The sequence below is a fragment of the Danio rerio genome, chromosome 22 (assembly GCF_052040795.2).
Source record: "Danio rerio strain M-AB ecotype USA chromosome 22, GRCz13ab, whole genome shotgun sequence".
In the NCBI taxonomy this organism is placed as follows: domain Eukaryota; kingdom Metazoa; phylum Chordata; class Actinopteri; order Cypriniformes; family Danionidae; genus Danio; species Danio rerio.
Window position 1 is genome coordinate 10,572,221 of NC_141042.1, and position 71,212 is coordinate 10,643,432.

Here is a 71,212-nt window from a genome sequence, read left to right on the forward strand (position 1 = left end):
AAGCAAGCCATGGCTAGTGGTGAGGAAATAAAGGAAAGAAAGAAGAGAAACAACCAAACATGCAGGGTATTGTTTTTCATAAAACAACATTTTAGTTATATTATTGTAGCGAACTTGACTTAGTGTACATGTAGTTAAAAGGTTGAGCATTACTTTATTTTCAAGCCGATTAAATTATTGGTAGGGACATTTCAATATCTGTTGGATATTGGTGGGGACATGTCCCTTCCATTCATGCCAATTCTACATCCTTGATTTGATGACTAGTCTAGTTTTGGTGTATTCTTAGACGTCTACACTCAAAAAACTGATTTGTTGGACTTACATAAATAAAAGAGTTTCAAGTGGTTCCACGCAAGTCTGTTAAGTAGTTTCTACAAGCAACAATATAGTTGGATGAACTAAAGAAATTTAAGTAAAGTTGTCAAAATATTTCTTAGTAGATACAATACATTCAGATGTGTCACTACTGCATTTTAGTTACATGTACAGTATATTTTACTTAGTAATGTTACTGTATGTTTGATTTATGAACACTCTTTTATTAACTTTTAAGTTTTGCTCTATAAGTGTAAAATTTAATCAAACAAATTTTTTGAAACAAGATGAATTTATTTTCTATGCAAGGTTTTGCAATATACAACTGCTGAACACATAAAAGAATTTCAATTTCACAGGTAAAAAAAACATTAAAAAAATGAACAGTAAACATTCTTTCGGGGTCTTTTATAGTGCAACTGACTTTAAGAATTGTTAATAATCTAAAATAGCAGTTTATTTCAAAAGAAAAAAAAGTAAAAACAACATTTTGGTCAATAGTGAATATTTTTACAATGTGCAACTTCCTTCAAATATTACAATACAAATTTTACTTCAAACAATATTTTATATTTTAAAATGATTAAGCTATTGCCAAAAACATTACAACTAGCCTATATTTTTCAAAACATTTACAAAAAAAGAGTTTGTTTCAAAAAGACCAAAAAAAAAACTTAAGAATGTTTATATTGGACCAAAATGTTGTAATTTTACTATGTGCAACTGCTTTCAAATATTGTAATCAATTTTACATTAATAAAATAAAAGGAAAGTTTAAGACAGGCAGCATGTCACAAAATGCTCGTGCTAAATTTTTGATATCCCAAATCATTTGAGCCATTGGTAAATAAAAGATTGAAACTGACCTCTATCCTTTGTAAATACCCACAAATAACTTCTGTTAAAGCTGCAGAACTCCCTTTAAAATGTTGGTGCCATCAACAAAGACAAAATTAAAACTGGCACCTAATTTTGAAACCAGAAACAAATTAAATGCCACAAAGAAAACAACAAAGCATCTTCATTTCGGGTTTTTTAATATTATTTGCCTGGAATAATGTACTAATTCAACCAACAAGTTTGTTCTAGAGCATTTTATGTGACAGTTTTTGTGCGTCAAGTCCCAGCAAAACTTTCTGGAAAAACTTAAAAGTGTACTTCAGATCTGAAGGACAACTGAGATTAAAACTGTACATGACTCCCAAAAGAAGAGTACAAACAATGTTAAATTGGCCAGTCAAACCCTTATTACATAAAGCTTACAGTATAAAATTTCTGCAGAAATACTTTAAGTGAAGTTTTACAAACAAAGTTCGAGAGGAGCATGTGATATGATTGAGCACGACTGGCTTCTCCTCTGTAATCAGTAATAATCCAATCAGAGTGATCCAAGCTTACTTTAAATGGATCGTTTTCTTCCTACTGCTATCGTCGTTGTGGACGAATCCCCCCTTCCACCCCATCTCCTCCTTTTCTAAGGGGGGCTCTTGAGACCTAACTGATCTTGGATCCCCTTATATTATACCTGCCAAAACTTCTGTTTTTCCCGGGAGTCTCCCGTATTTCAGACCCATCTTCCATATTTTTCTGTCTTTCGAAAAACTACCGGAATTCCACCCAAACCCCCCGCTCTTCAACTTTTTGGTACGACTCCCATGCGCACCAAACCCAACACGCAACTATCCCCATACCCGCTCCCCGCTTTTCAATTCACGCACCGCTACCTCCATTGCCCCCCATTAGCTTTATGTAATGTGAACAAGCGTGGGTGTAGTAAAACTAACAATAGAGAAAGTTCAAATTTTTGTGTATTAGATTTTCACTGACAGCCCAAATTTAGCCACGTTTTAGCCAAGACGACAATGTTTAGACGCTCTGCTCTTTCTCTTTATTGTGAATCCTGTTTTCATGATTCTTCAGACTACTTTTTTGACTGAATCTTTTATCACAGTGTGAACACTCGTACGCTTTTCCCACAGTGTGAACCTTCTGATGCTTCCTCAGTTCGGACACACTGAAAAACGACATCTCACAATCAAAGCACATATAATTCTTCACACCGCTGTGCCTCCTCTGGTGTACTTTTAAAGCGTACGTCAGGCGAAACCTCTTGTCACACAAAGAGCACGCGTAAGGCTTCTCCTTCGTGTGAACTCTCAGGTGGGTCGTCAGGTGTGATGATGAAACATAGGATTTTCCACAGTGATGACAGTGAAACGGTCTTTCTCCGGAATGAACGCGCAAATGCAATCTGAGACTAACGGCCTGTCTGAAACTCCTCCCGCACTGATCACACGAGTGCGTCTTCTCGCCGGTGTGGATTTTCATGTGGTCTTGAAGGAATTGTTTCAAGCGAAAACTCTTCCCGCACTGATCGCACGCGTGCGGCTTCTCACCAGTGTGGATTTTCATGTGGTCTTGAAGGGTTTGTTTGACGCGAAAACTCCTCCCGCACTGATCGCACGTGTGCGGCTTCTCTCCTGTGTGGACCATCCTGTGCTCCTTAAGGACTGATTGTGCTGCGAATGTCTTCTTGCAAAAATCACAAGTGAATGGCTTCTCTACGGTGTGGATTGCCGTGTGACATTCCAGTCCCGACGTCATTGCTAAAGTCATCCCGCACTGATGATTAATAAGGGAAAGCTTTAGTAAAAACTTCTTCCCGCACTGGTCACACGTGTGCAGATTCTCTCCAGTGTGTGTTTTGATGTGACAGAGAAGGTTTTTTTTTAGTGTGAAACTCTTCTCACACTGAATACATGCATACAGTTTCTCTCTTGTGTGGATGTTCATGTGTTGACTCAATTGAGATTTATATACAAATCTCTTCTCGCAGTGATCACATGCGTGCGGCTTCTCTCCGGTGTGCCTTTTCATGTGCACATGAAGGGCTCCTTTTTGTCTAAAACTCCTCCCACACTGAACGCACGCGTACGGCTTCTCTCCAGTGTGGATATTCATGTGTGCGATAAGACTTTGTTTGTACGGAAAACTCTTCCCACACTGACCGCATGCGTGCGGCTTCTCTCCAGTGTGGATTATATTGTGTGCTTTAAGGGTTTGTTTGCTGATAAAACTCTTCCCGCACTGATCACAAGTGTACGGTTTCTCACCTGTATGGATATTCATATGTTTGTCGAGTTTTCGTTTTGCATCAAACCTCCTGTCGCACTGATCACATGAGAATGGTTTCTCTCCTGTATGGATATTCATGTGTTTCTTGAGGTTTTGTTTTCCATAAAACTTCTTCCCGCACTGATCACATGTGAACGGTTTCTCTCCTGTATGGATATTCATATGTTCCCTGAATCGACATTTTTGTGCAAAACTCTTCCCGCACTGATCACATGTGTGCAGTTTCTTTTCAGCGTAGATTTTAGTACGACATTTACGAGGTTGTTTTTGTGCAAAGCTCACCCCACACTGATCTCCATAGTGGATTTTCATGTGACGACCAAGGTTTTGCCTAAAACTCTTCCCGCACTGATCACACGTGTACGGCTTCTCTCCGGTGTGGATTCTCATGTGTCTATCATACGTTCCTTTGTGTGTGAAACTCTTCCCGCACTGATCACATACATGCGTTTTCGCTCCGGTGTGGATTTCCATGTGTCTCTTAAACGATAATTTATTTATGAAACTCTTCCCGCACTGATCACACGTGTGCAGGTTCTCTCCGGTGTGGACGTTCCTGTGTTCATCAAGGGATACTTTGTTTCTAAAATGCTTCCCGCATTGATCGCATTCATGCGGTTTCTCTCCTGTGTGGGTCTTCATGTGGTTACGTAAATTACGTTTTTCTCTAAAACTCTTCCCGCACTGATCACACGTGTGCGGTTTCTCTCCAGTGTGGATCGTCTTGTGTCTTATAAGCGTATCTTTTGTTGTGAAACTCTTCCCGCATTGCTCACAAGTGTGCGGCTTCTCTCCAGGGAGGGTTTGACTCTTTTGTGAGAAACTCTTTCCACACTCATTCCCTCGACCACGAACTCTTCTGTGTTGCTTAAAACTTGGTTTGAATGAGAATCTCTTTCCAGTCTGAGACTTGTGACTTGTGACAGGCTTGGCTCTTCTTGTTAATATAGCATTACTTTCAGCTTGTGGGGAAGATTTTCCTCCATCTTTGATGGGATGATTTTCCTCAGCTTCTGTCTGTTTGTCATTGTTCTCTTCCATCAGCTCTGAAAAGGAGGAAAAAAACATTTGATTTTAATCCATCAGTTTTTCTAAAACCCAAGTTTACCAGACAGATTTTCTAAATCAGTGTTTCTCAACCATGTTCCTGGAGGACCAGTAGTGGCACAAGCTTAACTGGCGCTCTAGGCAAGCATTGGCCATGCCACTCTCCATGTTGGCCTGGGCGATTGCCCACATTGCCTATGACTAAATTTGCCACTGTGGAGGACCACCAACACTGCATGTTTTGGATGTCTCCTTTGTCTCAGACTGCGGTCACACTGCACTTTTCTCCCCATTGACTTCCATTCATCGGCACGTTAATGCATCAGACCGGAAACGCAAGCTTGTGCAGGAAGTTTCGCAGTTCGATGCGGTGCAAAGTTTAATCTTGGTGAACTCTGACCTGCGAAATCACATCATTTGACTGCGAGAGACCAATCGAGGATGAAAAGCATGACCTCTCTGGACAGAAATTAAAAACATGGACCAATCGCTCGCTTTTGAAAAAGTCTAATCATCTTGTTTGATCCCGCCCCTTTTTACAGTGCCATATGACAGAATTTTGCAAGCTCAAACTCTAGTGTGACCGCAGCTTCACCCATTTCAGGTCTTTCAGTCTCTACTAATGAGCTGATGATCTGATTCAGGTTTGTTTGGTTAAGGCGACATAGAAAATGTGCAGAGCTAGTGCTCCCCCAGGAATGTGGTTGAGAAACACTGTTCTAAACTGATGTTTTAAAGTAGTGCTAAACTAAATGTTTTAAGCTAGAGCTGGGCATTTTATTGCAATCTCATACACATATTTCAACAATTAAGTGAAGTTTATTTATAAGCTAATTTCGAGAGGATCACATCCATACAAAATTGCCACGCTTAAGATCTGATTTCCTTAAAAACCAGTGATCTTCACTGCCTGGCTGAGAAACGATATAAAGTAGGCATCAGACAAAACAAGAAGCACTGCATTAAATAATTTTTTTTCATGCCATGTTTTTAAAATATGGAAATTAATTTTATCACAATATTTTTAATGGAATTTCTGCGCTAGCCAACAAGCAAATATTTAATTATATTTAACTGATTATATTTGAATTACAACATGTTGCTCTGCTGTAAAAGGACCCTTTTGAAATTGATAACAGCCACATGAATAACACTTTAAACAACTGATGCTTTAACAACAGTTTTTCTCTTATAAACCATTACAAAGATCTAAATATTATTCAAAATGCATTTACATACAATAAAACAATTACTTGCATTAATTAATGTGTTAATGCATGTTAACTTGCCCAGCCCTATTTTAGGTTCAGAAAGCACAAATGACAGATAATACATCAGCGACATTTTTAAAATCCCGTTACAGTTTACTGAAACTTTCCATAAATGATCTTACTACTTAAAAGTAAATCCCCAACGTCTTTCTACATAACCTGTGGTTGGTTAACTGTTCCAATCTATTAGCCCAACGATGATATCTGATAAATGGTCGAAGAATAAATCCATTTTCTTTCACTTCTGAAAGCAATTATCTCATTTATTAAAATTTATTTAAATTTTTGTTTCCAGCTCTGAATTTAATCTGATTTCAAATTTAAGTGACCGTCAAATTTACATTGTATTCAAAATTATTAATGGATCACATTTGTTGTTCATATGAATCAATTTAGAGTTTTGATTTATATCTGATCTCATGCTTTTCAGTTATACGCTCAGGAGTTTTCATAATCTACAGGGCCCAGTTTTTCAAACGCTTTAACCTGGATCAAATTGGTCCAGATTTGAAAATCCCATGTTTTGCTATATGATCTATCTTACGTTTATGGTGTTTTAAAGGAACATTGGGTTGGATCACTGTGATACAAATACCACATTTTAGTATTACCAAATCCTGTTTAGCAGAGCATTAAATGGAACCAACAGTGTAGCCTACTGGCTTAGCAAAGAAAAAAGGTAGGCCAAAAAAAAAAAAAAATACCAGTGGCCACAAACAGCCAATAGCCCCTTTCACACATACAGACCTTTCCAGAAAATTACCGGCAATTTTCCGGAAAGGTTGTATGTGTGAACAGGTCCTTTTTGAAAACACCGGTAAATTCGTTCTGGCTATTTTCCGGAAAGAGAAGTTGTAACATTACCGGCAATTTGCCGGAATGCTGCGCTGTGTGAATGCAGAAGGAAGATTGCTGGAATAAGCGCGAAAGTTGTTCACAATATTGATCATCCACAGAGTGTGTAATTTAGTCAAATGTTTACAAATACAAGCGCAGCCATTTAAAGCTCATTTGTGGTGAATGATGTCAGAATTTACTGGTATTTTGGAATGGATGTGTGGATGCTCTTTTCCGGAAAATTTCCGTAACGTCCTCGCCTGTGTGAACAGCAGTTTTTTTAATTTACCAGTAAAGTCGTTCCGGAAATTTTCCTGATATTTACCGGTATCACTGTGTGAAAGGGGCTATTGTTTGCTTTAATAGTAAGAAACAGAAACTCTATAATCAACAAACATTTTGCATGTTTTAGGTTTTTCTAATACAATACTGCTTTGATATTGTTTTGTTGTTGCTATTCCATTAGAAGTGACATGCTTCATATACTGTAGGCTTCAAATATGAAGGAATTTATATATCATCAGTGACCATTAATTTTGTGACCATTCACTGACCATTCAAACTGAATCTACCCTTCTGATTGGATCATGATAATCCTGTTTGTTAGATCACATAGATCCCAATCTGAGTTCAAAGTTTTGAAGAACACAAAAGGCAGGTTTAGTCCAAATCAAATGAAAGATTGGATTACATGGTCTAATCTTAACTCAAAACCCTACTTTTGAAAAACTCATTTCAAAGATTTGATCCAATCTGTGATCCAAAATCCCACTGGATTATTTTTGAAAAACTGCGTCTAGAATATAATGATTTCAAGAGAATCCAGAATGAATCAAATATTAACACTTTATTTTCCAAGTAAAAGTGTATCATGCCAATTACAGAATCAATCAATAAAAACCCAATTCAGAAATATACAACGTCAAAAACTCACAGATAAATCTAACACTATGTAAGAGTATACAGATTGATAGTCAAGTCCAAATTATACATTGGTCTGGATACAGACTCGTGCCCTGAGACATTTTTTCTAAAAGTCATGTCTCGTCTTCAGTTTCGTGCTTAAGTGAACCGCACTCTGGCACACCTCTTCCAACTGGGCCAAGTAAACTGCCCCTGAGCCCGATTCAGAGCACTCACACTTCTCAAATGATTCCGGAAATGGGCCTGGGCATGGTTCAGATAGCAGTGCGAGTACGTCCTAAATACCTTAGATCATCAATGAATGATTTTTTTTGTTAGGTTAACCAGTGATTTAAGGAGCTACTCATCTGTGTGGGATTAAATCAAAGATTAATCAAAGAGAGGGAACAAAAACTTGTTACCAATCACATCTTATTTAAATAAGGCACCTAGACTGCAGCTTCACACAGGAAGTTTGGCCAGAGAAATAATGGTAGCTTTGACACAATCTGCATTGTAAAAGTGCTAATTGAATTGATCAATACCAGAGGGGAAGATAAGGTCAGGAATGTCTCAGGCTATTCTGAGCACATTCTCACCTTTTTCAGATTTCAGAGGTTTTATTGTCTTATTGCAGGGCACTGCATGGGCATTTTATTGCAATACACATATTTCAACAATGAATTCAAAATTAGTGTGTTGCCCACTTTCATTTTAAACAGTCTGAATGCACAAAAGTGCAATAACACTAAACAACTGAGGTGTTTTTACAGCAGTTACAACAGTTTTTCTCTTATGAGCCATTAAAAAGTGCTTAGTATTAATAAAAATGATGATAACACGCAATAAAATAATTGTCTGCATTATTTAATTAATGTGATAATGCAGGTAAAACATGTTAACATGCCACCTTTGTGAAGTTAAAGTTGGCCCCCCACCCAAAAATATTTTGCTGCAATATTTGTTTGTGCTGTTTTGGTTTTTGAGATATTGAAATAATATTTATAGATTATTCAGCGGTCACACAGCATCACCACATGCTTCAAATTCCCCCCTAAATACTCACGTTCGTTTGTGCCAGTGAAAGTTACGTTTGTGCTGTTTGTGTGTGCTATTAAAATATTTTACATTAAATTATGGGCGTTTTTTGCTATTTGGGAAATTTTTAGTTATTTCTGCTGAGAATTTTGTAAAAAAAAAATCTGTGGAATTATTTTGGGATTATCGTAACTAAAAACTTATGAAATGGAAAAAAGTAGCCTTTTAACTCTTATTTATTGTTTACAATGCAAACCCATCAAGATCCACTTTTTTGATAAACAAGGCAAGCCTATCACATAATAAATCAACTAAAAGACAGAACATATTACTTTACAAACTGTATTGTAATTAAATCAAATGAACACGTTTTATAAGTCAATAATATTGCTGATGTTAATTTAAAAACTAAATAAATATAAATTTGCACAAGTAAAAAAATAGACTCAATGATGGGCTAAAAATTTGCGGATTCCATGTGAGCCTAGCGACGACGTCACCAGCCCCCCAACATGCTCCAAATTTAATGACCTACAAATATTAAGATCTCAAAAACCTAAACAGCACAAATGAATATTTTCACAGCACAAACTAATGAGACTATTTAGTTTTGTGTTGGGTTGGGGTCCAAATTCACAGAGGTTAACAAGCCCTATTGTAAACATAAGTTCAGAAAGTAAGCACAAGTATAACTACAGATAAGAGATGTCTTAGATATTTTTTAAATGTTACATTTTACTGAAACTGTTTATAAATGGTTTTCACACATGTAGTTAGTTAACTGCATTCAGCAAGACTGTTACCAGTTATTACCAAACTCTAATTTCAATTAATGTCCACAATTTAAGAGAAAAGAAAAGCTTTTCAGTAACTATACACCAGGTTTTGTTTAGTCTGATACCCTGCTTGCTAGAAAATGGCAAAGTCAAATTTAGTCCTATTTTAAAAAGTTCTGAAGTTAGGTAAACCTATAAATCACACATTAAATTAAAGCAAATAAAACAGCTCAAGTTGATTTAATGCTGAAAATCACCTTTGACTACACCTACAAAAACAGCTGTAAGTCTTATGGCGTTGATATTCAATATTGTTCTTTAAGAAAGAATAATCACTGACCCCTTTGTTCTTCAGCATCTTCCTGCTCCATTCTGCAATGTTGTGGATCGCTCATGTTCTCGCTGTTCCTTTTGACTCCTTCACTTGAAGACTGATGGGGATTATACAGCAGGTATTGGTGAATTGCTGTGGGAGGACTTTCACTGAAGATTAAGTGTTGTGGGAGGAGCTTCACTGCTGTGGGAGGAGCTTCACTGAGGCAGAAAGAGCAGATCTTCATATACAAGTAAAACAGAAGTCATGTACTAAACTGATGGTTTTGTTATTTATCAAATTTCTCATTATGTTGTTTATATGAAGAAGTAAACTTAAAATTGTTTTAATAATATAGTTTAACCACAAAAGAGTTTGAGATCAGGATTTCCACTCTCTTTAAGAAATCGTTTTCCAGGATAATTCTGGGACATTTCCATAAGCTTTTTCTGGTATTTTGTAAAAGGAGTCGGTCAAAAATGAGGATCATATTGCCATTGCGCAATAGAGGTCTGTCATCACATCTAGTCTTACAAATAGTAAGTTGTTGTAAACTTCAAAATTCAGGAAAAAATCCAGGATAAAGGATTTTTTCCAGGACAATTGGGTCATTTTTAATCAATAATTTCCATCACCAGAAAACAAACATCCAAATCAGTGTTTCCCAAACATTGTTCCTAAAGGCACATAAACAGTATTTCCAACCTCTCCGTAATCAAACACACCTTAATCAACTCAGCAAAACTAGGAAGAGACTCCAAAACCTGAAGTTAATGGGTCAGATAAGGGAGACATCCTAAATTTGTACTGTTGTGCCTCCATGAACAGGGTTGGGAAATACTGCTCTAAATTTATCTGTTTTCCAGGACAAGTGGGAACCCTGAACATTCAGAAAGTGTACTCCACCCGACGAGCTGATGATCTGACAACAGAATCGCCCTGAGCCATTTACACTTTCCTTAAAGAGCCAGACAGATTATCCCACAAGTGTTGACACTCAGAATAACAATGGGCATTTGCATTGAGGTTGATCAGTGGATCTGGAGAGCCTGTGGGAAACAGGAGGTCATTTAAATGAACAACCCTAAAAGAAGACACCCCCCCTGCAGTGGCTTTCACAAATCTCTGTTGTTGTTATCCTTATTAACCTACATCTGAGGTGATGAGTACGCAACACAAGTCACGCTGAAATATTTCAAATGATACCAGACATCACTTGCAGTGACACAGAACTTAGTAATCAGTAATGATCTTTCTGAGTGATCTTGGTGGAGAGGAGAATGTTTGAAGGGAAGAAAGCGGGGGAGAAAGAACAAAGGTGAACGAGGTTATGTTCGTTTACTGTGGTTGTGTTGTCCTTTGCGATGAGATCAAATAACCTGAGGTATCTCGCACCGTCTTGCAAAGTAGTCCGTCTCCAGGATGATCAGCTATCTTCACTTGATCTGCTTGGTTGGAACAGAAACTGGATGTTGAAAGTGTAAAAGCATATTCTCAAAACTGTTGTTTCTTTCACAATGTGAGACAAATATTCATCGATACTACATAAATACCATTGTACATAGAGGATATTTACTGTAGTTTTTCCCATGCGGGGGAAAAATGAAACATAAAAAAAGTTTTAAATCTCTTATCCTTATTTTTCCAACTGCTGTTAACTTTTTTCAAACCTTTGCTTTAATAGTTTAACAAATAAATTGTGGTTTTCAAGAAATTGTGGTTTAGCACAGGCATAAAAACAAATACCACTATAGCTTTAAAAAAAAAAACATACCTACTGACTACTTAATCGATCTTACTGTTTTTGTCTTGTCTACATTTTGACATTTAAACTTCGTTATAATAATCAATATGTATTTTGAAATATATCTTTTAGTAAATAATCAAATCTCATACAAAGGTTTTTAGAAAATGTAAATAAATATTTTAATTATTAGTATAGCTTTGTAATAAGCAGTTGTTATCGCAATACAAATCCTGTCAAAGTGATGTAAAACCCTGATCACAGTCTTCTTGGTTTATTCTGTTGTAACAGTCAACTGAATTTAATATAAATATACTAATATTAATTTATCGGGCAGATAACTTGACATATTGGTAAAAAGGAAATTTTCAACATAAACACAGAATTATATCAACTGATATGAGATTGACTGATTTGATCTGACAGAATTATTCTTTATTACGCAAGTGTAAAGCTGACACAGTTCACTTTATGAAAATAATATATTTTATTTTTATTTCATGTGTAGATAAATGACAGAAACAATGCATTTTGAGTTCATATGAAGCTCTTTGAATTTATTTACAGTTATTTAGTGTTGTCATATTAGTTTAATTTTATATCACTGTGAATTCATATCTACAAGAACAAAAAACAAACAAACAAAAAACTCGTACATCTTAAGTGCTTTTTCTTCAATTTCTATATATACAGATTGTAGAGCCTTGGTACTGATAACAATAGGAAGAGTTTAATATATGTAAAAGTTTATTAGTGTTGGGGAAAGTTACTATTAAAAATATTACAATCTTGTGATATTTCTTTTAAAAAATAAAGTATGGCATTAAGGAAAGTAATGCATTACGTCACTTATTTCATACATGCTGGGCTTGCTTGCTAAAATATATAAACGCATATTTACATTTACAACTCTTTTACACAAAGAGTGGAAAACCTCTGGCTTAAGGAAATGGTAAATCTGTAAAGGCGAAGTTCAGATCAAAACAAATTTTCAGAGCTCCATTAAAAAATAGTATGAATAAAATATATAAAAGATTTTTTTATGTGATTGAGATGAATAAATAGAAATTACAATAGGTATCATGTTTACACATATTGTATGCTACACATCTGCACTTGTTTCTAATTTTGACAACAAATTAGATAAAGTAACTGCTGTTCATTTTGTTTTTTTCTGGAAAAGTAACTGAGCCAGGCATGGGACCATAAGCGTTTTTTAAGGTTTACCACAGTTTGGAAAAGTCAAGGTTTTAAAACCGCTTAAGTTATTTGTTATACCATTCCTGTACGTTTTTAATGTGTTATTTTACAGCTATTTTTTTTTTTTACTTTTTTCTTTTCTAGCAGAAAAGAACCCACTATATCAAAAGCTCCTGATAAGCCCACAATTCATTAAACATCTGAAGAACAAGTAATTTATGCATCAACATCCAAGCAGGCTATAGACCAGAACAGTGCAGTGGCTGTAAAGATGTAAAGAAATCAGTGTTTTAAAACTAACGAAGACAGCAGAAGTCAATTATTTATATTCAAAAATTTATTCAAAGTTAAATATGATTTTTCAGATCAATTTTTGATGAATAATTTAAAACTCTTCCTGGTGGTACCTTTTTAAAAATGTCCAATAAAGTACTCAATGTCCTTATAAAAATTTTGTCAAATGGAATTTTAACTTCTACATTCAAGGACAAAATATGTTTGATGGTAAGATCAGCCTGGCAGAAATTACATATAGGTGATTCTTCATTATTCAGTAAATATAAATGTGTCAACCGACCATATGATCATGCCTGGTCTCAAAATGATAATTTGCTAAATGTCTTTCATTTATTTTTGGGTTAATTTCATGTAAATTATTCTTTATGCAGTTGTCCCATTCCCTTTGCCATGCTTCGTTTATGTACAAATTGATTGTGGGTTTCAAGTCCTCAGGAGGGATTAAACATTTGGTCACATTCAAGGAGATTGAATCTGGAGATGGAAGCCTATTTTCCAGCTTCGTCTGCCAGTTCATTTCCACGTAGTCACATATGACCTGGAATCCAACAGAAGATAATGTTGAACTATTGAATTTCTAGTGTTGTCTTTTTTTTTTTTTTTACAAACATGGTCATTGTTTAGTGATCACACTTAAGGTGCTTTCACACCTGTGAATCGATTCAGTTGTTCCGAAACAGAGATTAAAATTGTTACATTGTTGCTCTTTGCTCTTGGAGCGGTTCGCTTTCAGACTGCAAAGTTTCTAATCGGACCAAAAGAGCTAAAATACGGAACCCCGGAAGGGACGTAGTGGAGGAGAAAAAAATTGGCTGGGTGAAAAAAAAAAAATGGGTAAAAGAAAAAAATGGGTGGGAGGAAAATATATATTTCTAAGTTTTTGCGTTCTCTCGCAAAGTTTTGCGTTCCCTCGCAAAGATGTTTTGCGTTATCTCGCAAAGATGTTTTGCGTTCCCTCGCAAAGTTGTTTTGCGTTATCTCGCAAAGATGTTTTGCGTTCCCTCGCAGAGTTTTGCGTTTTCTCTCAAAACTGTTTCTCCACAAAGACTTCCTGTTCACTTCACTCACGTAAACCCTCCCGTTTTCGCTGAAATTCTCCCATATTTTACCATTCTACCCCACTTTCTTTACATTACTGTGCGCTGATCGTCGCCTTTCACTTTGCAACCTCTGAACCAGTGAATGCATGTATAAGCGCTGACTGACAGACGCGCTTCGTACAATAAACTGATCCTAGACAGGCGTCTGTACCAATGACTGTAAAAAATATGGACGACGCGACAGCCCTTTTTCCCATTGAACGCCTTGAGGGCAAAACGCCTGCTTGACGGGCACAAACTGTCGCAAAAGACTGCTGAAATTGGAGCCAGACATGCGCAGAAGGATTGTCTGATGGAGCCAGAGGAGGAGCCGCGAAAATGAGCAGAGTCGAGCTTCCAATCAAACGCTTTATGTAAAATCAACTACGCCCCCCGAACTTCTCAGCATGCGTTTGCTGTCATATCAACACAAATGGATGTAATAACGTTAACAAATATGAGGGTTTTATATATTCAATCGCGCCAGCTCCAGGCCGCAGCGCATAACTTACTCGCGGCGTCGCGGGCTGATTCCGGCTCGCATGCGGCAGCACCGGCTCGCTCGGCCGCCGCATCTGGCTCGATTGACTCGGACTGGAATCGGGCAGTGAGTCCAGGCATCCGGAGTAGGTCCAGCAGAGGTAACATTAGTCAGTCTGAGCTCTAAGAGATAAGTCTCCGGCAGGCGAGAATCTAGCCGGAACTGTGTTTTGCTATCTGGGTGGCTAGGCGTGTATCAGCAAACTAATAAAGCCCGAAAAAAGCCCTGAACTTAGCGAATAAACAGTGTTCCACCAGGATCATGTATGTCAGAAACTATAGTTTACTGCTGAACTCATTTTGTCATGGTAAAATAACACAGAAATCGAATAATAACATTTCAGTCTACTTCAGTCTCCTGCCGAAGCTCAAACGCCGCGCTTTGAGAAACTGTCAATCACAGCTGTCAATCACGATGACACGCCCAGCATTAAATTACTGCTAAAAACAAACTGTTTACAAAAATGAAGATCTGCACCTATTTCAGCACAATAACCAGTGCCTTAATCGACCAGAACTATCTTTCGGGACATTTTATTGCAAGTGTAATATTTTTTTTTATTTGGGCTCAAGTCTCCTTCATTAACACGGAGGAGGCGGGCTTTATGACTTGTACTGCAGCCAGCCCCCAGGGGGCGATCTAACGGCCGAAACCTTCACTCAAACGTAGGCTTGCGGCACACTTGGTCTGTACGCGCCATTTAAAGGGACACTTCTGTTATCAAACAAGTGAGCAGCAAATGAATCTCATGTTTTGTTTAGTTTGATAACAGAGGTGTCTCTGTAAGAATGCACAGATCTATAATGAAAGCAGTCCATTACTTTAGAAACTGTTTGTGCTCATTAAAGAGAAAATAAGCTGTTTAAAATAAAACATGCAGGACGGAGATGTTTCATATTATTCAGTGTATTTGTCTGTTCAAACATACACCCGCTCCTCTGTAAATGGCGTGTACAGACGCTGATCTGGGATCAGTTTATTGTATGGAGCACGTCTGTCAGTCAGCGCTTATACATGCATTCACTGGTTCAGAGGTAACTTAGCATATGAAAGGCGACGATCGACGCACAGTAATGTAAAGAAAGTGGGGTAGAATGGTAAAATACGGGAGAATTTCGGCAAAAACGGAAGGGTTTACATGAGTGAAGGGAACAGGAAGTGTTTGTGGAGAAACAGTTTTGCGAGAGAACGCAAAACATCTTTGCGAGATAACGCAAAACTTTGCGAGGGAACGCAAAACATCTTTGCGAGATGACGCAAAACATTGCGAGATAACGCAAAAACTTAGAAATATATATTTTTAATATATTAATATATTAGTAAATATATTACTTTGGCGCGGAACAGAGTGCGATTGCCCTGTTCACATATGCCAATCAAACCGCGCTAACTGGGCAAACGAGATACGTTCCGAAACAAAAGTGTAGGTGTGAAAGCACCCTTAGAAGCTTCAAGTGCTGGAAGATCGAATTTGGGAATCTGTGCAGATTAAAAAGTTACGATGCTGTGTCCTGTCCATTTGTTATAATGCCATATTTATTGCATGAGCTTCTGCTGTGTAAATTGAACTTTCTCCTGAAATCCGAGTCCCAAAGACATCATCTTTAAACACTTCTGCTGCTGTTTCTCCTTTGTCTGTTTTCGATCCATCTGTATATATGGGTTCATGATGAGGGAGACTGTCTGTTATTTGTTTGACTTCTTGTTTGTATTCATTTGGGTGAGTCAAGGACGTCTTCTGTTTTGTTAAGTTCCATAAGATTCTTATTTTTGAGTTGCACCAAGGAGTGTGAAAGCTTTTCCATAGTAACACCCATATTCTTCAGGTGGGGTTTCATACAATTTCCAAAAGGACTGATATAGTTGGGTCTGTCTTCATACAATTGGTTGGGTTACCTCTTTTTGATTTCAGTTTGACAGCATATTGGAATCTTGGGACATTGGGTTGTGTCCATTACCTAGAGAACTAATGACACATTTGGAGGCTGTGTTTGAAGGAGCCTTTGAATTTTTTTAAAATAAGCGCACTTCCAATGCATCCTTCAGTGGATGCATCCTCTGAAATGAGACAGAGCTATTGTGTTTTCTTACACTTTGCTGCTTTCAAATGTTGATGCAGATTAGACAAATAAATGAACCTCTTCCCACATGAGCGACAGTGATATGGCCTCTCTCCGGTGTGAACCCTATAATGTATTTTCAGACATTCCGGCCGTTTAAACGTCTTGTCACAGTGTGAACACTTATACGGTTTTTCAACAGTGTGAACTCTGGTGTGCAGAGTCAGTGCGGATACAGTAAAGAAAGTCTTCCCGCATTCAGAGCAAATGTGATTCTTCTGACCGGTGTGTGTTTTCTCGTGTATTTTTAAATTACCAATCAGCCTGAAAGCCTTTGCACAGAAAGAACACACATATGGCTTCTCCTGTGTGTGAACTGTCAGGTGCTCCTTCAGGGCGTCCGCCTTGAAGAACTTCTTACCGCACTGGTCACAGTTAAACGGTCTTTCGCTAGAATGAGTACGCAGATGCTCTTTTAACACTCTCGACTGTCTGAAACTCCTCCCACACTGATCACAAGCATACAGGTTTTCTCCAGTGTGGATTGTCATGTGATCAGCAAGGTTGCGTTTTCTTGTGAAACTCGTCCCGCACTGTTCGCACGTGAAAGGCTTTTCTCCGGTGTGGATAATCATGTGTTCATTGAGAACATGTTTCTGTTTGAACGTCTTCCCGCATTGAGCACACGTATGTGGATTCCCTCCGGTGTGGACTTTCATGTGGTCATCGAAGTTATCTTTGATTCTGAAACACTTCCCGCACTGATCACAAGAGAAGGGTTTAATTCGTGTGTGGTTTTTCACGTGATCGTTAAAGTTTCCTTTATGTCTAAACTTCTTCCCGCACTTCTCGCATTCATACGGCTTCTCTCCGGTGTGGATTTTTATGTGTTCAGTAAGAGTGCCCTTGTGTTTAAACTTCCTCCCGCACTCATCACACGTGTACGGCTTTTCCTCAGTGTGTATTTTCATGTGTTCGGAGAGGCTTTCTTTCAGCATGAAAATCTTCCTGCATTGAACGCATGTGAACGGCATCTGTACAGCCGTGTGGGTTTTCATATGTTCGTTAAGGTTTGCTTTTAGTGTGAAGATCTTCTCGCACTTATCGCACGCAAACGGCTTCGCTCCCCTGTGAAATTTCATGTGAAGATTGAGATTTTGCTCGCATGGGAAAGTTTTTCCACACTGAGGACAGGTGAAGGATATCTTTGCTGTACTTTGCAAAGAGGATTTCTCCTCGGTTTTAACGTCAGTATGGTCCTTCTCTGATTTAATCAGTTCTTCAATCTTCTCATCGTCTTTCAACGGGTCTAAAATGTTAAAGAGGATGAAAAAGTGATTTTCGTTAAGTTATTTACGATAAATAAATCCAAAAATCGTGACTGACAAATGTAAATAAAAGTTTAGATACTTTCACTGCATTCAATTGGATACATTAACCAACCAGTTATTTGTTTCACTTTATTTCTTTTTTTTTTTACATGTACAAATTACATGTTTTGTAGTGAGAACTATTAAATAATAAACTGTTTAAAAGTACTAAAATTATTTCTTAAAACTTGAATATTTTTCCCATTATATTAATAGTAATAATAATAATTAGGGCTGGGCGATTAATCAGAAAGTATTAATCGACATTCTTAACCTATAATCAATCAAATATTTTCAGGTAAATTTTTTCAATTACTTTCCCTACTGTCTGTGGAGTCACGTGACCTCGCTCTGTTAAGATGTAAAATTCTGCGTCAAACACACAGGTTTGGTTCGATGCAGCCTTTGCATGCACCTCTCAAAAAATTTAACAACACGTCTCATGTTTGCAATATGAAGATGATTGGAGATGCCTTGAGATAGCATATTTCAATTTCAGTGAAGTTTATTCATAAACTAATTTCGAGAGGAGCACGTGATTATGATTGAACATGGCTGGTCCTGCATTAGCATGCTTGATCCACCAATCAGGCCATTCCTAACCACTATAAAGAGCCAGGGTTTTCTCACTACAGTCATCTTCGATTTGAAGAATACACTGCTCTGCATCAGCTGCTGCTGCTACTGCTACTGCTACTGCTACTGCTACTGCTACATCAACTTCTCCAGCTACAACATCAACTTCTCCAGCTACATCAACTTCTCCAACAACAACAACTTCTCCAGCTACATCAACTTCTCCAACAACAACAACTTCTCCAGCTACATCAACTTCTCCAACAACAACAACTTCTCCAGCTACATCAACTTCAACAACAACAACAACTTCTCCAGCTACATCAACTTCAACAACAACAACAACTTCTCCAGCTACAACTTCTCCAGCTACATCAACTTCTCCAACAACAACAACTTCTCCAGCTACATCAACTTCAACAACAACTTCTCCAGCTACACCAACTTATCCAACTACAACTTCTCAACCTTCTACTTCAATTGCCTCACACAATGCAATCTCTGTGTCTTCAACCCAATTCTCCAACAAGATCACAGTAAAAACTCGATCACCATCCATGAACTTTGCCTAAACTCTCGATGCCTGCGATTCAAGCTGAACTCTCTTCTAGGGGTGCACCAGCGGTAACATACATGACACTTTTTAAGGGGAAGCCTCACAAACTACAACTAAGATTAAACATCCATCTTTAAAGGATGATTCTAGCGTGAATAGAATGACTCACCTCTCAATCAAGGTTGTAGACAATCCAATCCTTAAAACATCAGTCCACAACTTATGCATACATTGATAAACATCCATGTTAGTCCTCCAAACTAGTCGCTGTGGTGCATTCAATAGAGTAGCGTCTCCAATCATAACACTAGTTCTCTGGCAAACAAAATGGCCGCCAGCCTTTTTCTGCAACTTTGATTGACACTCCTTCGAGCCAATAGCTGAAAGAAGCGTCACCATCCAATGAACTCTCAAAAAATTTGAGATGGTCCCACCCTCTCTCATGACAAGCTCATGAATGATTATCATTACATTTACACAATTACTACTAAATGGTGACATTAATTTTAAGTTCAGGGTTTGATGTTGGCAGATGATAAATAAATAAATACATAAATTAATAAATAAATAATAAAGAAAATAAATAATTATAAAATGTATAAAAAAAAAAAATAAATAAATAAAAAAAAAAATAAATAAATAAATAAATAAATAAAAAAAAAAAAAAAAATACAAATAAAATAAATAAATAAAAAAAAAAAAAAAAAAAAAAAAAAAAACTGCCACATCTGATAGCAGTTTAACTTCTAAAAAGTTTACTCTGCTACTAAAAAACTTTCAACGCATTAGGCATAGAAGTCCAATCGTAATATGCCCCAGTGACTCATGTCCATACACTTATAAGCCATAAGCTTATAATGGCAAGTTGGTTAGATGTGAAAACAGCAAAGAAACAAATTTCCCGCTTTGACTTCCACGAATGAGAGGAGGACATTTCTGACATGTCTGATGTTTCATCAATTGACTCTGCGTTAGATACAAACCAAGGGGTTTAAACTCCACTATAATTCCACCTACCCTGTCTTCAAGAGGTACATCAGGATCACTAGACGAGCAGATTTCCCATTTAATATGCCATCCTTAGGAGGGACAAATGCCTACCTCTACTATCTTTGCTCGTTGCGACAATGAGGTTTCGTACCATGCATTAACAAAGGCACTTCCACACTTAGTTGCCCATGCTCTTATTAAGACGCCCCGCATGGTTATCAGCTAAAATAATTCATTGTGTTTGCCATACATGTACCATGTTGTAATGTCATTTCTGATTCTCTCTTGTTTTTCTCATTTCAGAGATCATGTCAGCTGGTTGCAGAAGCTGACCCTCATCCAACCTATTACACTCCACATCCATTTCTAAATACATTTACACTCTTTGCAAATGACACTTTTCCACTCACATAGCCCACACCCTCGATGCCATATTCACACTAGCCTTTTTAATTTAAGTCTTCTGAACTAAGTATGACATTTCAATCCAACGATACACCTAACCATATCTGATCTATCTTCGCAGGATGAAGGGATGCAGGATGATATCCGTTCCCCCACACACCTGTTCTAAACAGGCCCGGATTGGCTAATCGGGAGGACCGGGAGAATTCCCGGTGGGCCGGTCTTTTTTTTTTTTTTTTTTTTTTTTTTTTTTTTTTTTGGCCGCGAGGGCCGGTGTCCCTAGCTCCAGAATCTGTTGCTCTCAGCAGTGACACTTTTTTAATTCATTTACTTGACCACAGCTTTTATTCATTATTTTAGCACAACTTTTCTCTTTTGTTGTGGTCGAGTGGTTGGCACGTTAGGTTAAGACGCTGCGGACCTGGGTTCGATCCTTGCTAGAGTAATTTAGTGTTTTCATTTTTTGATAAGTCATATAATACTGTTAGGGTTGTAGAACATTTGAAGTTCTAAGGCAGCTGTTTTCTCAAAAAAAAAAAAAAAAAAAAAAAAAGACATGATAGTGCTATTAGAAACTGATTTGGAAATATTTATTTACTTATTTTAATATAGTCAGTCGTGAACTGAGGTGGGCTGGTCTGAGGCTTGAAACTCCAGAGCTGAAAAGGTGTCCCACTCCGGCCCTGGTTCTAAACCTCATAGCATTTTTACACCACAGAAGAGCAATACCACCTCGGGGAAGCCCAGCCGATCCTCTCCAGCCAACTTCCACCATCATGCATTATTGGGTATGAAGTATGACTCTGTCATTTCCTTCCTATTTCCCTTCCTATTTAACATAGGAGCTCCTTCACTACCCTTCCCTGTTTTTCTAGCTTTAACTTTTTCTCTCCAAATTTAAACTATCCTATACTTCTATTCGCTTTCATTCACCACAGCTCCGACCAATTCAGGGGTTGTCTTGAGTTTCAGTTGCTGCAAAAGGAACGTTCTAAATGAGCTTGCATACACTTACAAATTTTCTAAATACCACCATCGTTGCACTCCCCGCACTAATACAGCAGTAAATGCTTCTGCGGGAGCACAAGTTGCCTCCATACTGGCCACTACACCACTGCAGCCGCAGAAATGCTCCGCAGAGTTGCACACCCAAAGCACCACTGCTACCGCAGTGACCCTCTTGCATATGCCTTATTCACCTTCATCTTTACATATCACTAAAGGCAGTATTTAATGTCCCTGCGGGAGCACTCAAAACTTACTAATATCGACTGTTTAGGTGCTCCACTTAACTATACACCCCATTAACATCACTGCAACTGCAGTGACGCTCTAGCTGAGCCCCCTTTTCACTTTCATCTCTAAATATCACTGCTAATAGTACTTAGTATTTCCGTGTGAGGCTCTAATACTGAGTACCACTGCACCTCTGCTCTTGCAGAGACGCTTTGCCGAGCCTTATTCTCCCTCTGCACCACTGCTGCAACAGTTAAGCTTTGCCTGAGCTGCAACTGCAGAGACGGCTGTTTAGCCTTAATTCTCTGCACCACTGATTTTACTGCACTTCTGTAACTGCAGAGAAGCTCTGCTGAGATTATTTTTTCCCCTGCACCAATGCTGCAGCAGTGACGCCCTGCCTGAATAGTCTTCCAACAACAGATATAAACTCTGTCATTGGTCCTTTAACACCTCTAAATCCTCAATTTGCCTCAGCCAATATTTCCTCAGAGAAGCCCAGCTGATTCTCGGTTGCAGACTTCAACCTAGTTTCCAAGCAGCACGACTCTGTCTGTTCTTCCTACTTTCTGTCTTAGTTGCATAGGACTCATTTTTACTAAACTTTCCTTTTTATTTTATTAAACTTCCCTTCTCTTTCTCTTCATAATTTTTAATTTCACTTGCACTCATTCTCCGCAGCTCGGACTCCCACAGGGGTAGCCCCAAGCTCCCACTGCCACAGCAGTGAAGCTCTTTAAAAGCTCACTTGTACACTTTTCAAAAAATGTAACCATTATCACACTCCGCCGCAATAATACAGCCGTAAAGGCGTAGCGGGAACTCGTATTGCTTCCATACTGACTACAATTACACCTCTACAGCAGCTCCACTTAATTACATTGCATTGTAGCATCAATTTATTCTCCATCACCACACTCCCCGCAACAATACAGCCATAAAGGCTTAGCGGGAACTCGTATTGCTTACATACTGACCACCATCACACCTTTACAGCAGCTCCACTTAATTACATTGCATTGTAGTATCAATTTATTCTCCATCACCACACTCCCCGCAACAATACAGCCATAAAGGCTTAGCGGGAACTCGTATTGCTTACATACTGACCACCATCACACCTTTACAGCAGCTCCACTTAATTACATTGCATTGTAGTATCAATTTATTTTCCATCACCACACTCCCTGCTATAATACAGCTGTAAAGGCTTAGCGGGAACATGTATTGCTTTCACACATATAATGCACCAGACTCTGAATACCTATGCACCCCTGCAGCCACAGAGTTGGTCTACTGTGCCTGATTCCTATCTGCTACACAGCTGTTAATCAGCTCTCCAAAGCGCACTTCCCTTTGGAAACTGACTTTCACCGCACCTCTGCAGCCGCAGAGACGCTCAGCCGAGCATCACTCCCCTCTACATCACTGTCGCAGCAGTGACGCTTAGCGAGCGCATATACACTTCCACTTAGCAATCCACTACTGATACACTCTCCAGCACTGCCAAAGCAGTTAAACGTCTCTGCGAAGGCGTATTTACCTTCCAGATACTGACTTCCATTGCACCTCTGCAGCAGCAGAGACGCTCAGCCGAGCATCATTTACATCCCCTGCACCACTGCTGCAGCAGTGACGCTCTGCTGGAGCTCATGCACACTTCCATTACACTTATACCACTTCTGTCACTCCCAGCACTGCTAAAGCAGTTAAAACGCTGCTGCAGAAGCGTATTCTTCCCCTTAGGACTGACTACCACCGCACCTCTGCAGTCGCAGAGACGCTCAGCCGAGCATCACTCCCCTCCACATCACTGCCGCAGCAGTGACGCTCAGCGAGCGCATATACACTTTCATTTAGCAACCCAATACTGATACACTCTCCAGCACTGCTAAAGCAGTTAAACGTCCCTGCGGAGGCGTATTTCCCTTACAAATACTGACTTCCATTGCACCTCTGCAGCAGCAGAGACGCTCAGCCGAGCATCATTTACATCCCCTGCACCACTGCTGCAGCAGTGACGCTCTGCTGGAGCTCATGCACACTTCCATTACACTTATACCACTTCTGTCACTCCCAGCACTGCTAAAGCAGTTAAAACGCTGCTGCAGAAGCGTATTCTTCCCCTTAGTACTGACTACCATCGCACCTCTGCAGTCGCAGAGACGCTCAGCCGAGCTTCATCCCCCTTGCACCACTGCTGCAGCAGTGTCGCTCCACCGGAGCTCACGCACACTACCATTTATCCATACCACTACTGACACACTCCCCATTGGACTGCCAAAGCGGTTAATCAGTTAACCGCTTCTCATCTGCAGCTACAGCTCCGCAGAACCTTACAGCTTTATTTTCCATCACTACTATACTAAACCTTTACGAAACTCACCACATATGTTTTAAACCTTTACACTTACCCCACTCACTCTCCCGCTGGTCCTTACAATTAACAGAACCCGGGAGCACACATAGTCATACATAAGCACTTTCAGTTAATTTTTACACCCACACCAGTCTCTGTTGCTCCTCCAAGCTATTTCTGTATCACTTTTCAGCAGCCGGATATGGCATTAATCTCCTGTGCCTTTTGGGGGGTTCTTCAAATACGCGGCTGCTGTCCCGAGCGGAGCATTTTGGGGAGTTGTCGAGATCTACCTGAGCTCGAGGCTCCCCTCTCTTCCTCCAAACGGGAGGGAGCCCAGGGCTCAAGAACCTTCGAGCTCAGGGCTCTCTCCCGGGACAGCATGCCAAACTTGCTTATAATCAATCATCAGCTAAGTGTGAACTCTTGAAGTGAAGTTTATTCATAAACTAATTTCGAGAGGAGCACGTGATTATGATTGAACATGGCTGGTCCTGCATTAGCATGCTTGATCCACCAATCAGGCCATTCCTAACCACTATAAAGAGCCAGGGTTTTCTCACTACAGTCATCTTCGATTTGAAGAATCCCCCCTTCCACCCCTACCTTTTCACCTTTCCCTCCATAGGGCAGCACGGTGGCTCAGTGACTAGCACTGTCGCCTCACAGCAAGAACGTCACCGGTTCTAGTTCCTTAACAGGCCGGTGGTCGTTTCTGTGTGTAGTTTGCATGTTCTTCCCGTGCTTGCGTGGGTTTTCCCCGGGTTCTCCGGTTTCCTCCCACATTCCAAAAACATGTACAACAAGTTAATTGTTAAATCTAAATTTCAATACAGGTAATCTAATAATGCAGCATATCTTTTAATAGCCTTCAATCTTAATCTTTAGCTATTATAAAAAGGGGAGTTGTCGAGATCTACCTGAGCTCGAGGCTCCCCTCTCTTCCTCCAAACGGGAGGGAGCCCAGGGCTCAAGAACCTTCGAGCTCAGGGCTCTCTCCCGGGACAGCATGCCAAACTTGCTTATAATCAATCATCAGCTAAGTGTGAACTCTTGAAATAAAATTATAACTTAATTTAATATTTTTGTTTACAGAATTCAAGAAATTCACGGTTTAAAATATTATTTAGAGGATATACAAGAGTTATTTTATTTAGAAGATATACTGCTTATTTTCTACTTTTAATATGAAAAACATAAAAAAATATAACATATTTTGTTTCCAAAAGTGCAAGTTACTCATATGTGACTGTTGGTTTTTGGCAGTGTGTGTTTTAATTTCAGTTGTTCAACGTTGATGTTTAATAAATAATCATAGATAATAGATAGTGTGAGTCTCCTTCAAATATTTTGAAATCAAGTAATGCACCCTTCTCTTACTTGTAATTTGTGAGCATATTTACTGTACAAAACTTAAACATAAGGACAAAAAAATACAATAAATAAAATAATCATTCATTGATTGTATTGTAGAAAGTTAAAATGTTCAATTAATCTAGTTTTTGATTTTAGGCCAATTCGCCCAGCCCTAATAATTGTTACAATAAAATTTCCAACATAAACAGGAATGAAAGATCAAATTTTTTGTAACATTGAACCATTAACCAGATGAAGATGAATGTAAATTAAAAAGCTCAGAAATATCTAGTCTGAGATGTTCAATCATTGTAAATGTTAATTGTTCAATCAATGTAAATGTTTCTTAAATTTTCTCAAGTTTGATAAAATTTAAAAGTAATGGTTTAGACTCCATTTGGTTTTATAATTCATGGTAAGTTATTACCAAATTAGAATATATTTTTAGCAGTGGCCTCTGTCCCACTGGCTTGCATGGTTCAGGACCCGTAGAGCTGCGCATTGATGGATTTGCTCCTCAGTGTTAGGACTCGCAGTATTGAATATTGAACCACACTGAACGGAGCTAAACTGAACTGAACTTAAACTCTGAAAACTGAACACACACTGTTTCAATTTACTATAATATTCTATGTGAAGCTGCTTTGACACAATTTCCATTGTAAAAGCGCTATACAAGTTTAATTTAATTTAAAGCAACATTTCAAATTAAGCAACTAGTGACAATATACATACACAAGAGTGTTCATAAAAGCTTAATTGTTAAATTTCATAACTTATTATTTACTTTAAATATTCTTTGAGTCATACCAGTTGAAGATTATTATTATCATTGAACGTTTTTCTTCCACACTATGTCATTGCATTTTGGATTAAAGAGTTTTAACATTAATAAGACAACTTTATGTTTCTATCTGCCACCAGCAATTCTAAATAATCTATTTGAGGAAAGCAAGAAAAAACACATACCTATTTGTTGTTCAGTCTCTTCTAGTTTTATACTGCAGGGTTCAGTATAAACATTCATGTTTTCGATGTTTTTTCGGTGTTCTCTAATTTTCTTTATGTGTAAGCTGATGAAAACATTCCAGCATTTGTTGTTTTACAGCAGTGAATAGAGCTTCACTAATGCCAAATACTGTGGGATAAGAGAAGTGAAAATCAAAAATGAACATTATCAGATTGATGCTTTCACAATAAGGGGCTTAAAGTTGGTTTTATATTCGCACATTCATAAGCAACTTTGAATATTTAGTCTGAAATTGAATGTAAGTGTGACTTCAAAACAACATTAGAACTATTTAATTGACTATGAACAAATGATGAACTTTATTAACAATTAGCTGCTAATGTGATTTCCTTGATTAAAATTTCTTAAGAATACTTTTCTGAAATTATATTTGGAAGGTAAAAGTCCAAATGTGTGAATATAAAACCAACTTTACCTTAATTTCACAATATATAATTCACACATTTTATGTGCAGCCTACTACTTGTGCTTCCTTCCCATTATCAAAATATGAAGTTTCACAAATGTACATATAACATTTTTTTTTTATTTTCTGTCGGTCAATCTATTTTAACATCTTTTCCCCCCATTTTTGTAAAGTAATTTCAGAATAATGGGACCACTTCATTTATCATAGAAACAAATAACTAATATACATAAATTCAATTCAATGCACAATCTGTGCCATAAAGAAATTACATTATTAACCTCTTGTCGTTTTGTGAGAACAGCAACTGATAACAAAAAGTTTTAATCGAAGAGATAAACAAAGCAATGTTTTAATTATTTTACTCTCAAACCTTCGCCACCTCTTGTGATTGACATCTTACACATTTCAATTATTACAAGATACATTGGAAAAATACACAAGTATTGCTTTAAACATCTAAATACCCCCCCCCCCCCCCCCCAAAAAAAAAAAAACATAAAAATCTTAAATGACGTAAAATTCGTTCGGGTTTAATTGAAGTTAACAGTAGTTCCTTATATTGTTGCCTGCTTCAGAAAGTATTTCTTACAGCATAGATGCATAACGGCACTCTTTCAGGTGGAAACAACATAGAAATAACGAGGTGAAATTGCTTTAATAAACGGTGTTTATATAAGTGTAAAATAAAAAGTTTACACACAAAATTCCACGGCTAACTTCTTACCCTTGCATACTGTAAACTGCTGATGCTAGCGGTTACGTCTTCTTCTCTGAAAAGGTTGCTAGTAATCCTTTATAGAGTGCACACTGCCACCTGCTGTCACGTAGTGCGAAGTGACTTTTCTCTTGAATTTAGATAACTAGACGAAACACTTTCCTAAACCATTTTGAAGAATGTAAACAATAGTAATGTTCCTAACGCATATACTGTTTTCATTTTCAACTTCATTAGCTTCCAAGAATACAAAAAAAAAAGATCCACATATTGTTAAATAATGTTGTGATAGCTATTTAAAGTTGTTATGATTGAATTGCCTTTTGTTACAGATATGAAATAGTTTGACAAGCAAGTTTTTTTTGTTTTTGTTTTTTTGGGGGGGGGGCAGTGACATCACCACATTGAATGATTGACGTAATGTTGGTTTTATATTCGCACATTTGTTCAGGGACAATTTGTGACATGCTCCCTATATTGTTTACCATGGTACTTTGAATATTTGGTCTGAAATCACATGCAAGTATGAGTTGAAAACAACTTTAGCACTGTGAACAATGTTGTACTCTGATAGTCATTGGCTGATAATATGATTTCACTATTTAGAATTTGCAAATAACACTTTTCAGAAATAATATTGAGGAAGTAGATATGAATGTGAATATAAAACCAACTTTACCTCAATATTGAAATGGTTTAAACTCCACCTTTGTCCACTTTTTAAATGAATGTAAAAATAGGCTTTATAATTTTCATTATGTTTAAATTTGTTATGCGTTCTATGAATTGTTATAATTGCAAAAGATTGAACAAATAGTGATTCTGGAACACAAAAAAAAATCTTTTTTTAAGCCAAAAAATCATTAGAACATTAGATAAAGATCCGGTTCCAGTTGGATATTTTTAACTTTTCTACTGTACATATATCCAAACCCTATTTTAGATAAGTAAAATGTGCATCAATGAGCACTTCATTTAGACAAATTAAAATGTGATTTTCTCAGTATTTTGATTTTTTTTAAACTCATAGATTCCATATTTTTAAATAATTGTATCTCTGGCAAATTTTGTCTATTTTTGACAAGCCATACATCAGTGGAAGCTGATTTACTTGGCGTTCAAGTTTTGTGTCAATCTCAATTTTTTTTTTTTTTTAAACTGACACCTGCAGGAAGATTAAAAGAATTTAAACACACACATGCACACTTTCATTACAACAAAAACTGTCTCATTACAAACAGAAACCAAGTAATTATTCTTATTATAAAGTTTTAATGAGAAAATTTCATGTGAAAGTTCAATGTATAAAACAGCCAGGCAGCCAGGTGGAATGCAAAAAAATAAATAAATAAATAGGAAGCAGCTTCATACTGTTTCTACTTGTTTTGCCGTTGTCAGAAAATACAAGGTATGGTTGTGAAGACACATACATTTCCTTAAAAGTGCTCGAGTGTTTTCATGATTGTACTCAACTTTTCAGTAACCGTGGATGAATGAGTTTATCATCCCGAAAAAAAAACTGCTGCTGTACAAGGATGAAGGGACAGCGATGACGTATACTGGGGCTCGCCATACTGAGAGTAGAGGATTTTGTTATTGCTACTATCAGTAAAAAAAATTACTTTTTTTCATCAAAAAAGCAGCTTGAAGATTTTTTTTTGACATGATTTTCCCCGCCCCTTTCCTCTGTCCTTTCTCCTCAAACTCCTCCACCAGCTCTAAAATGAAAGTTTAAAAAAGGTTTATTTCCTGTAATTTGTTTATAAATTCTTGCTTGTTCTTATAAAAATCACAGTACTTAGGGATGAAAAGATGTAGAGACACATATGAACAGTTATCAACAGCAATATGTCACTTATCAAAAATATAATAAATCAAACATTAACAATTAAGCTGAATGTTTATCAAACTATATTTGTTTGAAATTTTATGTAGTTTGTTTAAACTTTTCAGTCTCAGGCTCTTGTTCATGGAAAGTGTCTTATTTACCACTTGATGCTTGAGGTGTTTGACAGCTCACATTTTATTCTATCTAAACCACTGAATCACATTAACTATTAGATGTGAGCCTGGTACCACAAAACCACTCATAAGTGTCAATTTCTGGAAACTGAGGTTCAAACACATCTGAAATATGAATATATAAGCTTTCCAGTGGGTTATACTTTGTCAGGATCAAACAATATTTGGCCAAGATACAACTATTTAAAAACCTGGAATTACTACTACTACTGACGTTGCTACCACTGCCGTTCTGCATTTACCTGCACGTAAATCAACAGTGCAACTGGATTATAACGCATGTTGCCAGATTGAGGTAAAAAATGCTTTGAGATCTGAATATTTTGTCAATTGTGTGAGGTGATAAGCTTGATACAAGATCTGGCAACTTGACAAACATGGCCAAAAGATGATTTTTCCTAACTAGTTTGGGCAGTAAAAATAACAGGAGTTTCCTGAAAGAAATAACAAAACAGGAGGATGGCAGGAGATGGGTGTGAAAAACTAGAGATTCCCGTGAATATGGGAGTGTTGGCAGCTACACTACCGATCAAAAGTTTGGGGCTCTGTGTGATTTTTAAATGTTTTAAAATAAGCTTCTCCTGCTCACCAAGGCTGCATTTATTTCATCAAAAATACAGTACAAATTGTAAAATTGTGAAATGTTATTGCACTATAAAATAACTGTTCAAATGTAGCTTATTATTTAATCTAATCATTTATTCTAGTGATTTAAAGATGAATTTTCAGCTTCATTACTCCAATCTTCAGTCACATGATCCTTCAGAAGTCACTCTAATATTAATTATTATTATTATTATTATTATTATTATTATTATTATTAATGGTAATAGTAATAAAAGCAAAAATGACTGGAGTAATAATTTCATTTGAAACTACATTCAATAAGTATTAAATATTTAATAAATAAGTATTTAACAATTGAACTTTTTTACATTTAATAAATGCTGCCTTGATAAAAATAATCATTTTCTAAAATTATTAAATAAAATGAATAATAAAAAAAAATTTGACCCCAAACTTTTGACTGGTAGTGTATATCTTTGTTTAATAGTATAATGATTTTTTCATTGAATAAAAATCAATAGTTTTGACCGACAAAATGTATTTTTGGTTGCCAGTGCTACATATGTATGGTTTTCTGAACTAGGATCACATATTTACCCTATATAACCATTACTATCATTAAAAAACTATCAGAAATAAACACCAACCTCTTTGTTACCTTCACGTTTCATACTGCAGACTCATGTTATTAATGATCTTTCATGAACTACTCCTTTACTTGTAGGCTTACGGGAATATTCCAGCAGTTATTGATGAACTGCTGTGGAAGGAGCTTCACTGAAGGCGGAGAACTGTGGATCTTCACTGCTCTGCTGTGGGAGCAGATCTGCAGACATAAAAAGTCAATCTAAAATGCATGTTTTTTTGTGTTAGGCAGCTTTAACAAGCAGAATCAAACAGCTACTTCATGACTTTTAAGAAAAAAAACTCAAATAATCAAATAATTTACTTTGATAAAAGTAAAATAACACAAAGGACCAAGAATGGACATGGTAATACAAGTTGCTCAAGGCTTTGCCTGGGGTAAGTTTCTTAGGTGAACACAACTGAACTAGTGCAGTTTTTAAATGTCCCATATCTTTATGACCCTATCTTTCAAGGGGGTTGTAAAATCAGCATAACTCTAGATGAGGGGAAGGGAACCTATGGCTCGGGGGCTCCATCTGTCTCTCTTCACTAATATTTTAAAGTTTAAAACATTATAACTGTCATTAGAAATCCGTTTGCTTTTAAAAATACAATTACAATTCCCTTTATATTGTATTTTCTACATCAAAATGAATAAGAATTCAGTTTGCAATAAAAAGACGTTTCAACCAATGCGCATATGTGGTTAAACTTGAATTGCGACACTAATAAAGGGCAAACAACTTACATTTATATGTACCTCACGCACGTAAATTCAAACAACATTCATAAGAGGCGATGGCAAAAAGAAAATCATTTATAAATAGTCCTTTCTTAATACATTGTGACACGTCATATTTGTTTATTTTTGAGTTGTGCATTGACAAAAATAAAGGTTTTGTTTATAAATAAATAAAAGTTTTGTTATATATATATATACAGACCCCAAATGGTTCTTTAAAAAATGCATTTGATAAAAAAAAAAATAGCTGAAAAAGGTTCTCGACCCCTGCTCTAGATCTGTGGTTCTGTGCACCCCGGGGGATCGCTTGGTAATTTCCAAAAATCAAATTCATTTGATTAAACTATTGGAATTACCATATTTTATCAAAAACCTACAGAAGAAATAACATTGTAGGTAATAATTACACTAAAAAACAGCATACATATAAAAAGCCATCAGCCTTTCGATTTTTTAGTGATTACTAGAGCGATTATGTTATATTAAAGACACAGAAATTGTGTTAGATGCAGCGCATTGATTTTATGGCACCAGGTTAAACTTTCTGACATCTTTACGGCACTCAAGTTTAAAAGATAAATAGACTTGGGCCTATTGTGTGCAAGGTTTATATAGTTATAGCCATCTCAGAGGATATTGCGGGTCGCAAGTAACTGGCATTGTTATTTTAGGGGGTCGCGGGCTGAAAAGTTCGTGAACCCCTGCTCTAGACCATAAAATTTAAATCAATTATTTTTGACGTTTTTTTCTTTGATCAGATTTAAGGCTTATCAAACATAACCTGCATTGCTTTACATATTATTGGATCTTGTTTGGTGAGAAAGCAGCATTACATCTGAAAGTAAAGGATTCAAACATGAAGTACTTACTGAGATTTCAGGCAGACGTTTTTTGTATGACTGTAGAGAGTTGATAACTGCGTGAACCTCTTCCCACATATATCGCAGCTATATCGCCTTTCTCCAGTGTGGATCCTCTCATGCATTTTCATATACTCAGCCCGTTTGAACGTCTTCTCACAGTGTGAACACTTAAAAGGTTTCTCTCCGGTGTGAACTGACTGGTGCACCTTCAGTTCAGAATCTCTAAAGAAAGTCTTTCCACACTCGGAGCAAATATGATCTTTTATACCGCTGTGTCTTTTCTGGTGTACTTTTAAAGTGCCCATCTGTCTAAAACCCTTCCCACATAAAGAGCACACATAAGGCCTTTCCTGTGTATGAACTTTGAGGTGATCCTTCAGAGCATCTGCCCTAAGAAAATCTTTCCCGCATTGGTCGCAGTTAAAAGGTCTTTCTCTCGAATGAGTACGCAGATGTACTTTAAAAACACCTGTCTTCACAAAACTCTTCCCACACTGATCACAAGTGTGCAGCTTTACGCCAGTGTGGCTTTTCATGTGATCGGAAAGATTCCGCTTTCGTGTGTAACTTCTCCCACATTTCTCACAAGTGAAGGGTTTCTCTCCGGTGTGGATTCTCATGTGGTCACTGAGGATGTGTTTGAGTTTAAATTTCTTCCCGCACTGATCACACGAGTACGGCCTCTCTCCTGTGTGAATCTTCACATGTTCAATAAGATTTCCTTTATGTTTGAATCTCTTGGCACACTGATCGCATGCATAAGGCCTCTCTCCAGTGTGGACTTTCATGTGATCTGTGAGGTTTCCCTTATATGCGAATCTCTTCCCGCACTGATCACACGTGTGCGGCTTCTCTCCAGTGTGGATTTTTATGTGCTCTGTAAGGTATCCTTTATGGAGAAAATTCTTCCCACACTGATCGCACGTGAACGGCTTTTCTCCCGTGTGTATTTTCAAGTGTTTATTAAGGCGTTCTTTCAGCAGAAAACTCTTCCCGCACTGATCACATGTGTAAAGCATCTCTACATTGTGAATTTTCATGTGTTCATTAAGGTTTGTTTTTAGTGTGAATATCTTATCGCATTGATCACACTCATACGGCTTTGTTCCTCGATGAAACTTTATGTGAAGATTGAAACTTTGTTCACATGAGAAAGTCTTTCCACACTGAGGGCATGTGAAGTGTACTTCAGGTCTGCTTTGGAAAGAGAGACTCGTGGATTTTTGTCCATATGTGTCCTGATGTTTCTCTACTGCTTCAAGCAGTTCTCCAGTCTCCCCATTCTCCTCCATCAGGTCTAAAATGAAAGTGAAACCTTTCAAAAACTATAAAAAGTTAGATTTTTCCTATGCTGATGTGTTATATGATTAACATTTGGCATCACTTCAGTACTTTAAATTATAGATATTTACATCAGATGTCACCTACCCTGTTGTTGTCTTTTGGAAGGAATGCGTCAATAGAGCCGCCATTTTAGTACAGGGTAGCGCTCCTTTAAAATGAATGCATGACCAAGGTGCAGAGGAGCACTGTGGCCATCCAGAGCCAGAGATATACACATATATCTATGATCGGGAGTTTTCCCGGTGGTCAGTATGCAAATACTTTTTTAAATTTCGAAAAATATAATTTTACATCACTTTTCTATGGCCATTGCAGACAAAGAGCATGTGTGCATGAAAATTGTATTATCCTCCCTTCCTGTTAATCTTGATCTAATCCATGTCCTGAAACACACCCCCTGTCCAGCTTTCACTTCTAATGCTAACGGAAAGAGCGTTTGTGAATCAATCTTTATTATGAACAACTCATTTATTTAGCCAACAATAATACTAAGTTAGTAAAAATAATAATAGTAAAAATTAGTAAAAATAATAATAAGTTTCTGGGACTACAGCATCTTTATTGTCATATTTCATTTACATTGTTTACTTACATTACTTATTTTAATAATACTAGCATAGGCCTAGTATTTAGTGCAAGTTGGTACTTTGTCTTATTGTGAACGCCGTGAGTGAAAGAATATCATCAATAATGTTACTTGTTTAGCACAAAAGTTCATAACATACAAAATCATAAAAAGCTAAATCTTACCTATGAAATGTTCTGCCTCTGTGCTTTGTTTGCTCATTACTACAACTGTACGCAGCGCAAAAGACCAGCATCTTCACATTGGCACACTGTCTTGACTAGTGCGGTTGAATGACATTTGTCCTGGGAGCACTGTACTAATGTGGCGGCGCTATTGATATTGACGCATGCTCTGGGTCCGTATGGGAGTGTAAGCGTATATCTATGACTTTAAATAAGCATTTGATGAGATTAATTATGCAGTGCTGTCTGCAAGAATTACTTAAAGAAATAATTTAAGGTCTACAATGTTATAATAAAGCACCTAATATAAACACCAACCTATTAATTCTTCAGCATCTTCATGTTTTATTCTGCAGGATTCTGGACCATCCATGTTGCCAGTGTCCTATTTACAAATCTTCTTCACTTTTTTTCTGAGGAAAATAATCCAATATTTATTGGTCAAATATTGTGTAAGAAACTTCACAGATGAACTGACAAAAACACTGCAAAAATAGGTGTTATCAAACGGATTCCTTCATTAACCTTAATTTACCAAGCCTGTTGCTTCAGTTTATCTATCAACTTTCAAAATGTAGAGTTATCTTTAACATGAATTCACATATTACACGTATTAATATACATGTGGGCAAGTCTGGATTCAAAGTCAATTAAATAATGTTCCCCCGAAGTGTATTCGTATTAAAAACATCAATACAATCATACATGTAAATACATAATTGGTTATGTTGTAAGAAATTCAACATTTGTTACTCAAATCGTTATCTGTTTAGCTAAATGTCCGATTCAGTCAGCTGCGCTTGAAAAGACGAAAAGCAACGACAAGATGAAAACAATACAGAAATAACTGCGGAAAATGTTGCAATCTTGCTGTCAGTAACTGTGACTTTTATCCATTGTGTAAAACATAAAAAAGCTCCGTGAACTGTCGCTTACCTCAGCTCGGAACACAACAGTGGGTGAAGGCGCCGGTGGTGACGTCATCGAGGCGAGACAAAAAAATCAAAACAGCGCCACTTGTAGTTTTTTCTATTTTGTAAAGCTAACTGTAGTTTACACATAATCTTAGTTTAGCTCGTGTTAGAACAAAGATCAAATCATATTATTTCTGACTGGATTTACGTACAGTGATTTTGTACTTTGTGATTATCTTGTCCAGAGTGTTTATAACAGAAATGATAAATAGGCTATGACCGCCAACCTGGGGTCCGTTCTTCGTACCTCGCTTAAATGATCTAAGATGATTTGGCAGATCCTGGATCTTTTAATCTTGATAACTGATCTCTCGCTAATTTGGTTCTTCAAACGAGTTTGCGAATCAGATTAGAATGTCTGGATAAACTGATCTGAGATCGCTGAAGGACAGATCTATCGATCCTCGAAATCATGATCAGCAATGCAACGATTGGCTGACGGCACAGCAGCGTAATGACATCATCTGATTAATATTCAATTATCCATGTGAGCAAAATTACATCAAATTAGCAGTAAACGGCTTGTTAAATATGACACGCAATAACCTTCCACATTTGTTGTGAGCTGCAATTTCCACTTTCATGTGTCAAGTGTATTCATCATGTATTTCAATGCAAATCAATGTATTTAGTTCCACATTTAGAAAATATTTTCTTTATTATAGTAGCCGTTTTTAAATCGGTGTAAAGAATAACTGGTTGTTTACAAAAGTATTTTCATATTGGTAAAGGCGTCTGCAACTTTTGTGAAGCATCAAATCACCAGCATATAAACTTTCAAGTTTATGACTGCATAAATGTATTATTGCTTTAAAAAGTCACATATTGTGCATTTTTATTATACACAGTTTGTACTAAAGCGATCTAAAAAGTTCATATCAATAAGTTTTCTCTTTGCACCACCAGGTGGCAGTTGTACTTTCATTTCGAGGGTGCAGATTGCATGTTTAATTAATATGTATAACTTAATTTATTTTATTAATGACTATAACTTTATATATATAGTTTAAAAAATATGTACCATTTTCCCAAGTGTATATAACTACTACTGTAAGAAAATATCAGAATTCGGAACATACTTTCTGTATTATCTTTGCTTGAACTGAGCCGATCTAATCCTGTTTATATGATTTGAACCTGCTCCCGATCAGGTTTGACCTAGCAGAACTGGGGTCCGTTCTTCGTACCTCGCTTAAATGATCTAAGATTATTTGGCAGATCCTGGATCTTTTAATCTTGATAACTGATCTCTCGCTAATTTGGTTCTCCAAACAAGTTCGCGAATCAGATTAGAATGTCTGGATAAACTGATCTGAGATCGCTGCGTTTGTTGTTAAGGACAGATCTATCGAACCTCGAAATCATGATCAGCAATGCAACGATTGGCTGACGGCACAGCAGCGTAATGACATCATCTGATTAATATTCAATTATCCATGTGAGCAAAATTACATCAAATTAGCAGTAAACGGCTTGTTAAATATGACGCGCAGTAACTTCACATTTGTTGTGAGCTGCAGGCTTTACACTTTCATTTGTCAAGACAAGAGTACTCATCATGTATTTCAATGCAAGTCAATGTATTTAGTTCTACATTTAGAAAAGATTTTCTTTATTATAGTAACCATTTAATCGGTGTAAAGAATAACTGGTTGTTTCCAAAAGCATTTTGATATTGGTAAAGGCGTCTGCAACTTTTGTGAAGCATCAAATCACTGGCATATTAACTATCAAAACATGTTTATGACTGCATAAATGTATTATTGCTTTTAAAAAAAAGTCACATATTGTGCATTTCTATTATACACAATTTGTACTAAAGCCATCTAAAAAATTCATATCAATAAGTTTTCTCTTTGCACCACCAGGTGGCAGTCTTTGTATTTTCATTTCGAGGGTGCAGATTGCATACGTTTTATTAATATGTATAACTTTATTTATTTTATTAATGACTATAACTTTATATATATAGTTAAATATATTTACTATTTTCCCAAGTGTATATAACTTTTACTGTAAGAAAATATCAAAACTCGGTACATACTTTCTGTATTATCTTTGCTTGAACTGAGCCGATCTAATCCTGTTTATATGATTTGAACCTGCTCCCGATCAGGTTTGACCTAGCAGATCTGTTGCTATGACAACAACTCTCGGATCAGCTTTGAAGAACGAAACGATCCTGGATCGTGTCAAATCGTCAATATCCAAATCCAGCTAACTGAGTAATCCACGTACGAAGAACGGACCCCTGTTGCTATGACAACAACTCTCGGATCAGCTTTGAAGAACGAAACGATCCTGGATCGTGTCAAATCGTCAACATCCAAATCCAGCTAATTGAGTAATCCACGTACGAAGAACAGACCCCTGATTTTACCAGGGCATGTGCATTAACGTCTATGTTGATCCTGGAACAACATTCTATTCAGCCAATCGGAATTAGGGGAAACTTTTACAGCTTATGTTAAGTTTAGGCTAGATTCATTGTTGTTAATATTTATTAAATTCACCTAAACTATTATTAATATTTTCCTTTTGGGATTTGGGGAGTAATTACATTTATGGTTGGGTTTAGGGGTAGGGAATGTATATAGATTACATTTCCGAACAAAAAATATGTTCCAGGATCAACATAGATGTCAATCCAGGATTGCATTGTTCTTGGCAAAGTTCAATTCAATTCATCTTTATTATTTGTATAGCACTTTTGCAATGTAGATTGTGTTAAAGAAGCAGCTTCACATAGAAAATTATAGTAAATTAAAACCGTGTAGATCAGTTTTTAGAGTTTAAGTTCAGTTCAGATTAGCTCAGTTCAGTTCAATGTGCTTTAATATTTACTGCTGGGGGTCCAAACACTGAAGAGTAATCCATCAATGCAAAGCTTTTCAAGTCCCCAACTATGCAAGCCAATGGCAACAGTGACGAGGGGAAAAAAAACTTCACCAATTGGCGAAAGTGGAGGAAAAAAACAGGAAGTGCAAATACCACAACACTAAAAACATTATTTTAAAGTCTGCTTGGGTGACTATTTCATTTGCAAGGTAACCTTGGGCAGAACATCATTAACCTTGTCTCTACAAAATGCTTTTACATTATTTAGTCAAATAATACACTGAAATTAATCAGACAATCAGAATTAAGTGATATGTTTACTATTTATGTTAAATTTAGGCTTACAGGTAGATCTATGCACTTCTACATAATTGTTATCCAACTATTATTCCCCTCTGGTTTTAGGAATAATTTACAGTTATGGTTGGGTTTAGGGGTAGGGAATGGATATGGATTGCATTTTTGAACAAAAAAAGATCGTCCAGGATCGACATAGATGTCAATTGAGGATCACATCTTACTTGGCAAAAACATGGCGTGTAGTATATGACAACACAAAAACATTACTTTAAAGTTTGCTTGTGTGACACTATCATTTAAGGTAACCTTGCGCAGAACATCATTAACATTGTCACTACAAATGGCTATTATGTTATTTAGTCAAATAATATACAGAAATCTTATTAAAGTCAACATATTTAATAACTTCCAATATAGTGTGGGTGTCCCGGTGGCACAGTGGGTAGCACGATCGCCTCACAGCAAGAAGGTTGCTGGTTCGAGCCCCAGCAGGGTCAGTTAGCATATCTGTGTGGAGTTTGCATATTTTCCCATAGTTGGCATGGGTTTCCTCCAAGTGCTCCGGTTTCCCCCACAGTCCAAAGACATGCACTATAGGTGAATTGAATAAACTAAATTGGCTGTGCCGAGTTGTGGAGCCTACACATTTCTCTGTAAATTAATATTATTTTTAAAAAATATATTTACCTCTATTTTTTTCTCTTATGCTTTCTGTATGATGTTGTGTCCGACTGTGTATTATCAATTGGCCTTTGTACAACTTTTTTCCCTTAAGCTTGGAGGCTTGAAGGGCATCCTCTGCGTAAAACTTATGCTGGATAAGCTGGCGGTTCATTCCACTGTGGCAACCCCTGAATAATAAAGGGACTAAGCAGAAAAGAAAATAAATAAATGAATTAATATATGAAGAAGCCGTTTGAAATTTCCTTCAAAAACAGAGCATTTTTATGAGGCACCTGTGTTTAGGTTCAGTAACATCAAGCTTACGGCAAAGAATACACTCTTTTAAAGGTTTTTCAAATTAAACAACTCAACATAAACATAGGAGTCTGAGATAAATGCTCATTTCCAATGGAAATGTCAGACGGCACTTCGAGGTTTTTGCATCTGAACTCATCATATATATATGCTCATATATCATATATATATATATATATATACATGCTCTAAGAAATAATCAAAACACATGGCACTAATTAAACATTAACATTTATTGTTAAACTTCATATATTACAGCTGATAAAGTCACAATCATGGTATAATTAGACTAAGAGTCCATAAAGCATTATAATAAAGCATATTACACCTTTTAGGAGGAATAAAAAATTTGAACTGATCTGAACTTCACATTTCAAAAGACTAGAGTGGAACAACTTACTGTGATTTTAGACATTTGTTTTTTGTATGATTGTTCAGAGAATTTAAGTAAGCAAATTTTTTCCCACATGCAGGACAGGGATGCACTTTCACTTTCACATGGATTTTCATGTGATCCCTAAGGTGTCCTTTACGTTTAAAACTCTTCCCGCACTGATCACACACGTGTCACTTTTCTCCAGAGTGGATCTTCTCATGCGTTTTCAGATGTCCTGGCTGACTGAATCTCTTGTCACAGTGTGGACAGTCGTATGGTTTCTCTCCAGTGTGAACTCTCTGGTGCCGCTTCAGTTGGGCGCCATCAAAAAAGGTATTCCCACACGCGAAACACACATGGTTCTTCACACCGCTGTGTCTTTTCTGGTGTTTCTTTAAACCGCTCAATTCCATAAAACTCTTTCCACACAAAGAGCAAACATGAGGCTTCACCTTTGCATGAACTTTAACGTGATACTTAAGTGCAACGGATGTAAAGAAATGTTTACCACACTGATCGCAAGAAAACGGTCTAACTCCAGAATGATATCGCAGATGTAACCTAAACGTGTCCAACTTTCTGAAACTCGTCCCGCACTGATCACACATATACGGCATCTCTCCGGTGTGGATCTTCATGTGGTCATTGAGGATGTGCTTGAGTTTAAATTTCTTCCCGCACTGATCACAGGAGTACGGCTTCTCTCCTGTGTGGACTATTAAATGTTTATTGAGATTTCCTTTATGTGTGAATCTCTTCCCGCATTGATCACATGCATAAGGCCTCTCTCCAGTGTGGATTTTCATGTGTTCATTAAAGTTTCCCTTATATGTGAATCTTTTGCCGCAATGACCACACGTGAATGGCATCTCTACAACATGGGATTTCATGTGTTCATTAAGGTTTCCTTCATCTGTGAATATCGTCCTGCATTGACCACATGTGTACAGCATCTCTACAGTGTGGATTTTCATGTGTTCATTAAGGTTTGTTTTTAGTGTGAATATCTTATCGCATTGATCACATGCATATGGCTTTGTTCCCCGATGAAACTTCATGTGAAGATTGAGACTTTGATCACATGAGAAACTCTTTCCACACTGAGGGCATGTGAAGTGTACTTCAGGTCTGCTTTGGAAAGAGGGACTCGTGGATTTTTGTCCATGTGTGTCCTGATGTTTCTCTACTGCTTCAAGGAGTTCTCCAGTCTGCCTGTTCTCCTTCATCAGGTCTAAAACGAAAGTGAAACCTTTCAAAAACGTTTGATTTTCCCATGTTAATGTATTGTATGATTATTAAAAACTGCAAGGCTATCTAAAGGATAGCTGAAAGTTCTGTAATATTATCAAAGATCAAAACAAAAGTACAAACTTTAAACTGTTTGATTTTTCAGGTGTCTTATGTGGATGTTATGCAATAAATCATTTACATCAATGGTCTCAAACTTCATTCCTGCAGGGCAGCAGCTCTGCATAGCTTAGCTTCAACCAGTTCCAACTCACACCTGCTTAACAGTCTCTAGTAGTCCTGAACATTCTGAGTAGTTGGATCAGATGTATTTGATTAGGGTTGGAGCAAAGCTGTGCAGAGCCTGCGGCCCTCCAGAAATCGAGTTTGATTTACATCTAGGTTGTTCTAGATGTTCAAGCATGTCAGGCTTTATTCTGTGATAACATCTGCATGAATGTACTTTATCCCTTACTCAGCATTTGACATCACGTCAGTACCTTAAATAAGCATTAATTTTGTGCATATTGTGAGCTTAATTATGCAGTGCTGTCTGCAAGAATTGCTTCAAGAAAGAAATTAAAGCTCTAAAATGTTATAATAAAGAACCAAGTATAAACACCAACCTATTAGTTCTTCAGCATCTTCATGTTTTATTCTGCAGGATTCTGGACCATCCATGTTGGTGGTGTTCTTTTTACAGACTCTTCTTCACTTGTCATCTGGGGACAACAATCCAGCATTTATTGGTCAAATATTGTGTGAGGAGCTTCACTGAAGAGAACCGATGTGTGATACAAGAAGCAGAACTGACAAAACCACAGCAATAGATGTTATCACACTGATTCGTTCATAAACACAAGCCTGTTATATCAAGTCTGTTGCTTGAGTCTATATATTTTTACATAAATTCACTTATTACAAGTATTCATATTGTCTGTGAGTCAGTTTGGTTTTAACATCAGTGAAATAAAATGAAAATATTCCCTAATGCGCATTTCTATTAATAAAACATCAGGCCAATCTGACCCAAAACTAACAAAAACACACGTTAAATTGTTTAGGTCGTAAGAAATTTGACATTTTTTCCTTACGTCGTTGTCTGCTATGCTAAATGTGTATTCAGTCAGCAGAAGCTTGAAGAGACGAACAAACAACATCAGCAATATTGAAATAATCCAGCAACGACAGTGTAAATGTTAATGTTCATTAATTGTGTAAAACACAAAGCTCTGTGAACTGTCGCTTACCTCAGCTCGGAACACAACAGACAACTGAAGGCGCCGGTGGTGACGTCATCAACGCGAGCCGAAAAAATCAAAACAGCGCCACATGTAGTTTTTTTCTTTCTATTCTTCAGCCAAATGTAGTTCACACATAAACAAGGAATTATTAGTTTGTGTTAGAAGAAACAACAATCGCTTTTTAATTTAATATTCTGTTTAATTATTGTGTTCACTGTACGAGGTATAACAGTTAGTATCAGTTTATCTTACTTATTATGTTTGAATCCCTGACTAGTTTAGCTGCTCTGCATTTGAATGAGCTCAAGTTAAATACACTTTTAATTTATTTTTATTGATTTAAATTTATTTTATTGATTTAAATTTATTTAACTATATAAAACAAGAACAGACTTTGTGGATGGTAGCTGAAAATAAAGGTGAATAGGCCTCCACTTCTTAAACACTCACACTAAAATAACTAATAGAAATAAAAACTGGTAGCCTAGTAGCCAAATATTTTACAACTGTCAAATATAGCTATGATTTTTCTTTTACAGTGAGAGTGAAGTGTCCCATTGTGTCCAATAATTTGAGTTTCCACATGTAAATAAAGAACATATTCTTCAGATATTAAAGATTTCCTTTGCACGCACTCATAATATATAAATACTGTAGCTAGCAACTACTTTACACCTATGTTTCCAATTTTACCGCAACTATCTGGGAAAAACAGATTGAAAGTCCATTTTTGTAGTTCATAAGTTTTAATATGCATGTAAACAGCATACATGAATAAGCATATTTTTTGTAGGGAATAGACACGTCCTCTAGTCTTAAACATTAAGTTTATTTACTTGACAGTATCTGCTCATGCTGAGAAATCATTCATTATTGCATCATTAAAGTGTCCTAGTTTCTTGTCTGAACTTGTATTTTCCTTCATTCTGATTAAGCACTGCTCAGAAAACAGTATTTAGGTCACCCTCTGGCAGGATGTTTGTTCAGTCTTTCCTTGTTTATATATTTTACATCTTGAGTGTAAAGTAGAGATTACTAATATTACCTTTGTTTATATTTTAGCTCTATTTTTGAAATTATTCCAAAAATTGAAATCACAGACGATGCAGTGGCGCAGTAGGTAGTGCTGTCGCCTCACAGCAAGAAGGTCGCTGGTTCGATTCTCGGCTCAGTTGGCGTTTCTGTGTGGAGTTTGCATGTTCTCCCAGCGTTTACGTGGGTTTCCTCCGGGTGCTCCGGTTTCCCCCACAGTCCAAAGACATGCCTTACATGTGAATTGGGTAAGCTAAATTGTCAGTAGTGTATGAGTGTGTGTGGATGTTTCCAAGAGATGGGTTGCGGCTGGAAGGGCATCCGCTGCATAAAAATGTGCTGGATAAGTTGGTGGTTCATTCCGCTGTGGCGACCCCGGATTAATAAAGGGACTAAGCTGACAAGAAAATTAATGAATGAATTAAAATCACATCCACTAGTTGTCCAATTTTGTTCCACCAGGTGGCATCAAAGTTCAAGTCTGTTTTAGTTTCGTTTTTCAAATGATGCATTCCCAGTTTAAATATTTTATTAAAAGTAAACTACACACTTATTTTTTACCAAATGAAAAAGTTTAAATGCTATCTGATCAACTTACAGAGGTTTGACTCATTTTGCTAAACATTTTTATATTTATATCCACTATTAAACATGTTTATACAGTCAATATAATAAGTAATGTTAATTAGCATTAAACTTCCAGATTCACTGAAAGGACATGGTGCCACAGCCATATCATCCTGCAGCCCAAGACCGGTTACTCACTGAAGCTAAGCAGGGCTGATCCTGGTAAGTAGTGCCTGGATGAGAGACCACATGGGAAAAACTAGGTTGCTGTTGGAAGTGGTGTTAGAGAGGCCAGCAGGGGGTGCTCAACATGTGGTCTGTGTGAGTCCTAATGCCCCAGCAAAAAGTGATGGGGACACAATGCTGTAAGAGGGCACCATCTTTCGGATGAGATGTTAAACCGAGGTCCTGATTCTCTGTGGTCATTAAAAATCCCAAGGCACTTCTCGTGAAAGAGGTGTAACCCCGGTGTCCAAGACAAAGTCCCTCAATCGGCCCTTACGATCATGGCCTCCCAATCATCCCCATCCATCGAATTGGCTCTATCACTGTCTCTCGACTCCACCAATAGCTGGTGTGTGGTGAGCGCACTGGCGTCGTTGTCCTGTGGCTGCCGTCGCATCATCCAAGTGGATGCTGCACACTGGTGGTGAGTAGAGACCTCCCTAATGATTGTGAAGCGCTTTGGGTGTACGGCCATACACAATAAATGCGCTATACAAATACACATTAAATTACATTACATAATCATAAATAAAATGTGACAAATATGAATGACAACTCGAAACAAAGACAATATAGATATTAACTTGCTATGTTATTTTAAAAAATAATAATACTGGAGAAGGTCATGTAAATTATGACATTTTAAAGATAAAAAACATATAATGTACATAGGATATTTATTTTTTAACCTATAATTGATTGATTTTTTTATCCTTAGCTGCAGTTACTTTATCATACACATATTTTAGTGAGATATAGAATAGCATATGACCACAAGGGGGCAGACGCGTGTAAATTACAAATTTGAATCTGTGAAACGTTATTGCATCGTGATGTCACTGCGTTCTTTTTTTAGAAGAAATCGCAGTTTATGCGACGGGAAAACAAAGAGCTTCCCAAGGTTAGAATAATGGCAACCACAACTTGCATGAAAGTACTATGCTACACTTTGTAATGTGTCTTTAATGCACACATAGATGTGCTATATTATCTTTTGTAAAATAGTTTAAATGCTAACGCTTACTTCCCTGCTAAAAAAACAGCTTAAACCAGCCTAGGCTGGTTGGCTGGTTTTAGCTGGTTGACCAGCCTGGTTTTAGAGGGGTTTTGGCCATTTCCAGGCTGGTTTCCAGCCCTTTCCAGCATGGTCTTAGCTGGTCAGGCTGGGAAATGACCAGCCAAATCCAGCTTGACCAGCCTAGTTTAAGCTGGATATAGCTGGTTTTGGCTGGACGCCCAGCTTGGCTAGGCTGGTCAAGCTGGTTTTAGCTGGTCATCTCCCAGCCTGACCAGCTAAGAGCAGGCTGCAAATGGCTGGAAACCAGCCTGGAAGTGGCCAAAACCCCTCTAAAACCAGCCTGGTCGACCAGCTAAAACCAGCCAACCAGCCTTAAGCTGGATTTTTCAGCAGGGTTAGCTTTTCTCCTAAAGAGATTGTTTAGGAACTCCATGGCAGGCGGTGAGCATCGTCAAAATGCTTGTTTTGAAAGAAGCACAAACCCCACTAGGTGTCAGAACAACTTGAAATAATGGCCCATATGCACACAGACTTTTAATTTTCAGCCAGACAGCCCAAGGGCTTCCAGTGAACTGTCTTTCCATTACAGAACTGTCACGTTTATCCGATTTCTTTAAAAATCAGCAATCTTCACTGCCTGTTAGATATACGATATGAAGTGGGTCAGATAAGAAGCACAGCATTAAAGTCAATTTCCCCCCACCATGTCTTTAAAATACGACCGTTTATTTTACCCCAGTATTTTCAATGGAATTTCTGCGTTAGCTTGTTTCTACTGACGGCGCTAGCGGTTAACAGACTTTCATCTCATTTTGCCCTTGAACAACTAAATGAATGCTTAAGTCTATTTAACTGAATGTATTGTAATTACATTACAACATCGATGCTGTAAGAACAACCTTGTGAAATTGATAATACATTAAGCTTTCACCAGAAGTTTATTGTTGGCACAACTAGCTGTGCATAGAGCCCATTATATACATAATTTAGTGAGATAATGATTAACATATGACCACAAGGGGGCAGACGTGTCACATTGTAAACTGGAACGTTATTAGAACATGACGTCACTGCGTTCTTTACCAGAAGAGATCACAGTTTATGCAGCGGGAAAATAAATAGCGTCCCAAGGTTAGGGCAATAGCAACTCATACAACTTGCCCAAATATATTATGCCTGGGGCTTTCAAACTTGGTCCTGGGGGTCCAGTGTCCTGCAGATTTTAGATCCAACTTGCCTTAACACATCTGCAAGTATGTTTCTAGAAAGCCTAGTAAATGCTTGATTGGCTAGCCCAGGTGTGTCTTAGGCGCCGTTTACACTAATGCGTTTTAGTTTGAAAACGCACAAGTTTTGCTACTGTTACGCCATCCGTCCACACTACGCCGGAGTTTTCCAGCGCCAAAAACAGAGCGTTTTGGAAATGCTGAAGAGGCCATTTTCATTCTAAAACACTGATGCTCCGTCTTAGTGTGAATGGGGGAAAACGGAGACATCTGAAAATGGAGGCGGGACTGCAGACATTCGCCTCTCTGATTGGGGCTTTTCCTCAATATTAAGTAGCCTAACACACAGTTCAGTCCTGCATCCTCTCCTTATAAGTTCAGACTTCGCAAGTTTGGAAAGGAAAACAGACTCCCGAGGACATGTCGGTAAATCTTCAAAGGAAACAGTGTAGTTTATAATCTTATTTACATCACCCTGGCTACATTGTTTCGCTATCTTAACAATAAAATGAAAACATGATATAAGGAACTGCCTATTTTCATATTGATATTAACAACTTAACAGACAGTAGAAATGTTGAGGCGTCATGCTGCACATATGAGCGGCATCATCTTCACTGTATTTATATTTTTAACAAAACGGAGCCTATAATCTGTCTTTAAAACAAACAGCTTATGTATCACATAAATGTGCTATATTATCTTTGGTAAAATAGTTTCAATGCTAACGCTTAACTAGCTTTCCTGCTAATGAATGAGAAAGGAGCTCCATGGCAACCGGGAAGCATTGACAAAATGCTTGTTTTGAAAGATGCACAAACACAACTTGATAAAATGGCTGTGTTGACCTGTAAGGGAGCTTTTTAATTGCATTCATACAGTTTATTTTTTCTTTATTAATGTGTTTGTAAAGAAACTTCATGAATAATTTGATATTTAAAGAAACAGGAATTTTAAAATGACTTTAAAAAAATGTATAATGGATATATTAACGTTCTTATACATTTCCTTGAGTTTTTGTAGCTTACATCACAACCCTACATGTTTTGCTTACTGTAATTTCAGAAGAAGCAGCTAGACATTTTTCCATGGAAATCCCCCAGCTCCATCTTCCCCTGTGTTTAGGAAACACTGTACAGTATGGGAGGGGGAGGGTACAGAAAAAGAAAATGGATCCTTTTGAAAATCCTTCCTGTATCTCTCTCCAGGCAATAACAAACCACGTAGCTCCCGCAGTTATAGGTGTGCTTTCTTTGAACAGAGACCTAGAGTCAATATTTGTAGAGGAAAGGACAAACATGGTAAATCGCACTTCGTTGGCACAGGAAGTTGGGTTTTTTTTTAAGAAAAATCTACCGCTCAACAATGGTCTGCTTTGAGACCTCTGACACAGGATGCGGTTTGGCAAGTGAAACAGTGACAGACCAAGATAAAAATACGAGCTTTCTATTGACGCACACGTACAGATTTGCAGCTTTGTCCTGTACCAAAAAGGTTTCCCAGCTTTCATTTTCAATAAAGGAAACATGATATCAAACAAACAGATCCGTTATAATAAAGGAAGTTAACTGTGTTTAAAAATAAATAGGGAGGTCTTAAAATGAGGAACTTGTTTATGACTTTTAACCCTTCCTCTATTTCATAATGTTCTCAATTGCTTCTTACACAGTAGTCCTGGTGCTTAACGTCGGAAACATCAGGGAATCCCACTTTATAAAGCACAACAAGCCTAGTCATACTGTCTGTGAGTGTTATAGCAGCTCATGCTTACTGAAAACAACAGATCAAGTTACAGTATAAACACCACGCTCCTCCTTTAGACCTTCATTAAACAGGATAGAGTGTAATGGATGCTCTCCATTACTGAAAATGCTTATCATTAGAAATGAGTGTTTAAGCGGTGGTAAACTCAGAGGGTCTCCCTGAAAATGTCAGGTAAAATGCAAAACTCCCCGACCTTTGTGTGATGCTGTTACTCACACGCTATGCAAACAAAACACGGTTGACATAGATATCATTTGCCATCTGGGAGTCGTAGCTTGGCAACATGACCCAACCGATAGCGTAGGCAAAACATGAAGCTAAAACAAGGAAGCTCTTTCCTTTTGCTGATCTCTTTGTTTAGTGTTGGTCGGTCTGATTCATAATGATGACTACAGACAAAGGGAAAAAGGGACTTTTGAAGGACAAAAGATATTTTGGAAGCTCAGTAGACAAACATTGTTCAGTGTAAATCTATAGGTATACTGTAAAACCCAACAGTCAACTCTATTAAATGAAATGAGTGTAGTTAACAAAACATTTATTGAAAGTTAATTCCACTCATTTTAAAAGAGTTTTGAACTCAGTGTTGTAGGTAATGAATTAATTAAATACTGCATTACTTCAACTTAAGTTCACAGTACTCATATAGATTAGTTCCTTAACTCAAATAGTTTGTAGCAATCGATTTCTTCAAATGGTTTGGGCTGCCTTAATTTTTTGGGTTTTACAGTGTACTGTAGAAAAGTAAAGTATCTCTGTGATCTGCAGGAAATGGTGGCCTACCAGAACCCAAAGTGCGAAAAATTGGGGTTTTGTGAAATGCATCTCTTTTTTTAATCAATATGTGACTGCCGCTCTTTGTAAACGTTATATTTTAATGTCTTCTGCTACTTTTTATTTGGGCCTATTGTCTGTCTGGGTGATATAAATTTAAGTAATAATAGTAAAAATAATTCCTTACTTTTATATAGCGCTTTTCTGGACACTTGAAGTGCTATTGGGGGGGGATTGCTGAAGCATATCACTGTGGCCCCCCTAAATGTATAGACCCTTAGCAACCCCCCCCCCCCCCCCCCCAACGATGCCCCTGTATTTCAGTACATGTTTTGATGTTATCTAGTTTTATATTTATAACAGTGACAATAAACTCTCTTCGTTGATTTAAAGCTGTTAATAAAACACTCTGTTGACACAACACATTTACAGTAAGCAGTTCTGTTAGCATTAAACTACTCTCTAATGGGAAAACCAGCTTCACCTGCAATATCACTAAATGACCATTTAAGGAATAGTTCACCCAAAACCATTTACTCACTATTTACTCTCCCTAATGTGGTTCGTAAACTTACTTTTGTAAGTTTCTTTCTGTTGCTGAACACTAAAAAAAGAGATACTCAAAATATCTTATTTAGTATTTGCCAATAGCCTACTGGTAAAGTGTGCTGTCATATAGCACTGAGGTGCTCAGGGTAGAGCTGTAATTGGGCCATAAAAGTTAGGGTGGACAGGGCCCGAGCCCGATAGGATTTGGCCAGAGCCTGACAAGTACATTTTTAATTGAAAGCTTTTTAAAAGCCCGAACCCGTTTACAGCCCAACATTATTCAAATGTGCACATGCACACAGCTCTTTTGCCTTTTTATTAAGAATGAGTCATTTACGTGTTTTAAAATTATTTATTTGATTTGGTTACTTTATTGCGCTAATCGAAATGCATCGATTATTCATTACCCGGGTTTTTTCGAGTTCGGGCAAAGATCTTTAGCTTTAGCTCACGGTGACCTGAGTTTTGTTGGAATATCAAGCCAATTCCATGCGTGTTTAATAAGAAAAGTTCTGAAGAGGGTTTTCTTCAATGCCAAAAATATTAGTAATTTATTAGATACAAATGAATAATTCGATGACAGAGCTCTGGGATACGTTACCCCAATGCAATACAAGAATTACATTCAAGAGGTTTGCAACTACTATGCATTTCCTGACTCCAGCATATATACACAACTGATATTAAAAGGTGGAGTTTTGGTGTAACGTCACTTATCAGTCATTCTACAGTCTTTTGGCTCTTGTACCCCTAGACATACTTCCTCTTTCTGCAACCCTTCTAGGCATACCAGAACTGAACAATTACATGCATCTTTAATATATTTCACAACTTCTACAAGCATCAAGACAACTTGTGACATGTCTAGACAGCAGTCGGGAACAACCCTAAATTTATTCTTTAATTATTTCCTCTGGTCAGCAGTTCCTCTAAAAGTATGCAGCACAGTAAAAAAGAGGAAGTGTGTCAGGTCAACATGTGCTATTATGCAAAAGAAAAAGATTGATTAATCTGTTGTTAGTCTAAACATTTTTCTAATAAAAATAAAGACACAAAAGTAATACAAATAAATTAATTTTTCCTGCAGTTTGATTCCTGGCTTGTGGTCCTTTGCTGATTCTTCCCCCTCTCTCTGCTGCCCATGTATTCCAGTCTCATCACTACTGTCCTGAATAATAAAGGTTAAAAACCCTAATATATATTTATATATATTAATTTTTTTTCTTTTAAGCTTAGTCCCTTTATTAATAAACCACCAACCTATCCAGCATATGTTATATGCAGCGCATGCCCTTCCAGTTGCAACCAATCACTGGGAAACTTCCATACACTCTCATTCACACTCATATACGGCCAGTTTAGCTTACCCACTCATCTATAACGCATGTGCTTGGATTTGTTCGAAAAACCAGAGCACCTGGAGGAAACCCATGCCAACACGGAGAGAACATGCAAACTCCAAAATGCTAACTGATCCAGCCAGGGCTCGCACTAGCCCAATATATATATATATATATGTTGTGTTCAACAGAAGAAAGAAAGTCAGACAGGTTTATAACAAGTGATGAGTAAACAATGACACAATTTTCAGTTTTGGGTGAACTGTCCCTTTTACGTATGATTCGTTTTTTAACCTTTCCATCACATTTATTCGGAAAACCCGAAAGAAACCCACGCCGATATGGGGAGAACATGCAAACTCCACACAGAAATGCCAACTGACCCAGCCAAGGCTCAAACCAGTGACCATCTTGCTGTGAGGTGATCATGCTACCCACTGTGCCACCACATTGCCACCCTTTCCATCACCTACAATTTTTATTCTTTCAGCTGATTGCAAAACAAACAATATTCTCTCTTTCTGCGAATAGTTTTGATTAATAAGGCTGCACATTTTGTCATTTGCTTTTGTGGTCCTAAGTAACAGCAGCTGACATTTAAACTTGACTTGTATACGTGTGAAAGAAGCACAAGTGCATAGATGCTGCGTTTTGGTTTTGACCTGCGATTGATCGTCAGTACATTTCAACAGGAAGTGGTGGTCACTTAACGTGATGCGACAGACGTTCTCATGACAGGCGCTTCAGTCCCTGTGACCTAATTAGGTGTATGACTGCGCTAATCTGATCTCATTTTTGCACACTGTTGATTACTATTTCAGTACTTATCTAATAATCTATTTTCTCTCAGTGTCTTCTGGAGGGGCGCATATTAAAGAGTGAACTGTGCAAACTTTTGCAACTTCTCTACAAACATCACAATGAGATCTCTGATGGCTGAGTCAGATCATAGGCCTGGGTTTTTCAGTGAAGTAGAAATGAAGAGGAATGGACTTTAGATTCAGAGAAGAACTAAAAACCACAGTGATGCTTGTAGAGGGGTTTATCATTTACATCAAGAAGTGTGCACTGCAGAGCAAAGCACGTGCAAGAATTCAATTTAGACTGCAGAGTGAGCAAATAAACGCCCTATAAATTAATGCTTATATTGCTTTTTTATTTGCAGCTGATTTAACCAGTTTAATCTCCTCAATAATGCAGTGCAGTAACTTTATGTAATCTAGGTCAGGGACTCAGGGTACTGTACCTATATGTTATGTACCAAACTGTGGTTTGTTTCAGTGGAATGTGCAACCATGTGCACAACAATGAGAAATGGTTGCGTGGTGGCGCGTGCATGTGTGGTACCAGAGCAGAGTGGATGAGGTGCTGCTGATGGCTTGACCCTATTTCTGTACTATATGATCTTCAAATAAACTATAAATAACTGTATCATAACTGTATTTTTCATTAAAATGTCTCAATTAATTATTACGCTGTAAAATTATTTTTAAGAGCGTTATTACTATTTAATGACATTTTGATTCATGACAATCATGATTATAAAAGATTTATGACGAGTTTTGCTGTCTTGGTAATGTCAAGTTGTCGTGACAAAGTCAAAAACGGGGTGTGATGTGTTTGTTTATGTCATAACAATGTCATGTTTGCATTTAAAATTTCATAACTGAGCGAATGACACTTAATGACAGTTGTTATATGCATGCATTAAATCTCATTCACATTCTTGACGTGTGTTATTTCATGATTATAAAGGTTTTATGACAGTATGAACACCCCTTTAAATACAACCTAATTCTGAGTGTAATACGGACTTTACCAACTGATTTAAATTAAATTAGCAGGACCAAAATTAACCTAATGTTTGAGTTAGTCCATATAGTTTACCCCAATTTTTGTTTAAATAACCAGCATTTGTAGTGTACTGCTTTTTCTATTTTACCCTCTAGATACTACCTTGTTGGAAGTCTAAAACAGGGGGCAGCTGTACTTCAGGATATGGTAATTTCATCCAAATTAGGGTGTTTACAAAAAAAAAAAGAAACATCATTGGGAAACGAGAGTTCCACAGAGCTCTGTTGATAATGACAGAACTTGCTATCATAGTGACTTTGGTTTCATAACAAGTTGTGAGCTGATCTTGTCAAGCAACTATCCCACCAAATACAACTTACTTTAAGATGGTTTTATTTTTATATTCCAACACAGCTATAATTATCCAGCTAAAATGAAGACTGTTAAAACGTTAAATGGTCAGTTTTACAACAGGACAGATCATTTTAATTCAATTAGGTTATTTTTAGTTGTCAAGATTCCCAGTACAGTAGCCCACAGTTTGCTAGCAAACCATACCCGTGCTCTTGCATCTAGCGTATAGGGCGGTGCTTTGTTTTTCTGTACTATTCTCAGCAGTCGATTTCAGAGTTTGTGAGGACGTTTTCAGCACCTCGAAAATAGTTTTAATAATTGCCTTTATTTAAAGCTTCTAAATGTGCAAAAAGTTTTAGATAAGGATTTAGGAAGCATCAAAAAACCGTGTTTCGTCTCTTGTAGTTTTACCTCCGCAGGCAGTTCTCGGATTACATCATCATGTTCAATTTAATCATCTTTACGGCAAAATGTTGAAGATTTTTATTAGCAAAGCCACGTTATGCCTGTTTCTGTCGCTCATTCGAGGTAAGTGTTCCACGTCTTTTCGACTTTTGCCGTTTTTATTAATATCGCAGCTTCTTCAAGTGTGGTTATGTTCACAGTCATTTAATCTCACTACGATCTACGTTGGAGCATATGACCCAAAATCATCATGAAATTTCTCACGTTTTAAGTGTGTGACTGCATTATAAGGATAACTGCAAAAGACTGGTTTAACAACATACGTAGCAGTGGAGTTGATTGGTGGGAATTGGTATTGGAATTGGAATGAATAAATAGGTATTCAGTTATCCGTCTCCAAATACTGAAAGTTCAATTTATCCTTTATATTGCTTAATATTAGATCGCAAAGTAACCAATATCTCATAATTTACCACTCATTTAACACTAAACATGACACTATTTCTAAAATAAATATCTATAAATCACAACTAAACTTTTGCAATGAGTGTTTGTACAGGTAATTTGCTATTTGTATTGGCGGTTAATGCTATTTTATTAAATAAAGTTGAATGTTTTTAGTTTCTTTGTTTCTTTTCTTTTTCGTGTTCCATGCATGCAAATTTAGGCCTGCAGACTCTTCTTTAATGAACTTCTAAATATTAGCCTAACCATCTCGAAAATGTTTTCAAGGTAAGAATAGCCTAGCTAGCACGCTGAAAAAAAATTAATTTGAACATTAAAAAAATGCTATGATGTTAGTGTACAATATCACAATTAAATAAAATATTTTTAATCTTTTTAATGCCAGAGACCACAAAATATGATAATGGTTTACAAGGGATTAATTAAATAATTTCATAAAGATTCAATTTAATTTGTGAAAAAGCAATATTACGAACAAGTCTAAAGAGAATTTGGAAAATAATTTACTAAGAGCATTTTTACATTTTCCTACTCATTATATTACTGTACCTTTTATTGATCAAACATTAATGTTTGTAAATACTTGTTTTATTTATTATTTACTTCATTCTGCTTTGTTTCTATCTATTATAGCGTATTGTAAACATATTTAAAGTTATTTTTTTTTAAATCATATTTTGTATTATTTTATAAATATATTTACTATATTTTATCAAATTTGTATTTTTTTATTTTATATATGTATAATAATAATTTTTAAAAATGGTTTTACTTTTATTGTTTTTTTTCATACAATATACTATAAAATGTATCTTAAATTTTTATGTTTTTTTCCCCTAAATATAATTGCGTATCACCGGCACAACTTTGCGGCACATTAGCAGTATGTGTAAGAAACATAATATTTATGTCAATTATTATATTTTTTGTGGTGAAAATTTGTAATAAAAATATTAGTAAAAAATAAAATTTATTTTAAACAGTGACAAATGTTTGATTTCTCGGACAAGAAGCATTCAGAGTCTTATTTTTATTTATTTATTTTTTCAGAAATATCTACTAATAAATTTAATTAGCAAACTCGCTATCATATGTTATACTTTTAAAATCTTTTCGTGAATGTGTTTCAGGTGTGTTTGGTGCTGATGCGGATAAAGTGAAGTCAATATCAGTGACTGAGGGAGATTCTGTCACTTTAATCACTGATGTTACTGAAGTACAGAAAACTGATCAGATACTGTGGATGTTTGGACCTCAAGAGACTCGTATTGCTGAAATATATAAGCAGAGCATGGACATGTTTGAAAGCAATAAGACATTTGGAGACAGACTGAAGATGGACAGACAAACTGGATCTCTGACCATCACAGACATCACAACTGAACTCTCTGGACTTTATAAACTCACCATCATTACCAGTGGAGGAACTACATATAAGAGATTCAGTGTTACTGTTTATGGTGAGTTCAGTGTCACTCTGACACACTGATTTATTATTTTATAGTATTTTCTGGTTCATTCTGGCAGAAATTCTGCAAGTGGAAACTTTAAAGAATAAAAATATTCTACTATATCAATTATATAATCATTTTACCTGCTGTCAGAAGTAGCACAGATAAAATTTGCCTAAATGTAGATTTGCTTCATTACTTTGAGCTATAAATAATAAAATCTTGTATTTTATGTTTTCTAGCTCCTCTTCCTGTTCCTGTAATCAGCAACAATACCTTAAGCAGTCAAAAACCATCCCCAGACTCCAGATGTTCAGTGTTGTGTTCAGTGGTGAATGTGAGTGCTGTGAGTCTCTCCTGGTACAAAGGAAACAGTGTATTGTCCAGCATCAGTGTGTCTGATCTCAGCATCAGTCTCTCTCTACCTCTGGAGGTGGAATATCAGGATAAAAACACCTACAGCTGTGTGATCAACAACACCATCACAAACCGCACCACACATCTGGACATCAGTCAGACCTGCCACACAAGTAAAGTTATGTCAGTGGTGATCACTGCGTATTTACTGACCTGCTCTTTTTCTTCAAATATTATGTAAACGAGATGAATGATGGAAATCCAAAGTGACCTGCTTTCTTTTTATTTTAGAAACTCCACCTGCTGCCATTTTCCTCCCTCTTTTAATTTCTGCTTTAGTTCTGGCTGGACTTGCTGCTGCAATGTACTTCTTATATAAAAAGCACAAAGAAAAAAAAGGTACGACTCATATTCATGTTTTATAACAAAACAAAAGCATTATTACTATTGCATTGGGGTTCTAACAATTGATGTTAATGTTTGACTCTTTTAACTCTTTAGTTGATGGTTCCAAACCAAGTACGCAAAGACTGACAACAGCCCAGACTGAGCAGACAGATGATATAGAGATACATTATGCCGAAGCAACATTTCACCTTCAAAATAAACCAAAAAATGTAAGCCATTAACATGCATGCCCATCATCACATCCAATCAAAACATTACATTTTGGGAGCATCTATTGAACACAAACTGAGAATTTTTAAAAGAATATCCTGCTATTTAGAATCATTATAATTAAAGATTAATTAAATCAGTTAAATAAATAAGATTAATTAAAGAACCAGGACTCTCAAGCTCTCAAACTCCAGTGACGGAAACACTACTGTTAACACCATTAATATAAATTAACATATAGATATTTATGACTAGGCATGGGCTGGTTTAAGATTCTGACTTATGATAACCTCGGAAAAAAATTAAATGGTTTCACAGCATCATGATTACAGCTCTAAAATATATATTTTTAAATGTCTGGGATAAAAAAAAACCTTTTTCCACATTGAACACAATATAATTTAATTTAAGAAACATTTTTTATATTTTCTAACAGTAAACACATTAGGCTAAATAATTCAAATGAATCATTGATTTCTGCTGTCTTCACTGGTGTCAATAACACAGATTTCTTTACATCATGAAAAGGCATCTTTGGATATCTTTTCATTCTTTGGATATAATCTGAGTCACTGCACTGTTCAGGTCTATTATAAGCATGTATGTTGGTGTATAGCAGATTTGTTTTTCAAATGTTTGCTAAATTAGGGGCTGACCCGAAGCTTTGATGTGGAGGTTTCTTTTCTGCTGGAGATACTATGAAACTAAATAAGTCATTAGAAAAACGTGTACAATAAAAAAATATATATACTGTAGAAATAACAGAAAATATTTGCAGTTTTAAAACCTTTACTTTTCCAAACCATGGTAAACCTTAAAAATGGCTTTCGTCCCATGACTATTTATGACTGTGTGATATTTCAAGTCTTCCAATGTATTGTAATAGATTTGTGTGAGGAACAGTTCCAAAGCAAACTTTAATGCATTTATATGACATCATAATTATTATTTATTCCAAATATTTATAGAGAAGAATAAGAACACTTGCGTTCTACATTTAATGCCATTTTTGTCACTTATTGAGATATCCGATGAGTCTTGAAGATGAAAATCTGCTCTCAGGGATATTTCCAATACCTGCACTGAAAAGTCACCCTGATATTCTCCAGAAGTGTTCTCTTCTCATTTCTCAATGGAATTTTGTGTTTTCTTACAGAAAGCAAATGGGACTAAGGAAATTATATACTCCAGTGTCAACATGATCACATGATGACATGAGACCATCCATTTAATTTCAGCACAGTGCTTATGTCTGGATCTGTGCTTAAAAATCTGAAAAGGGCAAAGGAATTCAGATGACCATATCGCGGTACTTTTTTTGTGGAAGAACCAGTTACATAAAAAAAGGAGGACTCAATATAATAAATTAGATTTGACTGCTTTGTCTTTTGCATATCCAAACAGTCCTATGACAAATATAGACACAGTTGAAGTCAGAATTATCTGCCCTTCTTTGAATTTTCTTTTCTTTTTTTTATATTTTCCAAATGATGTTTAACAGAGCAAGGACATTTTTACAGTATGTCTGATATTTTTTTCTGGAGAAAGTCTTATTTGTTTTATTCCGGCTAGAATAAAAGCAGTTTTAATTTTTTTAAACACCATTTTAAGAGACAAAATTATTAGCCCCTTTAAGCTTTTGGATAGTCTACAGAAAAAACCATTGTTATACAATAACTTGCTTAATTACCCTAACCTGCCTAGTTAACCTAATTAACCTAGTTAAGCCTTTAAATGTCACTTTAAGCTGTATAGAAGTGTCTTGAAAAATATCTAGTGAAATATTAATTACTGTCATCATGGAAAAATTTAGAGATGAGTTATTAAAACAATAATGTTTAGAAATGTGTTGAAAATCTTCTCAATGTTAAACAGGAAACAGGGGAAAAAATAAACAGGGGGGCTAATAATTCTGACCTCAACTGTACATGTGCATAAACACTGACAGTCCTATTGAGCTAAAGCTAACAGCAAAACAAGCAAAAGCTCAGAGAAATATGGGATTTATATTGTGTGTATATTGTTAGAAAATAGGAATCAATTTTTTTTTGTCTTCTTTTCTTTGAAACAAACAATTATTTGTATAGGTCATGTAAGGGTCATATATTAACTGAACTCCTCCTGTTGTGTGTGGGATGCGGTGCATATTAACTAGCGTTTTTGCAGAAGTACATAAATGCTGGTTTAACATTAAATTCAGCTCTGCAGAAACTCCCTGTCTGAAGAAAGGTGTTAAAACTGAACACAGAGTACAAAAAGTTTTATGCTTTTATTGTTGTGCAGAAAATTCATAGAATAAGAGGACTTATGTCTGGGGTGCGGCCAATCGAGGACTGAACAATGATTGATAAATGATGAATTTCACTAAACCCCACCTGTTAATATCAGCTGTCTATACAAGTTGAAGTCAGGAAAAGAAAGGGGTCGCGCACCTCCTTAATGTACCTTTTGCATTGCATTGAGGATAGCAGAATTTTGTGAATCGAATTATTCATTTGTATCCAATAAATTGTTACGGTTTTTGACATTGAAGAAAAACCTCTCCTGACCTTTTTTCTTAAACACGCGTGGAATTAAGTATTTCAACAATATATGTAGAACCACAGAGTTTATATATATATATATATATATATATATATATATATATATATATATATATATATATATATATATATATATATATATATATATATATATTAAATACCACAGTGGACCTACAGTTGAAGTCAGAGTTATTAGCCCCCCTGAATTATTAGCCCCCTGTGCATTTTTTCCCCAATTTTTATTTAACAGAGAGGAGACTATTTCAGCACATTTCTAAACATAATAGTTTTAATAACTCATTTCTAATAACTGATTTATTTTTATCTTTGCCATGATGACAGTAAATAATATTTCACTAGATATTTTTCAAGACACTTCTATCCAGCTTAGCTTGACATTTAAAGGCTTAACTAGGTTAATTAGGTTAACCAGGCAGGTTAGGGTAATTAGGCAAGTTATTGTCTAATATATATATAATTATTATTATATTATATATATTTATATAATTATATATATATATATAAATATATATATATATATATATATATATATATATATATATATATATATATATATATATATATATATATATATATATATATATATATTTATTTTTTATTTTTTTATTACTTTTATTATTATTTGCTCAGTTTTGATGTGCTTTACACAGAAAACTGCTCAATATCTCCTCAGGGTTTCTCATTTTATTGGTTCTTATGTTTAACAACTAAATTCCAGCACAACCTATCTCTTCAGTTCCTGTCTCTGTGTAGCACTGCAAGTCATTACATGTGCCGTCATACCATATAACTTCAGACAAACCGGCTTGCTTAAATTTAGCACACCTCTTTTTACTGAACCACTGATTCATGTTTTTGCCCTAGTTTAAACAGTAATTTATTTGTGTGCAGCATTTTTATGCAATCAGAAATCAATGTTATTTGTTGTGGTTAATAATATTTGCTTGAAAACAATTCCCATGACTGCTGTCTTTCCAGGATAAAGGGTGTGGCATCTGTAGTTGTCAGTTAAGTCTAGTGCTTCTTGTGTGTGATTGTGATAGAGGCAGAATCTCATATTTCAGTATTATGGCACTCAAGCAAGCATGACGTTGACAAGTGTTGTTTATTTGAAATAGAAAATCTGAAAATCTGTACTCTTTCAGATGCGAAATGTTTAATAAATCGTTATTTATAAATCGTTTTTGTACATATATTTTGCTGGAAAATGCTCTTTTTACATGAAACGAAAGAGGCAACTATTGAATAACTGTAAGATGCTGCCATCTAGTGGCCACATGAGATGACGACGCAGAGACATCTATTACTTGTGTATGAAATTGCAGAGATAAGATTATTGCAGGTCTTTAACAATTCATTACTGCTATTTTTATATCAGAACTACAGCAATAATACGAAAAATAATACTTGAAAAATACGAGAAATAATAATAAACATTTCATTGGTCATCTGGGTGTTTATAAGATGGCTTATGGGGTGCTCACCCTTTAACAGATGATGTCAATGTCATGTTTGTCAAAGAAAGATGCTACAAGAATCTAAACATACACTGATTTGGGGGTGTATAATTAAAGGCTGTAGTTCAAAAAAGTTAAAAACAAACAACAGATCAACTCTCCATATCGAAACAGCCACCAGAGGTCATCATAACATCACAAATATTTTTGACTCTAAAGGACAGTCGCTAAAGAAGCCCAAAAATGAGAATTCACCCATAATTTACTCTCCCTCAAATGGTTTCAAAACATCTAGTGTTTCTTTATTATGTTGAACACAAAATAAGATATTTTCAAGAATGTTGGAAATGAGCACCTTCAGGGCAGCTTTCAAAAGCAGGAATGCATCAAATCAAGTCTGAATTCAATTGTCTCAAGTCAGACGTTTTCTTCTCCCGAGTGTTCTACTTATACTGTGCATTGTTCATAAAACAAAAGAGGCAACTATTGAAGAATTGTAAGTTGCTGTCACCTAGTGGCCACATCAGAGGATGACATCAGTAATATCTTGTATTTGTTTATGTAACTGGAGGGACAATAATTGCAGGTCTCCACTTCCATCTCTGCTATTTTTATATCAGATCTACAACAATATGAAAAATAACACTTGGAGAAACATTTCAGTTGTCATCTAGATGAGAGTCTATAAGATGGCTTAAAGGAACTCACCTTTTGACAGATGATGTCAATGTCATGTTTTAAAAATCAAAATGTACATTGATGTTGGGGTATGTAATTAAAGAAAACACTGTAGTTCAAACATTTGCATTAAAGAAAAAAAAGGAAAAAACATACAAAGGATCAACTCTCTATATCAGCCAACAGAGGTCAGCAAACGTCAGAAAAGTGTTTGACTCGGTTTGACTCTAAAGTAGGACTGACCAAGGAGGTCCAAAAATGAGAATTAACCCACAATTTAGTCTCCTTCAAATGGTTTCAAAACTTCAAGTGTTTCTTTATTATGTTGAACACAAAAGAAGACATCTTCAAGAATGCTGGAAATGAGCGCTAAATACATTTCTTCAAAGCAGCATTCTAAAGCAGGAATCCATCAAGGAAAGTGTCCAAATTCTCTCTGAATCCACATTATGCTTCATTTACTTTCTCGAGTCAAAAGTTTCCCTCTCCTAATTGAATTTGGAAGACAGCATAGATGTATCCTTTGCTGTCTTTGCTATTTCACATGTAACCCCATCGGTCCTACACCACCCAACCCGCTCCGGGCTGGGATAGAATCGGCAACTTTCCGCATGGGAGTCTGTTGCTCTAACAAGGAGGCTAAAGACCATGGTCTCCTGCAACTGTCACTAGAGCACCTTTAGAGGTCAGAGGAGTGAGGTTTATGCCGAGATCAGACTGCATGATTTTCAAACTAGTCGTGTCACAGATGTTTTCACACTGCATGATTATCTGGGCTAGAGTTTCGTCGCTGCTTTGTTTACACTGCAAGATGGTTCGGCGACATGGACATTCACATTGCATGACTTTACTATAGGGAGAATCGCTGACAACTTCGTCCAAACTACGTCTCACAGCCAAAAACACGTAGTTTATCTTTTGTTATTAACTACATAATGAGAAAGAAGCCTTTAATGGGGTAGAACATGTACATGTTTGCTCACCTGGGTTTAAAGGGAATTAGCCATTTCTCCTCAACTTAAGTTGATAATAAACTAATTTCTTTCTGTATGAAACGTCAAACAGACACGGTTGCTCCTGAGTCCTGTCAAACCTCCACTAGTTTTTCCTCCATTTCGTGGGTCCAAATAAACCGAAAAAGAGCGCTTTTAACTTCTCCCCCAGCCTCCCGCTGGCCTGCAGCAGGTATACACACACACGCACACACAAGTGAAAGCTGCTCTCTCATTGGCTGTAGGCGATCGCTGATGTTATTTTCAGTCAAAACTCAATTCACACGGCGACTCATCGGCGATTCTCTCAGATCACGTCTTTGATTGTTCATACTGTGTGATTGTCACTCACGTGCACGAGCAGCGATTTGCCTGTGATTTCAGGCATTTGTCTGCGATCTCTCAAAACCTGTCGGCGAGCCAAAATCGGGGCTAAAATCACGCAGTCTGAACTAGGCATTACCTGCACAGCACTAACTAGCTGGCCTCCTTTACACACAGACCTTTGTGTTTGTGACAGTTGAGCTTATGGGCGATATGGCAAAAATGCAATCTCGATAATTATTTCCATTATTGAACGGTAACGATATATATTTTGATATAAGTTGTTAATGTTTCCAGATTTAAAAGAATGCAGCCACAAAAATCAGAGGATCCTTTCAATTTTTGGCTGATAAATTTTCAGTGGCCAAAAATTCCGTGCATCTCTAATATCAACACACTTTTAGATTCCTTGTGTTGCACATTCTTGTTGTGTGATTGGCTCTTAGATCAATATAGAGTAAAAAAAAAAAAAGTCCAGAGCTTATCGTTGTTATTGACATAAATCTTATTGCGATTCGATATTAATAAATACAGCATTTGGCATCTGGAAGCTCAATTTGGGGTTTCATTTTGTGTGTACTATAAATGTACATTTTTAACCAATGCTTTCTGATTTTGATTTCCACTAAATTTTTAACAAGAAGTTTGTATTGTAGTAAGAAAATATTCCTTTTAATTATCACAAAAGCTGTGTAGTTTGTTGTACATGAATAAACCCTTGTACTGTCCAAGAAGACTGTCTGAAATCAGGTTTGTGAGATTCCTTTCAGCACAAACTAATGGAAGTCAATGGTACAGGTATCCAACAATCTTCAAAATGATGTTTTTTTTCAACATGAGAAAGAAACTGAAATAAGCTTGGAAAAGAACAGTGGGTAGTAAATTGTGGCAAAAAAAAGTCATTTTGGGGTGAACTAAACAGCAGATGTTAGCTTGACGTTAAGATCCAACATTGGAAGACATAAAATATTGGTCCAAAATTGGTGAAATTTATGTCAAAATCTCTAGCATGATATTCTAGTTGACGGACACTTTTGGATTATGATTATGTCTTTTCATTCTAAATTTTACATAATAAACAAGCAGAGCGACAGCTGTAATGCCCAACACAGCGTAAATTAGTGAAGGAATCACATCATCAAACAGACTGTATAATTCTGGGGAAAGATGAAAAACACACCAATTAAATCTCTTGATAAAGAAACTGAAAACTAATCCACTGAATTAATTTCCAATATATTACTAGACATTGCAGAATCTTGACAAAAAGATGATGCCAGTAATTATATACCTTTACCTGTGTGGCAGAGTTGACTGATGTCCAGATGTGTGGTGTGGTTTGTGATGGTGTTGTTGATCACACAGCTGTAGGTGTTTTTATCCTGATATTCCAACTCCAGAGGTAGAGAGAGACTGATGCTGAGATCAGACACACTGATGCTGGACAATACACTGTTTCCTTTGTACCAGGAGAGACTCACAGCACTCACATTCAACACTGAACACAACACTGAACATCTGGAGTCTGGGGATGGTTTTTGACTGTTTAAGGCATTGTTGCTGATTACAGGAACAGGAAGAGGAGCTAGAAAACATTAATTATAATTATAATATAATTATAGCTTAAAGTAATGAAGCAAATCTACAGTTAGGCAAATTTTATCTGTGCTACTTCTGACAGCAGGTAAAATTATTATATAATTGATATAGTAGAATATTTTTATTCTTTAAAGTTTCCACTTGCAGAATTTCTGCCCAGAATGAACCAGAAAATACTATAAAATAATAAATCAGTGTGTCAGAGTGACACTGAACTCACCATAAACAGTAACACTGAATCTCTTATATGTAGTTCCTCCACTGGTAATGATGGTGAGTTTATAAAGTCCAGAGAGTTCAGTTGTGATGTTTGTGATGGTCAGAGATCCAGTTTGTCTGTTCATCTTCAGTCTGTCTCCAAATATCTCATTGCTGTCAAACATGTCCATGCTCTGCTTATATATTTCAGCAATACGAGTCTCTTGAGGTCCAAACATCCACAATATCTGATCAGTTTTCTGTACTTGAGTAACATCAGTGTTTAAAGTGACAGAATCTCCCTCAGTCACTGATATTGACTTCACTTTATCCGCATCAGCACCAAACACACCTGAAACGCATTCACAAGGGTGTATTGGAAAGAGACTCCAAAAAACATTTGACCTTTTCATGTCTTTTCTACTGTTCTACTGTTCCTTTCTACTGTTTCTAACTGAATAGTTAACCATATGCAATAACCTGTAAAGTTTAAGTAGCAATAAACATCTTACCTTCCATGCAAATTAAGAAGAAGATTAAACCCAACATGTAGCAGAACATCTTTGAAGAGTGACTGAAATGACTGTGGTTTCAGTTTACAGAGCATGTGGTGAAGATTCAGCCAATGACTGCTCATACTTATTGTCAGGAAGTCAAAATTAAGCTTAAAATGAACTTAACTGTTCAAAGACCATTTTAAAGCCAAAAATATTTTTGTTTTCACACTGACAGACTTGGTTCAAATGTACCAATGTATTACAAATCTTGAATCCGTTAGGTTTTTAAAATTCTGTTATAGTAACAGTACCATTTCACATATTCTTAACAACATTGTTTTTATTTTTCCACTCTCTAATCTGTCCGATATTAGACAATTCTCAACCTAAGAAATGGCTACTGACAAACATAAAGAATGTTAATTCTTGTACTCGCATAAACAGGCACCATGTTCAAATATAACATCAGTCAAACACACAAGTGTCAGAATGTTTTGGCACAGTTGCTGATAGGAACAGCATTGGTGTTGGCACTGTGGTCAGCTTGAGGATTTGTGAGTGGTTTGCAAATGCACGCACAGCCAAAGTGTAAGCTGTTTTTTCTCTCTCTCATCTTCCGCCCACAAAATCGATTTCCGTTTCTTGCTAAGAGACAGTGGTATTAGAGAACTGACAGTACATGATACGCTACTAACTGCTATCTTTTTAGTCTGTACAAAAGTATTAGTTCACCGTTTAGTTCAGTGGCACCTTCTGTAGATCATGTCACCAGTAGATTTCAGTAAAAGAATAGATAGAACCACAAATATTTACAAAATGTTTATTTGTGGGTAATTAGGTTAACTAGACAGGTTAGGGTAATTAGGTAACGAGGGGTGAATAGGATAATTGTATAAAGATGGTTTGTTCTGTAGACTATCAAAAAATATATAGCTTAAAGGGGCCAAAAATTTTGACCTTAAAATGGTGTTGAAAAAATTAAAAACTGCCTTTATTCTAGTCAAAATAAAACAAATGAGACTTTCACCAGAAGAAAAAATATTATCAGACATACTCTGAAAATGTCCTTGCTCTGTTAAACATCATTTGGGAAATATTTAAAAAAGAAAAAAAATCAGGGGCTAATAATTCTGTAAATATTGAAAAGGGGAAAACAATAAATCGTTGTATGTATGCTGTAATGTTTAAATAAATTTCCATTAAAAACATGTGAAGGTCATTTGACCATCAGGGAGAACGCAGCATCTCAAGAGTTCATTCTTTTGAGTTAACTTGGCAAGACTGGTCTCCACAATAATGCGTCCGTTCTGTGCGTTCTTGGAATTGAGAAGCAGCCATTGTGTAGCCCTAAATCGCAGTTCCAAGAACTACCTTTCATTTTTATTTCACCTCAGAAAGCTAATTGTAAATTCACAAGTAGTTAAAACTTTTGTTGCTTGTTCGAGTTGTTTCAGCTTATTATTAAAAATAGCTAAAACAACACAATTCTTGAGTTTTCGTTGTGACAACATAATTCTTTTATGGTCAAACTACTTAAATTTATAAAAACTAATAAGTAAACTAAATTCCTTCATGTTGTCCAAATACAAATCTGTCAAGTGGAACCCAGCATTTTTGACACTGTTGTAATATTTAAATGAACATTTAAAAGAATAAGTAAGAATACTAAGATTAAAAAATAGTCTAAACTCTGAGGGAAAAAAACTAAAGTGTAAGAAACATTAAACAATTCTGATTTCCATCTAAATTTAAAGTCGCTATTTCGAGATATGGCCTATCCAGTGTCGCCAGATTGGGTGGTTTCAAATTTGATTGTGCAGGTAAAAAATAGCATAAGCTTATGTCTTGAAAACTACTGCTTCTGGTACAGCAACAACTCATAGATATTTACATTAGATGTCGCCTACGTTAATGTTGTCATGGAGGAAATGCGTCAATTGAGCCGCCATTTTAGTACAGGGTAGCACTCCTTTACGCCCCATTCACACGGGGCTTCAGCGTCAACGCTTGACAGAGGGCGTGTCTGAAGTTAGGGCTGACGCGATCATCATTTGCAGTTACATATATTACACAGGCCTGTTGTATTTCTGTCTAATTTTAATAACATCAGTCTTTGAGCCCTAAAAGACAGCTTATTCGTATTTTGGTGTTGCCGCCATAAAGTTGTTTTGATTGGTTTGTTTTAGTGCGGTAACTTTATTGTTAGGAGAGCAATTTATAGTTTTCATGTGTTGTCACACCATTAGGAAAACGCAGGCAAAACAATACTATCTCCCACAGTTTCTATTCTAATTTGCAGGTGAATTCCAATTAAAGTATACATTGAAAAGCAAAGTCAAAGTAGCAGAAGTCAATGAATAAACTGTCCCTATACCAGCAAATATTAATCTAAGTAAAATAAACCTACACCAAATGTAAAAGCAGACACTTTTGTGCACCATCACCAATGACTTAAAGAATTGGAGCCCTAACAGGGGCATGCAGTTTTAAAGGACTGAAATGGTTGAGGGTGCAGGATATAGATCGCAAGTACCCAGAGGTGTAGCCAGTAATTTTAGGCCCTATGCACAAACATTTTTAACGGGCCCCTCTATTCATAAAATGAAGAGCCAGGGTGGAGTCATAGCCGGCCCTCCCTATAAGCGAACTAAGTGGCTGCTTAGGGCCCCGCCGCCACTAGGGGGCCCCCACAACCGCTAATGTTGCGTGCCGCTTCTTTGCTGAAATCATTTTTATTTGCATTTTACAAATTATCTTCATTGACAGTGCTTTAGTGCTTAAATATTTATAAATTTTCACTGAAAACTATATTAAAGTTGAAATTGTTTTTGTGTGAAAGTCATGTAATCAACAGGAAGCTAATAGGTTCTCATTTCTCATATGCATTGTGTTCTCGCTGTTCGAGTTTGTTCTTCTAAGGAAACCTGCAAGACCGATTGGTCACCACAAGAACATTAACCCGTACACGGACACAGGAATGGCCTTTGCTTTATTGCCTGCCATAATATTGCTGATTTATATTGGAAATTGGACCACGAAATTTAAACGAAACTAACATTTTCCTTCACATATAGAAAACTGAGGGGGAAAATGACGATGAGAAGAGACAAGCACAAAATAATTTTTTTGATTTTTTTTTAAGTGCTAATGATGATGGTAAAGACATAATCTAGTAGCACATTTATTGAAAATAGGCAGTTACAAATTAGCAAACGTCGTCTACTTATATGAAATATTTTATTTTTTTCTGGTTTTACAGACTCGTTTTTAGTTTAAAACGCATTTGAAATGCAATATTGAAGCGTCTTTCACTGATATTTTGCACACTGGGAATATTGTTCCTGGCACATGTTTATAAAAGTTATGTCCTAATTTAATTATTCAGAGTTTAATATAAGCTCTGAACCCTGCATCTCAAATGTAAGAAAACAGGGAAGAAGACTGAAGGAAATAATAAAGTTGTTTTTGAGTATTAACATTAACCCAGTGATTGTTGCTTCCCTTTTTCCATGTTTTTTATATGAAATCTTTTTATATTTACTTTGCTTATTGGTTTTGATTATTTATGAATGTTTTTTGCATTAATGTTAATTGTTTTGTTGTTGTTTTCTTGAGTGCTTAATGAGTTCAGAATGTATATACCTGTATTATTACCAAGTAGTGCATTTTCACTTTTGGTTAATTATTGCTCACTGTCTTGTATTGCAGGGGTTTTACTTTTGGAATTTATTCAACCAAACAAACAAAAAAAACTCAACCTAAAATCTTTTATAGCAGGGGTCACCAAACTTGTTCCTGGAAGGCCAGTGTCCTGCAGATTTTAGCTCCAACCCTTATCAAACACACCTGAACAAGCTTATCAAGGTCTTACTAGGTATACTTGAAACACCCGAGCAGGTGTGTTGAGGCAAGTTGGAGCTAAACTCTGCAGGGCACCGGACCTCCAGGAATGAGATCGGTGACCCCTGTTTTATAGGATCTTCAATCTGTTTGACAAATTTATCCAATATGTTTAAAACACTCCAGAAGGATGCAAAGTAGGAATCACTGGTCCCTTCATTTAAGATTGTTTCATTTTTTAAGCTGGTAGTTGACAAAAACAGTGCTGTTTTAAAATGTACAAGTCATTCGGAGACTTATTAGGTAGAAAAAATAAGGGTTTATATTTCTGTTTCATTGATTATATTTAATAAGCAATAAAATAATTGTGGGCCGGTTTCCAATGGCAATACTCCACTATTTAGAGCAAGGTAGGGCCCCATAATCATTCTGCCCCAAAATGTACAGGGCCGGCCCAGGGTGGAGTGGTTGGGGCGGGGAGTAGATGTGAGTGATTGCGGGCGACCAGCAAAAGTGAACAGCAGGGGGGGTAGGGGTTGGTGCGGTTCGCAGAAGTGGAGAGTGGGTGGGGTGGGGGGCATTGGGGGATGGTGGTGTGTGGGCCATCAGCAAAAGTGAAGGAGGAAGATGATTGAAGATGATACAGGTACTTGACTGGCCTGTCTACATTCCTAACCTGTCTCCGATAGAGAATGTGTGGTGCATTTTGAAGTGCAAAGTGCAAAAGACCCCATACTATTGCCCACCTTAAGATGTGTTTGACATAATTACACCTAAAGCACTTTATCAGTGTCTTCAGTCTCTAAACGTGTTTTAAGTGTTGTGAAAAGGAATGACATTACAAAGCGGTAAATGCTTTACTGTGTAAATGTTATTTTTAATGCTAAAAACAATAAAAGTCATGAGGAATACATTAAATAATGTTTGTTGTTCAGTCTGCAATAAAATACTTAAGTCAGAGTAAATTTAGAAACCATTACTTATTATTTGCGTACATTTCCATTCTCTCCTAACTTCTTCTGATGTGGACTTAAATTAAAACAGCTGCATTCACTTCCTTCCTACTGTATGTAACATTTGAATCAGTGTAACGGTGCTGACGTGCTCCGTACTGACACTGTTCCCAGATCAGCTTCTGTACACGCGATTTGGAGCGAAGGGGGTAGAGACCACATATTTTCACATCCCAATTTTTGACAGGTATGGTATAGGGCGGTGCTTTGTTTTTCTTTTCACTTCTCAACAGTCGATTTCAGAGTTTGTAAGGACGTTTTTAACATCTTGAAAATAGTTTTAATAATTGTCATCATTTAATCTTTAAAATGTGCTTACAGTGACAGGTAAGGAAAGGAAATCCTGTTCAGAAAACCGTGTTTCGTCTCTTGTAGTTTTATCGCCGCAGGCTGTTCACCTTCTCGGATTACGGCATCATCATTTGACGTTTAATCATCAAAATGTTGAAGATTATTATTAGCAAATCCACGTTATGCCTGTTCCTGACGCTCATTTACGGTAAGTGTTGCAGTTTGCACTTTTTTTAGTATCGCATCTTCCATCTTCTCTGCTAGTTAGTGTTGTTGTGAACTCACAATTCATGTAATTTCCTGACGATATAATGGACCATGATCCAAAATCATCACGACATACTTCACGTTTAAAGTGGGGGCATTATCATAATTTGCTAGTTGTAGGCAATTAATCATATTTTATGTATTTAATAACGTTGAGTGTTTTCAGTTTCATGTTCTCTGTCTTTCATGCAAATTCAGGCCCTCAGAATCTTCTTTAATGAACCTAATAGCAGCCCACTATACCTTCTTGAAAATCTTTTCAAATATAAATATTTAAAGTCTCACTGGGGAAAATATTGCATATTTAATATTAACATGGAATACTAATAATACTGTTACACATTAACAGTACACGACAATTTGTATGTCAATGTTTTTTGTGATGCAAAATTGTGAAAAGTAATTTTAAGAAGAAAAAAAATGTATGGTTTCAGGGACAAGAAGCATTCAGAATCTTATTTTTTTTTAAATCCACTAATAAATTTAATTAATACACTCCCTATCATATATTTTACTTTTCAAACCTTTTCGTGAATGTGTTTCAGGTGTTTTTGGTGCTACAGATGAATTCAAGTCAGTATCAGTGACTGAGGGAGATTCTGTCACTTTAAACACTGGTGTTTCTGAAGTACAGAAAACTGATCAGATTCTGTGGATGTTTGGACCTGATGAGATTCGTATTGCTGAAATATATAAACAGAGCATGGACATGTTTGACAGTGATGAGAAATTTGGAGACAGACTGAAGATGGACAGTCGAACTGGATCTCTGACCATCACAAACATCAGAAATGAACATTCTGGACTTTATAAACTGAACATCATCGGCAACCGAAATTCAATCAAGAGATTCAATGTTACTGTTTATGGTGAGTTCAATGTTACTCTACATAATTAATTTTGTTTAATACAAAATTTCTGCTTCAAAGAATAGAGATAATAATAAAAGCTCTTTGTTTTCTAGCTCCTCTTCCTGTTCCTGTCATCAGCAACATTCATTCAAACTCATCATCATCAGACTCCAGATGTTTAGTGTTGTGTTCAGTGGTGAATGTGAGCGCTGCGAGTCTCTCCTGGTACAAAGGAAACAGTGTATTGTCCAGCATCAGTGTGTCTGATCTCAGCATCAGTCTCTCTCTA

At 36.5% G+C, this 71,212-nt stretch overlaps 7 protein-coding genes and 1 long non-coding RNA gene across 24 annotated transcripts in view; 3 read left to right on the top strand and 5 right to left on the bottom strand.

Annotated features, from left to right (window-relative positions):
• Positions 1 to 591: 591 nt before the first annotated feature.
• On the bottom strand, positions 592 to 10,464 carry LOC147838443 (uncharacterized). The gene is made up of 2 exons (XM_087303921.1): positions 9,666 to 10,464; positions 592 to 4,499 (listed from the first exon to the last, which is right to left on the bottom strand). Exons 1-2 carry the CDS (start codon positions 9,883 to 9,885, stop codon positions 2,185 to 2,187), a joined length of 2,535 nt encoding a protein of 844 aa, XP_087160047.1. The 5' UTR covers positions 9,886 to 10,464; the 3' UTR covers positions 592 to 2,184.
• Positions 10,465 to 11,798: 1,334 nt separating this feature from the next.
• On the top strand, positions 11,799 to 26,547 carry LOC147838444 (uncharacterized). The gene is made up of 3 exons (XR_015521720.1): positions 11,799 to 13,517; positions 15,945 to 17,949; positions 26,364 to 26,547. It is a non-coding gene; the product is annotated as an uncharacterized LOC147838444 (long non-coding RNA).
• Positions 15,980 to 27,615, bottom strand: LOC100151570 (uncharacterized). Of its 2 annotated transcripts, none has more exons than XM_087303964.1 (3): positions 27,571 to 27,615; positions 26,377 to 26,545; positions 15,980 to 17,868 (listed from the first exon to the last, which is right to left on the bottom strand). In XM_087303964.1, the coding sequence occupies exons 2-3, from the start codon at positions 26,432 to 26,434 to the stop codon at positions 16,574 to 16,576; spliced, it is 1,353 nt and encodes a 450-aa protein (XP_087160090.1). In that variant the 5' UTR covers positions 26,435 to 26,545; positions 27,571 to 27,615; the 3' UTR covers positions 15,980 to 16,573. The 2 variants fall into 2 exon arrangements, with proteins under 2 accessions (XP_087160090.1, XP_087160091.1); XM_087303965.1 differs by having other exon boundaries at positions 15,980 to 17,968.
• Positions 27,616 to 28,816: 1,201 nt separating this feature from the next.
• si:ch211-222k6.1 lies at positions 28,817 to 35,819 on the bottom strand. 10 transcript variants are annotated; one of them, XM_087302100.1, is made up of 7 exons: positions 35,413 to 35,446; positions 35,230 to 35,270; positions 34,795 to 34,889; positions 33,811 to 33,874; positions 32,389 to 33,679; positions 30,809 to 30,976; positions 28,817 to 29,279 (listed from the first exon to the last, which is right to left on the bottom strand). In XM_087302100.1, exons 5-6 carry the CDS (start codon positions 33,672 to 33,674, stop codon positions 30,952 to 30,954), a joined length of 1,311 nt encoding a protein of 436 aa, XP_087158226.1. In that variant the 5' UTR covers positions 33,675 to 33,679; positions 33,811 to 33,874; positions 34,795 to 34,889; positions 35,230 to 35,270; positions 35,413 to 35,446; the 3' UTR covers positions 28,817 to 29,279; positions 30,809 to 30,951.
• A 3,963-nt stretch (positions 35,820 to 39,782) lies between these two features.
• si:ch211-222k6.2 lies at positions 39,783 to 42,459 on the bottom strand. Of its 2 annotated transcripts, none has more exon segments than NM_001386816.1 (3): positions 39,783 to 41,173; positions 41,796 to 41,891; positions 42,420 to 42,459. In NM_001386816.1, coding segments are annotated over 2 exon segments (1,095 nt in total). In that variant the 5' UTR covers positions 41,851 to 41,891; positions 42,420 to 42,459; the 3' UTR covers positions 39,783 to 40,133.
• Positions 42,460 to 53,256: 10,797 nt separating this feature from the next.
• si:ch211-222k6.3 lies at positions 53,257 to 58,881 on the top strand. 2 transcript variants are annotated; one of them, XR_015520973.1, is made up of 6 exons: positions 53,257 to 53,584; positions 55,057 to 55,386; positions 55,620 to 55,912; positions 56,026 to 56,133; positions 56,236 to 56,351; positions 57,509 to 58,881. XR_015520973.1 is itself a non-coding variant. In NM_001083059.2 (6 exon segments), coding segments are annotated over 6 exon segments (954 nt in total). In that variant the 5' UTR covers positions 53,257 to 53,526; the 3' UTR covers positions 57,563 to 57,691.
• Positions 58,882 to 59,744: 863 nt separating this feature from the next.
• Positions 59,745 to 64,844, bottom strand: si:dkey-102c8.2. 3 transcript variants are annotated; one of them, XM_087304002.1, is made up of 4 exons: positions 64,677 to 64,764; positions 64,187 to 64,516; positions 63,665 to 63,952; positions 59,745 to 63,524 (listed from the first exon to the last, which is right to left on the bottom strand). In XM_087304002.1, exons 1-4 carry the CDS (start codon positions 64,723 to 64,725, stop codon positions 63,385 to 63,387), a joined length of 807 nt encoding a protein of 268 aa, XP_087160128.1. In that variant the 5' UTR covers positions 64,726 to 64,764; the 3' UTR covers positions 59,745 to 63,384. The 3 variants fall into 3 exon arrangements, with proteins under 3 accessions (XP_087160128.1, XP_087160127.1, XP_087160129.1); XM_087304001.1 differs by having other exon boundaries at positions 60,010 to 63,524; positions 63,659 to 63,952; positions 64,677 to 64,844; XM_087304003.1 differs by lacking the exon at positions 59,745 to 63,524 and having other exon boundaries at positions 63,633 to 63,952; positions 64,677 to 64,745.
• Positions 64,845 to 69,640: 4,796 nt separating this feature from the next.
• si:dkey-102c8.3 overlaps positions 69,641 to 71,212 on the top strand; it is a 4,240-nt gene continuing 2,668 nt past the window's right edge. Inside the window, exons 1-4 of one of the 3 annotated variants that reach the window (XM_087302778.1) lie at positions 69,641 to 69,701; positions 69,836 to 70,013; positions 70,618 to 70,941; positions 71,037 to 71,212. The exon at positions 71,037 to 71,212 is cut by the window's right edge and continues 112 nt beyond it. In XM_087302778.1, coding sequence (XP_087158904.1) covers positions 69,956 to 70,013; positions 70,618 to 70,941; positions 71,037 to 71,212 — 558 coding nt within the window. In that variant the 5' untranslated portion in view covers positions 69,641 to 69,701; positions 69,836 to 69,955. 3 annotated transcript variants of the gene reach the window in all.

Coding starts and splice junctions, on each gene's coding strand:
- LOC147838443 (XM_087303921.1), bottom strand. CDS start 9,885: ATGAAGATCTGCTCTTTCTGCCTCAGTGAAGCTCCTCCCACAGCAGTG. Junction 4,500..9,665: donor AGATGCTGAAGAACAAAGGG/GTCAGTGATTAT, acceptor CCTCCTTTTCAG/AGCTGATGGAAGAGAACAAT.
- LOC100151570 (XM_087303964.1), bottom strand. CDS start 26,434: ATGAATGTTTATACTGAACCCTGCAGTATAAAACTAGAAGAGACTGAA. Junction 17,869..26,376: donor AGAGACTGAACAACAAATAG/GTATGTGTTTTT, acceptor TTAACATTTTAG/ACCCGTTGAAAGACGATGAG.
- si:ch211-222k6.1 (XM_087302095.1), bottom strand. CDS start 34,849: ATGGATGGTCCAGAATCCTGCAGAATAAAACATGAAGATGCTGAAGAA. Junction 33,680..34,794: donor AGATGCTGAAGAATTAATAG/GTTGGTGTTTAT, acceptor CTTTCATTTTAG/ACCTGATGGAGGAGAATGGG. Junction 30,977..32,388: donor AACGTCTGCCTGAAATCTCA/GTAAGTACTTCA, acceptor TTATGTCTGCAG/ATCTGCTCCCACAGCAGAGC.
- si:ch211-222k6.2 (XM_087302777.1), bottom strand. CDS start 41,850: ATGGATGGTCCAGAATCCTGCAGAATAAAACATGAAGATGCTGAAGAA. Junction 41,174..41,795: donor AGATGCTGAAGAACTAATAG/GTTGGTGTTTAT, acceptor CTTTCGTTTTAG/ACCTGATGAAGGAGAACAGG.
- si:dkey-102c8.2 (XM_087304001.1), bottom strand. CDS start 64,725: ATGTTCTGCTACATGTTGGGTTTAATCTTCTTCTTAATTTGCATGGAA. Junction 63,953..64,186: donor ATTCAGTGTTACTGTTTATG/GTGAGTTCAGTG, acceptor AATGTTTTCTAG/CTCCTCTTCCTGTTCCTGTA. Junction 63,525..63,658: donor ACTCTGCCACACAGGTAAAG/GTATATAATTAC, acceptor ATCTTTCCCCAG/AATTATACAGTCTGTTTGAT.